At 34.6% G+C, this 72,089-nt stretch overlaps 7 protein-coding genes, 1 long non-coding RNA gene and 1 pseudogene across 8 annotated transcripts; 4 read left to right on the top strand and 5 right to left on the bottom strand.

Annotated features, from left to right (window-relative positions):
* The first annotated feature begins 3,000 nt into the window (after positions 1–3,000).
* Positions 3,001–5,671, top strand: LOC106430986 (KH domain-containing protein HEN4). Its single transcript, XM_013871786.3, is given in 7 exon segments — positions 3,001–3,328; positions 3,669–4,200; positions 4,202–4,279; positions 4,398–4,739; positions 4,810–5,064; positions 5,138–5,335; positions 5,418–5,671. Coding segments are annotated over 6 exon segments (1,422 nt in total). The 5' UTR covers positions 3,001–3,328; positions 3,669–3,687; the 3' UTR covers positions 5,454–5,671.
* Positions 5,672–6,297: 626 nt separating this feature from the next.
* Positions 6,298–9,262, top strand: LOC125587474. Its single transcript, XR_007323763.1, has 2 exons — positions 6,298–8,451; positions 8,789–9,262. It is a non-coding gene; the product is annotated as an uncharacterized LOC125587474 (long non-coding RNA).
* A 30-nt stretch (positions 9,263–9,292) lies between these two features.
* On the bottom strand, positions 9,293–10,391 carry LOC106430941 (annotated as a pseudogene).
* Positions 10,392–15,159: 4,768 nt separating this feature from the next.
* Positions 15,160–16,387, top strand: LOC125587473 (2-oxoglutarate-dependent dioxygenase DAO-like). The gene is made up of 2 exons (XM_048758052.1): positions 15,160–15,633; positions 15,791–16,387. The coding sequence occupies exons 1-2, from the start codon at positions 15,284–15,286 to the stop codon at positions 16,353–16,355; spliced, it is 915 nt and encodes a 304-aa protein (XP_048614009.1). The 5' UTR covers positions 15,160–15,283; the 3' UTR covers positions 16,356–16,387.
* Positions 16,388–43,741: 27,354 nt separating this feature from the next.
* Positions 43,742–45,464, top strand: LOC106430979 (2-oxoglutarate-dependent dioxygenase DAO). The gene is made up of 3 exons (XM_013871774.3): positions 43,742–44,245; positions 44,680–45,001; positions 45,095–45,464. Exons 1-3 carry the CDS (start codon positions 43,902–43,904, stop codon positions 45,338–45,340), a joined length of 912 nt encoding a protein of 303 aa, XP_013727228.2. The 5' UTR covers positions 43,742–43,901; the 3' UTR covers positions 45,341–45,464.
* Positions 45,465–46,112: 648 nt separating this feature from the next.
* On the bottom strand, positions 46,113–48,406 carry LOC106430969 (probable fucosyltransferase 8). Its single transcript, XM_013871766.3, has 2 exons — positions 47,875–48,406; positions 46,113–47,804 (listed from the first exon to the last, which is right to left on the bottom strand). The coding sequence occupies exons 1-2, from the start codon at positions 48,068–48,070 to the stop codon at positions 46,351–46,353; spliced, it is 1,650 nt and encodes a 549-aa protein (XP_013727220.2). The 5' UTR covers positions 48,071–48,406; the 3' UTR covers positions 46,113–46,350.
* A 4,595-nt stretch (positions 48,407–53,001) lies between these two features.
* Positions 53,002–54,872, bottom strand: LOC106430948 (probable fucosyltransferase 8). Its single transcript, XM_013871747.3, has 2 exons — positions 54,627–54,872; positions 53,002–54,555 (listed from the first exon to the last, which is right to left on the bottom strand). The coding sequence occupies exons 1-2, from the start codon at positions 54,733–54,735 to the stop codon at positions 53,138–53,140; spliced, it is 1,527 nt and encodes a 508-aa protein (XP_013727201.1). The 5' UTR covers positions 54,736–54,872; the 3' UTR covers positions 53,002–53,137.
* Positions 54,873–57,025: 2,153 nt separating this feature from the next.
* Positions 57,026–59,717, bottom strand: LOC106430958 (fucosyltransferase 6-like). Its single transcript, XM_048758051.1, has 2 exons — positions 59,526–59,717; positions 57,026–59,439 (listed from the first exon to the last, which is right to left on the bottom strand). The coding sequence occupies exons 1-2, from the start codon at positions 59,704–59,706 to the stop codon at positions 57,989–57,991; spliced, it is 1,632 nt and encodes a 543-aa protein (XP_048614008.1). The 5' UTR covers positions 59,707–59,717; the 3' UTR covers positions 57,026–57,988.
* LOC106430966 (probable fucosyltransferase 7) lies at positions 59,717–63,105 on the bottom strand. Its single transcript, XM_013871763.3, has 2 exons — positions 62,773–63,105; positions 59,717–62,695 (listed from the first exon to the last, which is right to left on the bottom strand). The coding sequence occupies exons 1-2, from the start codon at positions 62,942–62,944 to the stop codon at positions 61,236–61,238; spliced, it is 1,632 nt and encodes a 543-aa protein (XP_013727217.2). The 5' UTR covers positions 62,945–63,105; the 3' UTR covers positions 59,717–61,235.
* Between the last annotated feature and the right edge of the window lie 8,984 nt (positions 63,106–72,089).

Genomic DNA, 72,089 nt, shown 5'->3' with positions numbered 1-72,089 from the left:
CCTAAACATGCGATTTAATTTTCTATGTCTAGCATGCGATTTTGATTTTAATGTTCAGCATATGATTTGCAAACCTAAAACATGCAATTTATATTAACAAACATATCATACGATCAAGTTTTAATAATCCTAGCATGTGATTAGGTGGTTTCTATCAGTTCATACGAAATATGCATGATGCAATCAATACAGTAATGCACAAACAAATCTCTCGGCCAAGTCAAAGATCAAGCCACACGGCTACTTGATGGAATCAATTAATTACCATCCTAGCATAAGATTCTAAGTGTAATTGCAATAAATCAATATGATCAAATTAGGTTATGTATGAATGATGCAACAAGCCGCACGGCCACAAGGTATGATTAATTCTAGAACAATTAACCTAGCATGTAGTTTCAGTTTCAACCGGATTATACAGTTTCAGATTCAAGTATTCGATATCAAACAATCAATACTAGGTTATATGGAAACACTTATCCTAACAGGTGGTTAGGGTTTCAATTAAAACAAGCAATACGATTTCAATTCATTCATATTTATCAATATCAGATTTGAGTATGAGATTTAAACAATCTTAGCAACAAATCTATGTGATCAAGACAATCATATCGATTTCAAGTTTCAAGCATTAGGGTTTTCAATTTCAAACTATCAAAGCTAGTATTTTCGATTTCAACATGATCAAATTCAATCTCAATCAACATTCAATTAGTTTTAATCAATCAATCAGATTTCGAATTAGGGTTTATGCAAAAATCGAATGTGTTTTACGGTTTCAAGTTTTCGATATTTGATCTTAGATCAATGGGGTTTGATTTGAGATTCAAAACCATTAAAGATTTCGATTTTAATTGATCAATAGATCAATTTCGATTTAGGGTTTGGGATATCGAACTTTTGAGCTTTGATTTACTCATTTAGGTTTTGATCTATTACCCTATGGTTTTTGATTTATAAAGATTAGGGTTTTATGGTTTCATTCTTTATCAAACAATCCATATTCGATTATGGGTTCTTAGGTTTCAAATTACCATTAACCTTAGATGTTTGTTGAACGGACCACCAAAGGGATGAACCGCAAACTGGAACACGAACGGGTTGCGAGCTGACTGCTATCGGATCGAGAACGGATTGAGGATGAGGTCGCAAGCTGTCCGTGAGCTGGAGTTGTCGCGAACGGGATGCTTGCTGTTGGGAACGCGAGCTGTCCGGGATGCGAGCTGAGGCTGAGTTCGTCTGAGCTAGGATCGGACTGAGATCGTCTGTAGGCTGAGCTGAGACAGATCGGGAACGCCTATGAACTCCTTTTGATCTGAATGGAAAATAGAGTTTAATCGCACGGGCAGCAACTCCTCTCGGCTTGAACTCCTTGTTGATATTAGATTTTAATTCCCTCGGCTCATGAAACAACACGAGGAGCATTAGATAACATGAACGCCAACAAGATAACATGAATCAACTAAGGTATGATAAACTTATCTTGCACATGAGTTGAGTTCGGCTAGAAAATCCTTGTTGGAATCGGATTTGGTTTCCAAATCAAATGCGTGCACTGTATCTGTGTGTGAGGGCGCGTCGGTGGTCAGATCGACAAGCGGTTTGCATTGACAGATTTGTCTCGGCGAGGGCTTCAATTTGATATCTTGATCGTTTTCTGGATCGTTCTTTTCTTAGTTTTCTTAGTTCAAATTTTGTCACCTCCGGTTCTCCTCTCTTCTCCGATGGAGTTGAGTCGTGTCTATTAATCAACCTGCTCAAGCTTCATCTACCCTCGCCAGAGCCGCTACTCTGACGCCTTGAAGACCTCGTGCAACAGGAAAGAGAGCCTCTTGTTGAAAACGCTGAAAGTCAAATCCTTAAACGACATTGCTTTCTCTTTTCGTGTCACCGTCGATGCCACTCCTCGCCCCACCGTTACCGCCGAATCTTCTCAGTCCATGTGCGAGTTCAGAGGACCTGTTCAGCTCTCTCCCGTTGCCACTGCTCCTCGCCTCACCGGCGCCGCTGCTCCCCACCTCACTGTCACCGTCGCTCCTCGCCTCACCGTCGCTCCTACACCTCTTAGCTCGAGGGAGAAATCCGGATCTGCTCAGCACGAGCTTGGACCCAACAGATATGTGGGTCTCTCTGTCACTGCACATCTGCCATGCTCCGTCGAGTCTCCTCAGGCCTCCGGTGAGCACAACTTGTTACCGGTGGGGGCTCCATCTCCGTCATCGGGCCGTTTTAGTGGTCATCGTACTTCATCAGAAAAAATCTCAATCTATGGGCCTCATCAAACACTTGGGCCTCCCTTGATGATTTGGGCATTAGGCCTCCATCTATGGCCAAGTTTTTTGGGTCCTCACGAATTCTAACGTTTCATCATTACGGTCCCCTCCGACGAATCCCGCTCACCGAGCAATTTAACCTCAAAGGTTGTACCATCGACGATTTTGTGTGTAGTCCTACTCCGGTAGCCCACGCGCATCTCATTGCAACATAACTTAAGCTCAGCATCTCCCGGCTCTGTCAACTGCTATCTTTCAAAGGCTGTACCGTTGACAACTCTGTGTGTAGTCCTACTCCGGCACCCACTCCGCACCTTACTGCAACATCGGGAGATCCAGACATCTTCAGAGATAGGTTTCAGCTGCTCTCAAAACCCATTGATTGGATTCTTCAACGTCGATTTCGACTTCATCGCGTTCTTTCGAATACATGCTTTAGGACTACAAGTGAAGCTTTTTTACGAGTCTCTTCTCTCCTTAGCCACCTCTATCATTTGTCATGTCTTAGTTTTTTCGCTTTTCAGTTTGCCGTCGAGTTTCCCTCCGGCTGTAATCGCCTTATCCCATTGGACATTTAGTTTTTAATATAACCAGTTGCAAAAAAAAAAACAAAAAAAACGATTAAAAATATCATATTGTTTTATAAAACTCATACTAATAATCATCGAACAGTAATATAATAATATATTAATGTATATAGATGAGTATGAGCTGGTTTAGTATTAAGCAATGTAATTGTACTTGGTACGGTTAACAGTAATATACTCCTTTTTAGAATTTCAGGAACATGTATCTTTTATATATGTTTTATATGGTTAGACTATGAATAAATACGCGCCGTCACGTCCCGAAGAAGGGTTAAAAGAGATTAAAAGTAAAAAAAAACAACCTGTCACGCTTAATCTTCCAGATGTTTATAATAAACGTTAGCCCCAGTTCTTGTACCTCTCAGCTTTCAAACCCCAAGAACCACCACAGAAGCAGAAGAGAGAAGCGGCTACATTCTCCGGCAAGTTGGACGGATAGATCGCCGATAATTGACAAATTCTTCTCCGGTAATTATCTGCATGTTCAAGTTTATTCTCATTCGGATGAATGTCGGTAGAATCGAATTTATCATGTAAACTGGTTAGTTTTGGTCTGGTGATGTGTCATGGATCTTCATCTGTTGGGTTCGTAGTGGTTCTCGTGAGCTCAATTCTCGTAGAAAACTAGGTTTCTTGGTATAGATATGATCAAATGTTATGTTTTGGTGAGTTCTTGCATAGTTGACCGCCAGAAGTCAAGCTGTTTTCGTAATATACTTGTGCGGCTAAGATCTGATCATTATACGTCTCTCTTCTTGTATTATCATATGAACATTGATAGCATCGATTCTCATATTTTTTTTTTCAGTTTCCTGTCACTTGTTGAAATGGCTAGTAGTACTGTAAGGAACGTGCATGGTAAGAGATCTAGTTTCCAATCTGAGTTTACTGGAAACGGAGCAAGCAAGAGAAGAAACCTTCACGATGAGACAGATCGCAATGTCATTGGTTCTGAAGACACCGTGTACCGTTACTTGTGCCCTGTTAAGAAAACAGGGAGCATTATCGGCAAGGGCGGTGAGATCGCGAAGCAGATAAGGTCCGAGACAAAGTCAAACATGAGGATCAACGAGGCTTTGCCAGGTTGCGAGGAGCGCGTTGTTACCATATATTCCACTAGTGATGAGTTGAACCATTTTGGAGACGATGGGGAGATCGTTTGTCCTGCTTTGGATGCTCTTTTCAAGGTCCATGACATGATTGTAGCCGAGGTTGATGAAGATGATGATGATGATCTTGGCGATAAACAAACGGTTACTGTGAGGATGCTTGTGCCTTCGGACCAGATAGGTTGTGTTATCGGGAACGGAGGGCAAGTGATTCAGAATCTGCGTAACGATGACCAATGCTCAGATTCGTGCCATTAAAGATAATCTACCTGCGTGTGCTTTGACTTTGAGCCATGATGAGCTTCTTCAGGTGATACACTCTCACAAGTATTTTTAAATTTTATTTTAATTCTAATATTGGCTGACAAAAAAGAAATAAAATTCTAATATTGGTTCATGGGATGTGTGTATTTGTTTTTTTTTTTCAGATAATTGGAGAGCCTTTGATTGTAAGAGAGGCTCTTTATCAAGTTGCTTCACTTCTTCATGATAATCCGTCACGATTTCAACACTCTCTTCTGTCTTCTCAAAGTACATTAATGCATCAGCCATCAACGATCTCTCACAGAAATCACGCTGCACGTAGAGATTTAGCAGATGCAACGGAGTTTTGTGTTTGTTTCATCTGTCCAGCTGAAAACGTCGGAGGTGTGATAGGAAAAGGAGGTGGTTTCATCAATCAGATCAGGCAAGAAACTGGTGCAACCATTAGAGTCACTACCTCAGAAAGTGAAGAAGATGATAGCATCATTTTCATATCATCAAAAGAGGTAACCAAAATCTCATGCATATATTTCATACAAATATCTCATTACTGACTCTTTATTGTGTGTTGTATAGTTCTATGAAGACCAATCACCAACGGTGAATGCAGCCATACGTTTACAAGAGCGATGCAGTGAGAAAGTTGGTAAAGATACAAATGATTCAACAATCTCCACTCGTCTACTTGTGTCGAGTTCCAATATCGGATGCCTAATTGGGAAAGGTGGTGCTGTTATATCCGAGATGAGGAGTGTGACACGAGCTAATATCCGTATTCTTCAAAAGGAAAATGTACCAAATATTGCTCGTGAAGATGAGGAGATGGTTCAGGTAACTAAATACACACACACAATTCATATTAAATGTAAACTAAGCCATTAATAGTCCATTTGTTGGTGGTCAGATTACAGGAAATCCTGATGCAGCTATGAAAGCTCTTACGCAAGTAATCTTACGGTTAAGAGCTAACGCTTTCGATATGAATCATGGACTTGTCTTGCTACCCACATCTTTTCCATACATCTCTCAAGTATCCGGAAGTTCAAACAAACCCAAATACGCAAAGCGGGATGGTTCCAAAGATCAAGACTACGGTAGACTGGTATGTATTGGTAACAAATGTTATGCATTGATCCATATATCAAGATATTCTACTTAAAATTGTATATGATTTGTTGTTGCAGAATTTGAATTCCAAGAGAAGAAACCATGTTTCTTAAATCAAGAAAACCCATCTTAGAAAGGTAATGCTTTGTGGGTTTGGAGATTATTCAGAAGACGAAAGAAGACTGAGAGTGTTACACAGTTTCAGGGAACTTATACGTTGGTGCAATTTTTTATTACTTGTAATAATAAAAAGTTAAAAATGGTTGTCTATTGAATTAAAATAAAAAATGTAAACACGAAGGTGTCTTTTCATCTTTTTGTTTCCTTTTTATTGTTTACTTTGTTATACTATTTGAGTGTTTGAGTTGAGGCTGTAACTTCCGCCACCCGGGTTCGATTCGCGCTGGGAGGGACTATTTATATTGCTTGGGTTCCCGGCAAAAAGATGAAAACACCTTTTTATATATTCAAAAAAAAAAAACATTTAACACTTAAACGTAATCTATACCTTATATTAAAGGGCTACGAACATGCATATATATAAGGGAAATTACACCCTATATACAAAAACAAAAACATAAATACACTAACTAAAACTCTCCATTCTCTCATACTTTCTCTTCTTATCTCCTTTCTACTCTTTCTTCCAAAATCTAATTTTCCATTTTTTTGGTTATTTGGCAAGTAAGCCCTATATATAAGAGAAAATTAGCTTCTATGCCTTCTATGCCTATAAAAGCATCCTTAATTAGCTAAGTATCCATGAAATGAAAGAAATGTTTTTGTTCCGTTTTTAACCCTACTGATAGCTTTCTAGTTGTGTCAGTATGTTTGTCAGCATACTACATTTTTCCCTCTCTCTCTTCTTATCCTGATTCTAACTCTCTCCCTTCTTACTTTACGCTCTAGTTCTCTCTCCCCTTAATTTCTCATAACAAAAAACATTTGAAAAACTTAAATATGAAGAAGAATCAATGACAAAGATGAACACAATCAGAACATAATTTTGTTGAGTTTCAAAATATTGATTTCAACACTATTTTAGGGTTATTGTTAGCAATGATGATAGCTGAAGATTCGTTACATCACTCCCAATCTTCCAATCCGATTTTCCTCCTGAGGTGACAGATCTGTCACCGACGCCGGTGCGCAAGTGCTTGAAGAACAGCAACCTCTGCCATCTTCGACGATACTGTCACTGAATCAAAATCAATCTCATTTCTTTTTCTTATCAATCCACAAGTAATTTTTTGAACTTTGCATTTCTCTATTAAAATTATTATTTTCTATATGTAATATTTTCTATTATAATTTTGATGCTAAAATTGAAATTGGTTTAATATTTGTTATCTAGTATATTGTTTTATAAATCGTTTGTTATCTGACAAATGATTTGATACAATTCTACATATTTTGTTAGCATATACCAAAGTCTTGTCGTTAATTGATACATGATTGGTGTAGCTGATAAATATTTTGATAAATGGTTTACTAGCTTATACATTTTTTTGATTCTTGGTTTGTTTTGCTGACAAATGGATTGATACTTGGTGTGAGTAAATATGTTGTTTGTTAAATGATTTGTTATCTTATACATGTTTTGTTATGCGGTATATGTTTTGTTAGGTGACACGAAGTTTGATATCAATGAATGAGTAAAAGAAAAGATTCAAAAATTTGAAAAATGGTGGCAATGATAGGGATAAAAAACAGGAGGAAAGAGAATTGAGAAGTATGAAAGAAAAGAGGAAAAAGAATGAAAAAGTGTAAGAGGGAAAAATAGTGTATCAATGTGTATCATGTTTAACATACAACATGTTTTGATATATTGTGGTATCAAGTATCATCTAAAAGAATGAAAAATATTATTATTTTAACATACAACATGTTTTGATATACCAAAAAATATATTAATTAACAAATCATCTATCAAACAATGTATCAGTTATAAAAATATGTATCAACTAACAAATTATGTATCTACAACAAACAAGGTTATTTCATAAGTTTAGTTTCTAACAAATAAGTTAACCACTAACAATTAATTTAACACTAATATTAAAATTTAGTACGAATTGTATATTTCAAAGATATTGAGATCTTGCAATCAATTGTTATCTCTGATTTACATAAATGATAATCTTTGTATAAAATTATGAGTGATTTTAACTTCATAACATAACTATTATCTGATAATTATATAATTAGATGTTATATGGTTTGTTAGCGATATGATAATTCATTTCGTTGAGAGATTCTAAAATTTAAAATTTTATAATTAAATTTTTATTTATGTAAATTTGTCTGACTACATGTCAGTTTATTTGCCAGGTCTATTCTGCTAAATTTTCTTTTAGTTAACATGTGCGTGAGATGCACTCTCTTGTATCAACACAAAAATCGGAGAAAATGAGTGGCTCACAACAGTTCAAACATCATACCTATATCCAGCAAGAGTCTCCTAACAAATCTGCCAGAGGATCTTTACCTCTCTGACTCCTCTGTCCATCAACATCAAACGTAAGGGCTTTTTTGTCCAAGGAGGAACCGAAATGTATTGGATGTGTCTTATATGTCAATCAAATGGCAAACCTCCAATTTGGATCCGTTCTAAGGGTATTTGCCTAATTCTCCCTATATATAATGCCAAGAAGAGAATTTCCTATTGGATGATGTTGGGTGTACAAAATTACAAATTGGTCCTTCCTCATTGTATGTCTTCATTGTATATCCTCTCTGATATTCTTCTTCTCAAACCAAGTATCACCGGTGGGCGAAAACTACTATGCCTGGTTAGCTTCGAAGTCTGGTGACTATAACACTAAATCAGGACACTTTGTGGCTACGTCTCTCCATAACTCTCCCGTGGGGATCGACTCCCAACTCTCCTAGGACTCTTCGACTTCGACTACGTTGGAGTGGCAGAAGCATGTGTGGTCGGGAACTTGTGCACCAAAACTGAAGGTGTTTATGTGGAAAATCCTACAAGGAGCCCTCCCAATAGGCGAGAATCTTAGGAAGCATGGCATGTTACTCAATATTGCGTGTTGTAGATGTGGAGAACTTGAAACAGTTGACCATCTCTTCTTACACTGCACCTTTGAGAAGGAGGTATGTGCCTCTTCTCTACTGAAACAGAGTGTCATTGTTCATGAGTTCCTTTCCTTCAAAGAGGCTCTGATCTCCCTTCATGGAGCTGTCTTCCTCCCTCAACTAGGAGTCTCAATTGATTTCTTTCCTTGGATTTCTTGGGTAACATGGCTAGCTAGGAATGAAATTGTGTTTGAAAACAGAGTATTGTCCTCCACCGAGGTGTTTAGCCAATCCATCAGATATGCTAGGGACTGGCAACATGCTCAACCAAACCAAGGCCACCACTATACGTCTATCAAGTTCCAGGAGCAACATAGGACAACTCACGACACTACTTCCGTCTACTCTGATGCAGCATGGAAGCAGGGATCGCCAATGGCATGATGCGGATGGTCCTTTCAATCTCCCCAAGGACGTATTCTGCTTAATGTCTCTTGCACTCACCTCAACGTCAAATCGCCTCTACAAGCGGAAGCACTGGCCGTTCGGGAAGTCATCCTCAAAGCCAAGTCTCTCGGTTACTTAAACATCTCTCTTAAATCAGACTGTCAAGGGCTGCTTGCAGCTATCAACTCGAAGTTCCCTCCGGCTGAGCTCTTCGGAATTATCCGGGACATTGAGAATCTATCTATTTCATTTACCGCATGTTCCTTTATGTTTGGTTCTCGTTCCTCTAACTCCTTGGCTGATTCTTTAGCCAAGAGAGCCCTGAGCCCTCTGTAATGGACTCGTCCAAAAACTAGCTTTCCACTTTTAATACAATGAATGTGTTCAAAAAAAAAAATGAATACTACACTTTTGCTTTACAATTTTATTATACTCTTCACTATAATACACTATTCAAAGTCCTAACCGCTTCTTCAGTTTGTTCACGTTTATATATAATGTACTGTAGTATAACGTAATGTAATGAGTACAGAGATTTCATGTGAAGAGAGATATATACAATACAAATACAATTAAGCAAGAAGCTCCACCACGTCGTCTATCGATTTCAATGTCTTCTCGTAGTAGAGATACGACTCGTACACCTTTGGCGTCCGTACGTAAAAATCCAACTAAAACATTTTACAAAACTATTATTGATAACAAAAATATGAAATATCATATGGTTTTAAGTTTGATTTCCACTTGCTTGTTTAGCATTGAATCAATTTTTGTAAATCAACGTTAAATGTGAAACTATTAGTATATCGTTTGATTCACAATTATATAGCTAGTCAATATTATTAAATTTTCAGAAGCAATAATATTTGTCAACGTTGAACATTATATAAAACGCATTAATCATTAATTAATTAACTTATACCTCACTCATGTATTCGACAAGCTGGTTTGCCGCTTGAACGTAATCATTCCGGCGACTCTCCGGCAAGATGTTCATGGCGTTGGTCAGATCCTGAGACAGATAAGCCTGTTATAATCTTATGTAGAAGATGACGTACCTCCACGACATATGGTCCAACATCTCCCTCATGTCTCTTAATCCTTCAGCCGTCTGTTTTATACGAGCCGCCGCGTCCTCCGGCGATAAACCTGGCTGAAAATATTTCTCCTTTATGAATGACCTCGTCCCCCATTTCTCCTGTGCTAATGCTGATGAAGTGGGGACGATGACCGTGAGTTTTATAAGCGATGTCATGGTTCTCCGGCGAGTAAAGCTGTTTTGTTGGGATTCTCCGAGGCAACAAATGACAGGGAATAATGGGTTTACGCGGCGATGGTGATTTGGCCGGCGTAGATAAGGTGGCGGAGTTTTGGTGGTGAAGGAGCTCATTTGTTTTTTCTCTTCTTTTTTTTTTAAAAAAATATGTAAGGATAGGAAATGGGCGGAGCTAAAAATGTTATTTACAACATTGCATGTTATCCCTATATTTTTATTTTTTTCAAAATGAGTGAACATGAGCACGTAAGACTAAAAGCTCTGCTAGGTTACCTCGTGCGTTTTAGTAATGAAAGAGCGCTGATGAAACAGCACCATTAAATGTTTCAACACTTAAGAAGTTGGATATTTCAAATACATTTTAAGAACTTTGTGGCTTTTGCGTATATATGTATGTATATTAAATGGAATAGTATCTACATTTATGTGTATATTTAAGATTTATTAGGATGTAAAACATTCCTTATATATTAAAGGAGATCATTGTAATAAATACGTTCTTACTAAACTGGTTACATTGTCACGTGTAGAAACATTGTGATAAATGTGTTCACACTAAAATGGACACATGTCATATGTAGAGAATTTCTCAGCCACACATTATAATAAATGCATTCACACTATGTACTTTACGTTTTTTGTTTTTTGTTTTTTTTTCTCTTTTTTTACAACAAAAGGCTAAAGTGAAACTAAGTAGATTCCTGATCCAAAAGCCACCTCGGAGGAATCGAATCAACATAAACCATAGCAGCAGGCTGATTTCTAGCACCTCGTGCCAGCTTGTCTGCCATTGTGTTTTGTGCCCTCGGAATATGCTGAATAGTTAAGGGATGAAAAAATTCCTTACATCGCAGAAACTCCTCCATGTGTGTAATGAATGCTGGTCATTCTGTTGGTGTAGACACCATCTTCACCAGTTGAGAGCAGTCAGTTGCAAACACCACTTCTGAGATTCGTAGGGTTTTCACGCACTCCATCGCCCATATCAAAGCTTCACATTCTGCATGTAAAGGTGATAGACTTTTGCGAATAGACATGGCACCCATCAAAGTATCAGTTGATCCACCTGCTTTATAAACCCATCCTTGTCTTGTGCATGAGTCTTGTGCCCTCCATGCTCCATCGACATAACACCTACTTATATCACCTGTAATAAGGTGATCCACATTTTGTGACGATCCCGTATTTGGAGAATCCTTGGTCTGTGATTCTGCCCACATGACACTTTCTATTTGTGCATTCCAGAGGAGATCGAAAGGATCCCATGTCTGATTCTTGTAAATTTTCCCATTCCGATTTTTCCAAATAAACCATAGAAGCCAGGAAAAATATCTCAAATCTGGTTCTTTTGGTAACCGCCAAAATAGATAATCCATGTTTGTAAAAATAGATGAGGTCGGGAATATCCCTGGGGAAGATGGCACATTAGATAGTGCCCAAATTTAAGTGCGAAAGGACATTCAAATAACACATGATTAATAGATTCTTCCTCAGCCCCGCACAGCTGACATTGCATATCACATTTAATGCCCAATGAGTGAAGATTCTTATACACCGGTAGGCAACCGGAAATTATTTGCCAGACAAAATGTTTCAATTTTGGTGAACACTGCAGTTTCCAAGATTGTTCCAATAAAGGTTTAGTATTTGGTCCCATATAAATATTATGTTCGCCCAAATCAGGATATAATTTTGCAGTACGATATCCAAATTTTAACTGTATATAAAACTCACATGCATGGTTCTTTTTAACGTTATTTTTACTGTTTACGAATAGAGCTGGACAAATTATTCATAAATTTTGATTCGATTCGTTATCCGTTTTGATTCGAACCAAAAAATTCGGATATCCGTTACTCTACGAAGCAAATCAAATACTAAAATGCAATATCCGTTAAAAAATGTAAATCGCAAATATCAATATTTATAGGAACGGATATCCAATTTGATCTGTTATATGCATATATATATATACATATATTTAAAGAATTATATATAAGTTATATATTATAGTTTATATAAATTTTACAATATTTTGTTTTTAAATAATTTCATTTTAAGAATTTTATTATTCATGTATTATTTTTAAAAAATGTCATTTAATATTAATTAACAGTATCTTTATATATTTATCAACCGTCTTTATCCCCTAGACTATATTTGCGAAATGATTTATACACATGTCACCACTACAATCATTCTTGCTGAAAAAAAAGATGACATCTATATTATTAAAACTGAAGTACAAATTAGGTTTGTTTGGAAACATGAATTGCAGTTTAAAAAGGAGTTTTGTTTGGAAACATGGATAAAAATATTAATGAGAATTGTTTGGAAACTTGGATAGCGGTATATGTATTTTCTTTTATTTACACATTTAGTCATTGTATTTATAATAAATTAGGTATTTCTTTTTGTATTTTTTTGTATTTACCACTACATTTAAAATCAATTTAAATTAATTAATTACAATTCCAAAACTTATCTAAACAAATCGATATTCATATATTGATCATTATTAATATTGTACAAATATTACTAAATAAAAAAATTTCTGTTTCATTTAATTTAGCCAAACACATTAAAATAATTTTTTATTTGTTTACGGAATCAGTTAGGCATAGACATTCAGGTACCCATTTAAGTACGGGTTGTTTCTTTCGGGTATAGATTTTTTGGGTATTGAAATTTCTTTTTAGGTACTTTCTTTTTGTATTTATTTTTATTTAGAGATTCTACCACATCATTTAAAATCAATTTAAATTAATTAATTACAATTCCAAAACTTATCTAAACAAATCGATATTCATATATTGATCATTATTAATATTGTAAAAATATTACTAAATAATTTTTTTCTATTTCACTTAATTTAGCCAAACAAATAAATATTTATTTATTTGTTTACGGAATCTGTTAGGCATAGACATTCGGGTACCCATTTAGGTACATATCGTTTTTTCGGGTATAGATTTTTTAGGTTTTGAAATTATGCCGTGTTTGGATATAAATTTATGTGTGAATTTCAAGTTTGATCTCCCGGGTCTGTATGAATTTGGTTCTGATGTACAGAAAACTAAAAATATTCAAATAACGAATGTATTTGAAAATGATTTGGATATTTGAACCAAAAATAATCATATTATCCGGTTCGATCCGGATCTTTTGAATACAATTAGTTATGTGGGGACATATCTAAAATATATAGCACTAATCATAAAAGCAAATATCAATGTATAAATACGTAAAAACTAATACCTGCGCGGGCGCGCAGGTCAAGCTCTAGTGACACTTAAAATAGATGACATGGTTTTAGAAAATAGTGACATGACATCATATTAATTGTGAGATGTAAAATTTCTTTATAAAAATTTAACTTTTTTTGCAGGATTTTAAATATGGTAATAAAAATAACTCATATATCATCATTAATGTCAATTTTTCATATAAATATTTATTTATGGTAAACTATTAAATATGTTAATAATTCATATATCACAATTAAAATAAAAATATATATATGTATATACGTATCTCATATTAATAAAAATAAACTAAATAAAGTAACATAAATCTTAAAAAAAAATTGATAGTTAAATATTTAAACATTATTTAAATTTATCTGTTCATCTTCATCGTTTAAATTAACAAAAAAAAATTTCAGTTTAATTAAAACAAACAAAGTCTCAAATTTATTAAAATTTATATTTATATGTATATATTTAAAATTAGATGGGAAGATATATATATATATATTAAAAATAAATAATCATTAAACACAATAATATAATTAAAAATATTTTTATAAAATCTAATTTTATCTTTATTAAAATTTAAATAAAATCAAATTTTAACAGTTATACCAAATCAAAAGAAATAAGATTACAAAAATACGTTTATGATTTTTTATAACAATTGAAGTTAAAATATAAATTAATAATGTTGAAATATAAATCAAAATTTTCTTTTGAAATAAAAAATGTTATGTTAAAAATTATTATTTCTGCGTATGGCGTAGAAAAACTCCTAGTATACTTTTACATACACATACATGTGCACATTGACGTCATCACCTTATAACTAAGTATTTACCACAACTGAGATATCTAATTTTTGTGGAAGTTAAAATATTTTTTTTCTTAATGCTTCTTTCACTATCGACCAAATTATAGTAAACTGATTTGTCTTAATAATTTTCTTTTCTTTTTTTAACTATTATCCGTTTAGAAACTATAATATAAAACCATTGGTTCGACATCACGACTATCTAAGATTCATGACATGAAAACAAACAAACAATAGTAATTTTTTATTACCACATGAAAAAAACCAAAACCATCAAACATTTTAACCGAACAAACCAAATAAATATTGATTTAAAATGATATTTATATTTTAGGAGATTAAAAACCAAAAAACAACCTAAAACCGAACCGATATCTAGATTAAACAGATTAATGTCTCTATATTAAAAAATAACGAAACTAATAATGACATTCTGCGCAAGTCGCGAGTTATTACTTAGTATACATACTATTGAGTAACCCCCATGTGTTAACCAGAAAAGAAAATGAATTTCACATCAGGTGTATATCCAGCTAGACTTGGATACCGAATTCATGCATTTTGAAGATTTCTTTAGAACTAGTTGCTCAAAAAAAAAAAGAAGATTTCTTTAGAACTAGGTGCGTGAAAATCGTTCTTTGTTTTATCGTACGCGTGGAAACATCGGTTACTAACTTTCATTCTTCTATTAGTTGTATAAAGAAGAAAGTCACATTGAGACGTAACTGATGGTTTACCCAGAATAAATCAAAATCATATTGTGTTTTATTTCTTTCAGCCTAATTCATTACTGAGTTTTCTTCAGTTTCAGACATAACTGATGTGTAATTAGAAGTAGCAAAAGGGATACGTGTTGTTTATTTAGCCTTATCGTAACGCAAATTGATGTTCAACTGTCAGAATCGTCACGTTTTAGATCATTAGTCAGTTGAAGATTATATAAAAAAAAAACCTTTTCTTCTGATTCACTGCACTTCTTTATCGAATTCAGACTACTTTAGTGATTTGATCAGAAAAAATGTCTTTTGGTGAAACTAATTATCTTCTTTATATAAACACTAGACCTTCGATTGGTGTTGAGTAGAGAAAATACATCTTTTCAAATTCTCCATATTGAAGAGAATGATGGCGGAGACCGGTGGAGTTATTCCGACGATAGACTTGGAAGAGGTCATTTCAGATAAGATCCTGAACCAGAAAATCCGTGAAGCGAGCGAGAGATGGGGATGCTTTAGGGTGATGAACCATGGAGTTTCATTGTCTTTGATGTCTGAGATGAAGAAGACCATTATGGATCTCTTCGAACGTCCACACGAGGTGAAAGTGCGCAACACTGATGTGTTACTAGGGATTGGTTACAGGGCTCCATATGATATCAATCCTTACTATGAAACATTTGGTCTCTATGACATGGCATCGCCTCAAGCTGTCGATACCTTTTGTGACCAGCTTGACGCTTCCGCGGATCAAAGGTTTCTCTTTATTTTTGCTGGTCTTAAAAGGGTTCATGTATCAACTCGTAGTTGACCTAGATTATGTAGTAAGTGTTTAAAGGGGTTATAGGTTCGAGTCTCGTTGGAAAGGGTTTGTTCTTCTAAATTTATTTACTGATGGGATTTGAGGTTTCAGGGAGATTATGGTGAAGTATGCCAAATCTACTGATGGACTTGCAAAGGATTTAGCAAGGAGGTTAGCAGAGAGTTACGGTTTGGCTGAGACTGACTTCTTCAAAGGATGGCCGAGCCAGTTGCGGATGAACAAATATCATTTTAAACCCGAAGCAGTCGGGAAACTGGGGTTTCACCTACACACAGATTCTGGTTTCTTGACGATTCTTCAAGCCGATGAGAATGTTGGTAGACTTGAAGCCATGGACAATGCTTCAGGAAAGTTCTTTCCCATAAGCCCGATGCCAAACACGCTTGCTATCATCCTTGGGGACATGGCTTCAATCTGGAGCAACGGAAGATTATGCAATGTGAAGCATAGAGTGCAATGCAATGAAGCAACCGAGAGGTTTTCTATCGCCTCGTTTTTATTAGGACCAACGACTGATATGGAACCACCAAGTGAGTTTGTGGATGCTGAACATCCGCGACTATACAAGCCTATTAGTCACGAAGGGATACGAAACATTAGAACGATCAAGAAGTTGGTTGATGGAGAAGCTCTCAAGCTTATAATCTATGAATGATAAAGACTTAAATGACAGATTCTGATGGTTGTGATAACCGGAAAACTTGAGTGTTCTTGTTATGTTTACCTAAGATTGAGAAATAAACATGTATCTTTGTCCTATGTGATAGAATAAGTCAATATTCTGTTACAATATTCAGTTTAGATTCTACATAGATCTCTCATATATTGTTGTAACGTTCCCTGACTTTCTGTAACAACCATGGCTATTTAAAGCCTCGTAAATACATCAATCCCTGAAGGGGAATTCATCCACTTTCATGGTATCAGAGCTTGTACGCTTCTGATCTTTCCCTTCTCTATTTTTCTCATCTCTTCTCATTTTTTTTCCTTATTCTTAATATCATGGCCGCTCCTCCTCCTCCAAAGGAACGAGCTTATGGTGTCACTAACATAAAATCACACATCCCCATCACTCTTGATCTCAGTGATCATAATTATGATGCATGGAGAGAGCTCTTCATGACTCACTGTCTTTCTTTTGATGTCCTTGGCAACCTCGACGGTACCGTGTTCCCAAACGGTGATAACGACACGGCTTGGCTCAAAAGGGATGGTCTTGTCAAACTCTGGATCTATGGCACACTAGCTCAACCTCTCTTCCGCTCCTCTTTCAAACCTGGTGGATCTGCACATGACGTCTGGATCCGTATAGAAAACCAATTCCGCAACAACAAAGAGGCTAGAGCCATAGCTCTTGACAACGAACTCAGAATCACCGAAATCGGTGACATGGCTATTCAAGAGTACTGTCAAAAGATCAAGTCTTTGGTTGATCTCCTCTCGAATGTAGATGCTCCAGTCAATGAGAGAACTATTGTTATGTACCTACTCAACGGTCTTAACGAGAAATACAATAACATCATCAACGTTATCAAACACAAGGAACCATTTCCCTCATTTGACAACGCTAAGTCAATGCTTGAGATGGAAGAAAATCGCTTGAAGAAACCACGCCGGGCCACTGCTTCACACACGGATAAAGCTTCCTCTTCTTCAGCACTCACGGTATCAGACTCAACGAACCAGCAACAGAGGCCTCAGTCGACGAAGTCTAACCACAACAACAACAACAGAGGAAATCGCAGGTTCAATAACCGTGGCAGAGGAAACAGAGGAAACAATCAAAGGAACTACTTTCAGAACTGGCCCCAAAGCAATAACTGGAACGCACCATTCATTTCATGGCCACCACAATTCATCAATTGGAACCCATACACTCAGGCTCCAACCTACCGTGGTCCTCAAGCTCAACCACTCGCCGTCCCACAACAACAACGTTAAGCTCATCTGTTGGAGATACAACCAACTGACTTCACTCAGGCGTACACAACAGACACGTTGACTGATCCAAGTGCAAGCGACTGGTACATGGACTCTGGTGCAACCTCTCATCTTGCAGGCAATCCAGGTACACTCCAACCCGATCTTAAACATAACATCAAGCACTCTGTCATTGCTGGAGACGGGTCTTCTCTTCCTGTCACTTCAGTTGGTTCCACTTCCATCACCACCAATTCTCGTCCTCTCTCTTTATCAAATGTCCTTGTTGCTCCTAAAATCATAAAAAAATTAATCTATGTTCGTAAGTTCACGACAGATAACTGGTGTAGTGTTGAATTTGATCCATTTGGCTTTTCTGTGAAGGATCTTCAAACACGAAAGACAATTATCCGATGTGAGAGCTCCGGTTATCTCTATCCTCTGCCGGCTTCTCTTAACTCGTCTGCACCAAAATCTACTGCTCTTCTTGCTTCTACTCCATCTCTTTGGCACAAGAGACTCGGCCACACCAATAATGCTGTTTTAAAATCTGTTTTCTCTTCAAATTCCAACCTTTGTAATAAAGAGATCACTGTCACTCTTGTGTTTTGGGAAAACATATAAAACAACCTTTTGTTGCTTCTACTTCCACTGTGTCTGAGCCTTTTGAGATCATTCACTCTGACCTCTGGACCTCTCCGGTTCCAAGTCTTAGTGGGATACGCTATTACGTTCTTTTTCTAGACCATTACACTCAGTTCCTATGGGTCTACCCACTACGACGTAAATGTGACATGTTCTCAAAGTTCCTTCACTTTCATTCTTATGTTCAGACTCAATTCAAAACAAAAATAAAATCTTTTCAAACTGATAATGGAAGGGAATATAAAAACAAAGAGTTTCTTTCATATCTTGATGAGCACAACATCATTCCGAGATTCTCATGTCTTTATACTTCCCAGCAAAATGGAAAGGCGGAAAGAATGATAAGGATTATAAACAATGCAATAAGGGCTCTTCTTTTCCAGGCTCAACTTGCTCCATCATATTGGGTTGAAGCCCTCCATGTCGCAGTTCATATTCTGAACATACTACCTTCTACCTCCATCAAAAACCAGATACCCTTCACAATACTTTTTCAAAAACGTCCCTCTTATGATCATCTAAGAGTCTTTGGTTGTTTATGTTTTCCCAATGTCAATCACTCAAACTTGAGCAAATTATCACCAAGATCTGTGCCGTGCCTCTTCCTTGGTTATCCAGCTCATCATCGTGGGTATAGGTGTCTTAACCTCAAAACCAATAGCATTATAGTCTCTCGACATGTGCATTTTGAGGAAGATATATTCCCTGCTGCTGAAAACAAAACAAACTTGACAGCAAAGTATGTCTTCCTTGACTCCCACGATGAGCCATCTTCTCAATTCAAAAATATCCTTCAAAGTCCTTTCACTCCTACTCAAACTGCTCCTCCTATACAACCACAAAGAGCTAACCATACTCAACTACAAAGAGCTGCCCCTGTTCCAACCCAACCGCGTGTTGCTCCTCCTACTCACCCTATAACAACACGCGCAAAATCTGTTGTGCTTAAGCAAAAACAGTTCATTTCTCTCACTGCCTCCACCAAATCACCACTTCCAAAAAGCTACATTCAGGCACTCAAAGATCCCAACTGGAATCCATCAATGCACGATGAGCATGATACTATGATTAAGACTGGGTATTGGAGTCTTGTACCTAGGCCTCCTAATGTTAACATTGTGCGTTCCATGTGGCTACACAAACATAAGTATGATGCAGATGCAGTGCTACGCAGACACAAATCAAGGTTGGTGGCAAATGGCAAATCACAGGAGGAGGGCATTGACTTTACAGAGACATTCATCCCTGTCGTGAAGCCAGCCTCCATACGAACTGTTCTCAACATTGCCGTAGCACAAGAATGGCCCATTCATCAACTAGATGTCAAAAACGCTTTTTTGCAGGGTGATCTAAAAGAGACCGTCTACATGCACCAGGCTCCAGGTTTTGTAGACAAACAACACCCAAAGTATGTCTACAAACTGTACAAATCAATCTATGGACTTAAGCAAGCTCACAGGACTTGGAACTCACGCTTCACTACATACATTAATAGGCTTGGTTTCAAAACCAGTAAGGCCGACGCCTCTTTGTTTATCTACAGGAAAGGACAAGATCTTTCTTACCTCCTCCTCTACATTGATGACATACTCCTAACAGCCACTTCTTCGGTGCTCCTCAACAAAGTCATTAACTCCCTGAAGAAAGAGTTTCCAATGATAGATATGGGCAAGATCAAACACTTTCTTGGCATTAAACCTGATTACAATGCCTCCGGTCTCTTTCTTTCACAAACAACTTACGCTCAGGAGATTATTAAAAGAGCGGGAATGACTGACTGCAAGCCTATTGCAACACTTGTTGATCTCAAGTCAAAACTATCGGCGGAAGTAGGCGAACTCTTTCCGGACCCTACTTCATATAGAAGTCTTGCGGGCGCTCTTCAATACTTAACCTTCACTCGCCCTGATATATCTTATGCGGTCCTCAGATATGCCTCTACATGCACTGTCCACGCCAACCTCATTTCCAAGCACTAAGGCGCATCATTCGCTATATCAAAGGTAGTCTTCATCACGGCCTCCAGTTAACCAAAGGACCAATCGACACTCTCACAGCCTACTCGGATGCTGACTGGGGAGGCTGCCCTGACACACGGAGATCAACATCAGGCTACTGTGTCTTCCTTGGTCCAAACCTTATCTCCTGGTCTGCAAAGAGACAACCTACAGTCTCACGATCAAGCTCTGAAGCTGAATACAAGGGCGTTGCAAACACAGTTGCTGAGTTATGCTGGATCAGAAACATAATGATTGAACTCCATTGGAAGATTAACAAGACTTCAATCGTCTACTGCAACAACATTAGCTCTGTATACTTGTCAACTAATCCAGTCAAACATCAAAGAACCAAGCATGTGGAGCTAGATATACACTTCGTGCGGGAAAAAGTAGCAATTGGAGAAGTCAAAGTCATACACGTACCAACAACTCTTCAATATGCAGACATATTTACAAAAGGACTTCCCACGTCAGTCTTCAATGAGTTCCGTACCAGCTTAACCGTCAGGACACCCGACGCTTTCACTGCGGGAGGGTGATAGAATAAGTCAATATTCTGTTACAATATTCAGTTTAGATTCTACATAGATCTCTCATATATTGTTGTAACGTTCCCTGACTTTCTGTAACAACCATGGCTATTTAAAGCCTCGTAAATACATCAATCCCTGAAGGGGAATTCATCCACTTTCACTATGGATTTTCGTAATATATAAAAATGAATAATTTCACATTGGTATCTTTGTGGATGAAATGTAATACAGACAATACTTCTCTTGGTTCTCTGTTTTTTGGTCTACTCATTCTTTCCGATTAGACACTACATGTTAATTATTTCAACGTATCGCAAGAAAGAAAACTCGGCCCATTAACAAGACAACGCTTTTTATAATCTATACTATTAAAGCAGAATCCTCTTGAGATTCTGCTCTTGTCTTTTCAAGTTAAATACGATCTTCAGCCATTGCCTTTTAAAAAAAAAAATTCATGTCGCCAGTTATTTTAAACCAATCAGAAGTCTTCGATCTTTAAAACATATCAAATCGTTTTTAAGCCCATTGCCGAGTAAGTCCAGACATTTTTAAAATCCAAACAGAAATGAATGTTCAGCCTATCGAAAAATCTCCATAATCAAACCCTATACGATGAAAACCCCATCAAAATCATCTTCTTCTTTTTTCAAACCCTATACCCTGAAATGAAAACACTAACCAAGATGAATATAACAAATAGATAAACAGAAATGTAAATCAATGTTCATAATAAGCTTATTTAAATTATATTAGATTATACATGACACCTACATATATGTTGTCTCCTTTAGAAAATGCAATATATAATGGTCGACACTTTAATCAAACCAAAAATATTAAAATATATTTGACCACAACTTACTATGGTATATTTCAAATTTTTATAAGAATATTTATTTACAAATCTAATTATTTTTTAAACAACCAATAAATTTATATATAGTTTGGATACCATATCTATTCAAACTATAATTTTTCAACTCATCCCTTAATTTTTGTAATCAATTTTAAAACATGTAATTAAATTGGAATGCCAAATCTATTCCAAGTATATTATTTCTTCAGCTCATTCCCTGATTTCCTCTTCCTATTAAAAATAAAAAAAAGTAGATTATGGCAAAGCTTCACTATTTCATACCTATATTAAATGTAACCCAATATATAGAGTAAGAAGATTATACATTTGCCTAAAATCACGCTTTAAAGAATTACACCTACTCATATTGCTTGTGCAATACCCACATGATATCTTGGGATTTTAAATTAGGGGACTGAACCTTCCTAATATTAACAATTATTTATATTGAAATCAAAACAATAAAATCTCGAGAGATATGATATAGAGTATGTGTCACATCCCGGTTCTCCCAAACCGGAATGGTTTTGTTTTTCTTGATTATTAACTTGATTTAGACCAAAGCCCATTAGCTTTTATCCTTCTTTTCTGGCCCGTGTTGTAAACCCTAGGGGTTCCTCTTCTTTTCCTATAAAAAGGAGCCTCCTCTTTTTCTTCTCTCCCATTAGAAATCAGAGCGAAGCCTTGCAGAGTTCCAGAGAGATCTGAAAACCCTAGCCATCAAGATTTCTCTTTTCTTCTCTCTCCTTCTCTCTCGCCTGCGTCTCTCTCTCTCTCTCTCTCTCTCTCTCTCTCTCCTTGGTGTTCGCCGTTTGCTGAAGGCTGGAGCCAAGCCGTTGGAGATCCCCGATGAACCGATCCAATTCTATGTCCAGATCTCTCCTTGTCTTCTTTCTAGATCTGGTCACTGGTGAGGTAAGGAACCCTAGTTCTCGTTTCCTCCATCTCTTTGTTCTCTTTTATCTTGGATCTCTCATCCCGGATTCTTTGGTGGTAGCACCAATCCTTTTTGTTGTAGATCTGGTTCGTGGAAAAACCATAAGCTTCAGATCTGGTTCTACTCTCTTTTCCATTCTCAGATCTAAGGCCAAGGTGAGGGCTTGTTGCAATCTCTATCTCCTTCTATTATTATCTCATCATGGTAGAAGTGTCTAGGTTGATCATTCATCCTCATTTGTTACTTTCTATAGATCTACTAATATAAATAACTATACATATGATATATATAAATATCTTGATGCTTGATGTGTGAAAAACATAGATCTATTGCTAAGGTTGTTAAAGTATGGTTGAATGATGTTTGAGGATTGAATGTGATGATTGGATTGATTGGGGTTATTATTATAAGAGGATGATATCTTTATAATTGGGAGATGTAAATGAGTAAGAGAAAGGCTTTAAGGCCTATGTGCGCCGGTGTAACGTGGTGGAATAACATATATGTATGTCTCGGGTGTTACATCGTTTCTTGTTGGGTTATGTGGCAATCATTTGAGTTGGCATGATTCATCGCCGAAGCGGGCATGCGGCGTGCCTGTAAATGAAGTAACGTAGAAGCGTGATGTCGTGGAGACAACGTGGAACGTATGAACATGGTGGCGGATCAAGCGAGAACCAATGTCGGTAACTTGATTGCGTGAAGGCGTGAGACAGCGTGATGTCGTGGAGACAACGCAACATGAAAGTTCTCGCGCGACAACATGAGGAACGCGGGTACCGATCTAGGTGGTGTGGTCTCATTGTTGGCACCGCCGGGGTTTATCCTCGTTTCTTGTTGATTGCTTTCGATTTACTGAATGTTAAAGTTAGATGCTTATGCTATGTTGTGTGATGATTGTTGGTGATTGATTTCGGGGCTCCTGGAGCTTCCCTCACTGAGCTTTTGTTGAAATGCTCAGCCCTCCTTCTTCTCTTTTCATTTCAGGTTCGGCTCATATTGGTAGGTTTTTGTCAAAGACGTCCTGGGATCCTAAAGACACATTGTTTCGACCTTGTGGCTGGAGACAAGTGTCATGATATCGCCGACCATTTCAACTATGTTGGGTCGGGGTGTCACAAGTGGTATCAGAGCCCAGGAAAGACTCTCTAGTCCTAACCTAGAGGGTCAGTCTCGACTCAAACCAATATGAATTGAACAAGTTCCTAATCTCTTACTTAATGGTTGAGTTTTCCCCTTGCTCCGTTCGGAATTCGGGGCGAATTCCTAGTTAAGTGGGGTAGAGTTGTCACATCCCGGTTCTCCCAAACCGGAATGATTTTGTTTTTCTTGATTATTAACTTGATTTAGACCAAAGCCCATTAGCTTTTATCCTTCTTTTCTGGCCCGTGTAGTAAACCCTAGGGGTTCCTCTTCTTTTCCTATAAAAAGGAGCCTCCTCCTTCTCTTCTCTCCCATTAGAAATCAGAGTGAAGCCTTGCAGAGTTCCAGAGAGATCTGAAAACCCTAGCCGTCAAGATTTCTCTTTTCTTCTCTCTCCTTCTCTCTCGCCTGCGTCTCTCTCTCTCTCTCTCTCTCTCTCTCTCTCTCTCTCTCTCTCTCTCTCTCTCTCTCTCTCTCTCTCCTTGGTGTTCGCCGTTTGCTGAAGGCTGGAGCCAAGCCGTTGGAGATCCCCGATGAACCGATCCAATTCTATGTCCAGATCTCTCCTTGTCTTCTTTCTAGATCTGGTCACTGGTGAGGTAAGGAACCCTAGTTCTCGTTTCCTCCATCTCTTTGTTCTCTTTTATCTTGGATCTCTCATCCCGGATTCTTTGGTGGTAGCACCAATCCTTTTTGTTGTAGATCTGGTTCGTGGAAAACCATAAGCTTCAGATCTGGTTCTACTCTCTTTTCCATTCTCAGATCTAAGGCCAAGGTGAGGGCTTGTTGCAATCTCTATCTCCTTCTATTATTATCTCATCATGGTAGAAGTGTCTAGGTTGATCATTCATCCTTATTTGTTACTTTCTGTAGATCTACTAATATAAATAACTATACATATGATATATATAAATATCTTGATGCTTGATGTGTGAAAAACATAGATCTATTGCTAAGGTTGTTAAAGTATGGTTGAATGATGTTTGAGGATTGAATGTGATGATTGTATTAATTGGGGTTATTATTATAAGAGGATGATATCTTTATAATTGGGAGATGTAAATGAGTGAGAGAAAGGCTTTAAGGCCTATGTGTGCCGGTGTAACGTGGTGGAATGACATATATGTATGTCTCGGGCGTTACATCATTTCTTGTTGGGTTATGTGGCAATCATTTGAGTTGGCATGATTCATCGCCGAAGCGGGCATGCGGCGTGCCTGTAAATGAAGTAACGTAGAAGCGTGATGTCGTGGAGACAATGTGGAACATATGAACATGGTGGCGGATCAAGAGAGAACCAATGTCGGTAACTTGATTGCGTGAAGGCGTGAGACAGCGTGATGTCGTGGAGACAACGCAACATGAAAGTTCTCGCGCGACAACATGAGGAACGCGGGTACTGATCTAGGTGGCGTGGTCTCATTGTTGGCACCGCCGGGGTTTATCCTCGTTTCTTGTTGATTGCTTTCGATTTACTGAATGTTAAAGTTAGATGCTTATGCTATGTTGTGTGATGATTGTTGGTGATTGATTTCGGGGCTCCTGGAGCTTCCTTCACTGAGCTTTTGTTGAAATGCTCAGCCCTCTTTCTTCCCTTTTCATTTCAGGTTCGGCTCATATTGGTAGGTTTTTGTCATATCTGGAAAACCTAAACATATCTCCCTTCTACCACTTCTTATTATAAATAGCAATCGCCTCTTCCTAATCAAACCCACACCGTCAAACAAAGCAATGGCTACACAAAAGCAAATCCAAACATCGAGTGTTTCTAATGAAAAATTGACCATTCAAGACTTGAGGCCCCGGCACACTACTAAATTAGTTCATGTGAAGGTTCTACACTCTTGAATCTAAAACATTCAACTATCAGGTGAAACCATGGAATTAAACGTTTAGATTAATAACACATCAATAAAACTATTATTGTAACTTTTGGAAAAGTTCGATACATAGATGAAATAAAAAAATTTCTCTGACAAATGAGGAAGGCCGATTATTGATGAGGATGTGAAGCCTCAGACACAAATATATTATGTTTGTGTTATAAACGTAAAAAGAATCAAACGTCAATATTTATGGCCGAAAATTTTGACATTATAAACGTTGTGGAGCCCACTGTCACTATGCATGCACACTAACTTCATTTTTTCATTTCTATATAAACGATGGTTTCGATCGTTTGTAACAGACCATCCCTTCTCCTTCTAATAACACATCCTCTCTTGTTATCAGTGTTATCTTCTTCGTACGGGTATAAATTTTGCTCTTATTCAAATTCCCGCGATACAATAAAATTCCAGTTCTTTTTATAACACGTTATCAGCACGATCGTTCTCAGTTTTGGTAAAATTTACTTGTATCATTTATACCCTGCTATAATAGCTGAAATACCGCCTATATTATTTATTAATAATTTAATTAATTTATTGGTCGGTCGAGCCGCCTTATATTCTATTTATTGTTAATTGCTCGGCCAAGCCACCTTATATTCTATTTATTGTTAATTGGTCGGCCGAGCCGCCGTATAATTTATTACTCTGCATTGACCGGCTGAGCCGTCGCATGATTTGTTGCCATAATTTTTACTTTTATTAATTTTTACGAAATTTTATATATTTGATTGACTATTTAATACAATATTTTCAGACTGATTTTTGGTGCACTCGATTTATCACCAACGGTCACAAAGAAAATTTTTCAAAAATTTTCCCTTTCTCAAACCGTCATGAACAGTGATTTTCATCTATAAATGCAACTCATTCTCACTCCATTTCATCATCCAAAACATTTCATCTTCTCTCAAAAAAAAAAAAAAAATTTCAAATCGCTCTCCTCCGATTTTTTCAAGAAAGATGATTCGCGCACTTTTGTTTTTATGTGCCATTTTTATTTGTGTTTCTATTTATGGTTTATTCGTTGGAGAATTTACTCCGAGTGAATTTAAGATGAATATCGGTTTAATTTTCTTTACATCGCTTCTCCTTGTAATTGCTTGCATGATTAATGTAAACGGTTCATTTTAATATTAATAATGTTCTAATAATTTTTATTTATGTGCTTTTAGAAATTCAAAATGGCAAACATCGAGAAACTCCAGTTCCCGGCATTAAAAATAACTGGCGAAAATTACGCCGGATGGGTCACAAACGTGAAACCATATCTGGTGATGAAAAAGATAACCGAAACAATTGTAATCGGTAACAAATCACCACCCGAGCATATAGCCGAAGCGATAATCTTCCTGAAGAAGAATTTAGATGAAAATCTAACGCACGACTATGCAAACGTCGAGGACCCAGCTGAACTGTGGCAAACTTTAAAAAGAAAGGTTCGATAACCAGAGACAAATCAACCTTCCTCACGCTCTAGAAGAGTGGAAAAATCTTAGGTTCCAAGATTTTCAGAAGGTTGAGGATTACAATTCCGCTGTCCTGCGGATAGTTGCACTCCTGAAGTATTGTGGTAATCCTGTCTCTGAGGCAGAAATGATGAATAAAACATATATCACTTTCCACAAACAGCTTCACTTCTTGCCCGAAATTTACAGAAAATGCGGGTACACGAGATTTTCTGAATTGATGGTTGCACTCATGTTAGCTGAAAAGAACAATGAGCTCTTGATCAAAAACCACAATTCCCGACCTACGGGAGCCAAAGCATTCCCTGAAGTGAATGCTACGGCGATAGAAAATTCGGAAAGGAGAAACCAGGCCAATCCAGGTCATGGCCGCCGTTTCAACAACAAACGTGGAAAAACTTACAATCCCAAATGGAGGGGATCTAACAAGTGGGTTAGACCCGGGCAAGTTTCCAAGGGTAAAGAAACTCAAGAGGATACCACCCAGAAGCGTGAGACAGTGTGTTACAGATGTGGCTGTAAAGGACATTGGTCCCGTACCTGTCGTACTCCTTCACATCTCTGTAAGTTATATCAAGAGTCCACGAAAGGCAAAGCTAAAGAAGTGAACCTCACTGGAAACTTTGAAGGAACATCGTACATCGATGCCTCCGACTTCGCTAATGAGCTGGACTAGATTACTCCTGAAGAGAGCCGAAATGCTTATAATAAAACTATTGAATAGTTTTCAATATTGTCATGTATAATTATTACATTTCCTGTTAAACAAATAATGATGTTTTTAACGTCACCTTAATGTATAATTATTGTGTTTTTTCCATATATGAATGAATTTTATGTTTCCTTTTATATTTATGACAATTTCAGAAATGGATCATAATGCTAATGGAGCAAAATTCAAGAAACGGATTCGTGAAATATGCATACCAGATAGTGGAACAACGCACACTATTCTGAGACAAAAGAGATATTTCTCTGATATAAAACCGACAAGAATTGTCGTCAATACAATATCAGGTCCTGCAGACGTGATTGAAGGAACTGGTAAAGCAAACTTTACTTTGCCGAATGGAACAAAATTTTCCATAAATAATGCTCTATATTCTCCAAGTTCTAAAAGGAATTTGTTGAGTTTTAAAGACATATATCTTCACGGATATGATACTCAGTCTGCAACTGAGGATGGAAAGAAATACATGTATGTAACTTCTGAGAAATGTGGCAGAAAAAACATATTAGAAAAGTTTCCAGAACTTCCTTCGGGACTACATCATACTTATATCGATGAGATCGAATCAAATCTTTTAGTAAAACGGAACCCAGAAGAGTTCACATTATGGCATGATCGCCTTGGCCATCCAGGCACTACAATGATGCGTAAAATCATAGAAAGTTCACATGGTCATTCACTGAAAATCCAGGAGATTTCTCAAGGGAATAAAATGACATGTGTTGCATGTTCTCTAGGAAAATTGATCGTAAGGCCATCGCCAACCAAAATCGATAAAGAATCACCAAAGTTCCTTGAAAGAATTCAAGGCGATATATGTGGACCTATACACCCACCTTGTGGACCATTCCACTATTTTATGGTATTAATTGACGCATCTAGTAGATGGTCACACGTTTGTCTATTATCGTCTCGAAATGTGGCATTTGCGAGATTTCTAACTCAGATAATCAAACTGCAAGCATAGTTTCCTGATTATACTATTAAAAGAGTTAGACTAGACAACGCTGGTGAATTCACATCCCAAGCATTCAATGACTATTGTATGGTAATGGGAATTGAAGTTGAACATTCGGTTGCTCATGTTCATACGCAAAATGGTTTGGCTGAATCTTTAATTAAGCGTCTGCAATTGATTGCAAGACCATTGATCATGAGATCAAAACTTCCAACCTCTGTATGGGGACATGCCATTTTGCATGCAGAAGCACTCATTCGGATCAGACCGAGTGCATACCATAAGTATTCCCCACTACAGTTAGCATTTGGTCGAGAACCAAATATTTCCCACTTTAGAATCGTTGGTTGTGCGGTATATGTGCCTGTAGCACCACCACAACGTACAAAGATGGGACCACAAAGAAGATTGGAAATATATGTTGGTTGTGATTCTCCATCAATTATACGATATCTAGAACCACAGACTGGTGACGTTTTTACGGCACGTTTCGCCGATTGTCATTTTGATGAGAAAGTATTCCCAGTTCTAGGGGGAGAAAACAAAAATGTAGAAAATGACATCAAATGGAGTGTACCTTCATTACTATATCTTGACCCTCCTACTAAAGAGTCTGAACTAGAAGTTCGACGAATCATGCATTTACAGAGTATAGCTAATCAGCTACCTGATGCATTTGTGGATACCAAAACGGTAACTAAATCTCATATACCAGTCGTGAATGCTCCTGCTTGTATCAAAATATCAAATGAGCAAGGAAAAGCGGACGATACACGAGAGTCTAAAACACGCCTGCAGCGTGGCAGACCTGCTGGTTCTAAGAATAAAAATCCTAGAAAACAAAAGGATGTCAAGGTAAATGACACATCTAAAATAGCAGAAAGTATTTTGGAAGAAACAAATAATGAGGATACTGAGAAAGTTGAGCATCATGAGTCGGAAAGTAATCATGAAATTTCTATCAACTACATCCATAATAAAAGGATATGAAATAGAAATGAACAAAATGATCTTGATGATGCTTTCTCATATATTGTGTCAAGTGAAATAAATGAAGAAATCGATGATCCAGAACCAAAATCTGTCTATGAATGTCAAAAGAGACATGATTGGGAACAATGGAAAAATGAAATACAAGCTGAACTTGATTCGCTTAATAAACGAGAAGTATTTGGATCTATTGTGCTCACACCTGCAGATGTGAGACCAGTTGGGTACAAATGGGTTTTCGTTCGAAAACGAAATGAGAAAAATGAGGTTACGAGATACAAAGCTCGTCTAGTGGCTCAAGGTTTTTCTCAAAGACCTGGAATCGATTATGAAGAAACGTATTCTCCAGTTATGGATGCAATCACGTTTAAATTCCTGATGAGTCTAGCAGCTGATAAAAATCTAGAGATGCGTCTCATAGATGTTGTTACAGCTTATCTATATGGATCATTAGATACTGATATCTACATGAAAGTTCCTGATGGATTTAAAATGCCAGAAGCATTAAGTTCCAAACCTAAAGAGTTATGTGCAATAAAATTGCAAAGATTCATTATATGGGTTAAAGCAATCTGGACGTATGTGGTATAATCGTTTCAGTGATCATCTAATAAAAGAAGGATACGTGAATGATCCTATATGCCCATGTGTTTTTATCAAGAAAACAATATCCGGATTTGTAATAATCGCGGTTTATGTTGATGATCTTAACATTATCAGAACTCAAAAGGAAATACAAAAGACATCAGACTATCTCAAAGGAGAATTTGAGATGAAAGATCTTGGACAGACACAGTATTGTCTTGGCCTACAAATAGAACATTCACAAAATGGTATATTTGTGCATCAATCCACATACACTAAAAGAGTGTTGAAACGATTTAGCATGGATAAATCAACTCCTCTTAGCACCCCGATGGTCGTTAGGTCACTTAATATTGAAAGTGATCCATTTCGACCACCTGAGGAGAAAGAAGAGATACTTGGTCCGGAAGTACCATATCTAAGTGCAATTGGAGCGCTGATGTACCTTGCAAATTGTACACGGCCTGATATATCATTTGCTGTGAATCTTTTGGCAAGATTCAGCTCATCTCCAACCCGAAGACATTGGAATGGGATCAAACATGTTTTTCGTTACCTCCAAGGGACCATTGATTTAGGCTTGTTTTATCCTAAAAGTTCAAAAGGTCAAATGGTTGGTTTTGCAGATGCAGGTTATTTGTCAGATCCACACAAAGCTCGATCCCAGACAGGATATGTTTTTACAATTGGAGGCACCGCCATATCTTGGCGTTCTCAGAAGCAGACACTTGTTGCTACTTCTTCAAATCACGCTGAGATCATTGCACTCCATGAAGCAAGTAGAGAATGTGTATGGCTAAGATCAATAAGCCGACACATCTGTTCAAGCAGTGGAATTGACGAAAATATAGAGCCAACTATTCTATATGAAGATAATGCAGCATGTGTTGCTCAAACAAAGGAGGGATATATCAAAAGCGATAGAACGAAGCATATTCATCCAAAGTTCTTCTCATACACTCAAGAGCTCGTGAAGAAGAAAGAGATTGAAGTAAGATATGTCCAATCATGCGACAATGCAGCTGACCTCTTCACAAAATCACTTCCGACTTCAGTATTCAGAAAACATGTCCATAACTTTGGAATGCGTCATCAGAAGGATCTGTGACTGCTCATTCGAGGGGGAGCTTATGTAGTTGTACTCTTTTTACCTTACTATGGTTTTTCCCATTGGGTTTTCCTAGAAAGGTTTTTAACGAGGCAACATAGACGTTAAGCAAGAAGCGATAGTGACACTGGTCTCCAAGGGGGAGTATTATAAACGTAAAAAGAATCAAACGTCAATATTTATGGCCGAAACTTTTGACATTATAAACGTTGTGGAGCCCACTATCACTATGCATGCACAGTAACTTCACTTTTTCATTTCTATATAAATGATCGTTTCGATCGTTTGTAACAGACCATCCCTTCTCCTTCTAATAACACATCCTCTCTTGTTATCAGTGTTATCTTCTTCGTACGGGTATAAATTTTGTTCTTATTCAAATTCCCGCGATACAATAAAATTCCATTTCTTTTTATAACAGTTTGTTGGTAAATAGATTTTTAAGATTTCTTCAACAGGTTTGACTTCTAAAATTTTTTAAAATATATAACATTTCCTTACCGACAATATTTTTCTCTATTATTTCTAACATGAAATTTGAACTTTTCAAAAAGTTCTACGCTGCAGAAAATAATTTACTTCCCCTGTTTAAAACAATAACACGGTTTCAATCTTAACTACCGATAGTCACTTCCATTCCTATAGCTTCTAAAATTCTGAGAAATGGTTAATAGTTACTTACAGGCCGGTTATATAATTGCAGAAAGGTTGGAGAAATATCACCACTTCCCTTCAGTATTTCAATTGGGTGATGCATGTAATAAACATATGGTCCTATACAAGTAACAAAGTAAACATAATATATCACAGTACGTTGGAAACAAATTTAAAGGATTAAAAAAGATATATGTCTTAAACAATGCGATCTTTGTCTTTTATGAATTAATTCACTACATAGAATCAAGAGAGAATTGGATTAATATACCCAAAAACATCCAATATTAGTTTTCTACACAAAGCTGCTGAAAACCCTTCCTTCCCTGTAGTAGAATTAGGTGTCATGCCGGAAATGGCCCCAATGTGTGTACACACAGTGAGAGAGAAACCTGATTCTAAATCTAAGTAGATATGTCACTCGGTAGTATAGGCTTCTGTTCGACTTGTAGGTTTGTAACAGAGAGCTCTTGACCAAACATTTTCAACTGTATTACACGTAAATTGATGCAATCTCTAATTTGACATTCGTATGTAGCGTCTGGCATCTAAATAGTATATATGCACCTTTATGAATAAAATGCTCTTTTGGGATGATATGAAAACGAGTTAAAATCTAGTATGATAGTTAAGGCTTATCTTGTAAATTAGTACTATAGCTAACACTAATAACCTCTAACCATTACATTAACATGATTATTACAAAGAGGTGATAATATTAGGCGTGTAATATATAGCTAAGAAAGCATTATCGTTTACTACTATGGCGCTAACATAATAGTTAGACATCTAACATGAGTACATATATACTAAATATTAGGTTTAACGGATAATAATTTGTTAAGAGATGTAAAATGTATAATTTCAGTTAACGGTAAGAGAAGATGTAAAATGTATTTTATGTTAGTAACATGTAAATGAGACAATATAAATTAACGTCTTATGTTTTCAGCTATTAATAACATGCACAATATATGTTAACATCTAACTAAGTAGATATCATTGACTGAAAAGAATTACACCCGAAAGATAACTTCAACCTGGAAACTAAGAAAATGATAATTGGAAACTTATGATACACCTGACATTCTTCGTCTAGATCTTAACGTATAACAATAACTATTAACAATAAAGCAAAAAAAAAAACAATAACTATTAACAACTAACATTTTATTTATCATAGATTGTCTTTATCATACAAATCTGGGTGAAAAAGGTACTACAAATAATTTTCTCAGGAATCTCACTAGTTTAGCGCGTCCATTTCATATACCACAAAAGCAAACACTTTTCACATCAACACATTCCATTACACAAGAATACTTGTATCACCAGTATAATTGATAAAAAGAAAAAAAGAATAATCAGTACAAAAAAAAATAGGAACGAATCATGTGAGGAAAAGATAACGATAGTGATTCAGTGGCGGAGCCATCGCTTGAGGACGTGGGTCACTTGACCCACATGAAATCTATGTAATTTTTTTTAAGTTGTATTTGATAAAAAAACAGAGAGAATATCACAAAAAATTGACAATTGACCCATGCAATATATGTTTGTTATGAAATTGACCCTCCTAAAGTTTTTGGCTGCCTCAGCCACTGTGGTGATTGGTGGCAAAATATCTTCTTTGGTTACGTTGTAGTGACGGCTAAAATACGATGCAATTAGTTGAGGTTTCTATAGCCGGAGGTGGTGATGGTGAAACAAGAGAAGGTGGTGGTGGTGGATTCGTTGTATTGTTCCGTTGTTTTCCCTTTTCCTCTTCACTCGTAGTAAGATATAAAACTGCTGCTTTTACGTTTTATCTACCAAGGTTTTTTTATCTTCAGTAGTTTTCGTGATTTATTAGGCGTGTGAGAAATGTTACGTTCCGACACAAAATATATCTCATAGGATATCATAGATTGATAGATACATAGGGGTAAAAGTGGAATATCGAAAAGATCACAGTGCCGTGACCTGTGTTTGATCATTTTCTTAATTTCGTGTTTGACGGTGCATACACAGCCTAATTTCTCCAGAATCAATACTTAGCTATAAATTTTAAATGCTTATGTTTCTGTCCCAGGCCTTCCAACTGAATAATGACAAACGATTATACTGCGAGACCTGCACATGCTTAGATTTATCGTGTTGCCCTCTCAAAGCGGTAAACGATATCTGCGACAGTAACAACATATCAGGTATGTGAAGAAATCGATTTTCTTCATAGTATGCTTATATTATGACTTTTCTAAGCTAAATTCAACAAGTCACCAAGTTTTGACAATAATATAGAAGAATCTTCTTAAATGCTTACCTTATGTTCCTGGTTTCTTCAGATGTTCGACATCTCCAAGAGGTGAACAGTGATGGTGTTCATCTGTTCTCTTTAATAATATTTCAGATCTAATATCCACCTGCATTGGCTGCATGTTAGGATTCGTCAACAAATAACTCGATTAGGACTCTTTCTATTACAGATAGAAGAAAACAAATTGCGGATGAGTAAACGATGGTATACCTTAAGATTTCGAGATTCTGATATCGTCTTTACTAAATCTGAGTCGTACATCATTGATTTTCAACATCGACAACAATTTATCTTCATCTCATCCTTTGTCGATCAAGAGACCGTTCCAGATATCTGTCTTTTTTTAGTTATTCTTGCGTTCATCCCCTAGAAAATATCGGTAAACTATGTTAAGTTTTAAAAAAAAAAGTTAAAATTTTTTTTTTAACATCGTCAGCAAAATACTAAACCCTAAATCGTAATCCTTAAATCCTAAACCGTAAGCCCTTGGATAAACCCTAAACCCTTGGATAAATCCTAAACTCTAAATAAAAACACTAAACCCTAAAATTCTAAACCCTAAATCTTAAACCCTAAACCTTTGGATAAATCCTAAACTCTAAATAAAAGCACTAAACCCTAAAACTATAAACCTTAAATTCTAAATCCTAAACCCTAAACCCTTGAATGTTTTTTAAGTGATTTTGATTTAGAGTTTAAAATTTATCTTAGAGTTTAGGGTTTACCCACGGGTTTGGAGTTTAGGATTTAGGGTTTAGGGATTAGGATTTGGGGCTTAATGTTTTGCTGACGACGTTAAAAATATTTTTTTTGTAATTATTACTATTTTTTATTTATTTATTTTTACCTTTTAATTTTTAAAAAATAATATAATTTGACAATATTTTGTTTCTTTTTTTTAAAAAAATATTGAATTTGAAATAACACAATTCTATTGCTTGGTGAATCTATAGGTTCAACCCAACCCAAGAATAAGTCTTTTTTTTTCATGCCTTTTTTAAATCCTAGCTGTTTGAAAGACCAAAGATATATGTTTAGTTTTGTTGGGCTACAAATGAAATGAACCATTTCCTGGTGGCCCATTCTATTTGCAAATTTGTTGGGGCTCCATTCATTAATATCTATTAAACTATGTTTAAGTATACGGGCTTTGCCTTAATTATTTCAATATTTTAGATTATGAGTTTATAAAAATATTATACATTGCCTTTGATATTATATTAAAATGTCAAATTTACAGTTAATAAATATAAACATTTAAGTCATTCTAGAATATAAATTACAAGTTGGAATAGATTATATTGGTAGCTATTATTAGTTAAAATTAATATTCAATCACTTTGAAACCAACTCAATTATAAATATATATATATTATAAATTAGCATTAGATTATAAATTATTACATTTATATCTCAAGAATTATCATCCTAAACATATAAAACAACTACTACACATATGCAAAAAAAAAATTAATCATATGCAATTTTTTCAAAAGATACAAATATGATGTTAAGTTTGTATATACTAATATTTTTTTTTGATAAAATAACAATTATACGTATATCAAATGGCCCGTCAAAAGCAAGAAAATCTTTGACTCTCTATTGATGATTTTGGTGAAAACGAAATGCATATATTGTTTCAGGCCCTTTCTAGAAAAATGATTATTGTTATAAATCATGGAGTGGATTGCCATTAACCAAACTCTGTCCATAACCGGCTCAAACCTAGAGAGAGAAAGAGACGGCCCAAACTTTAGAGAGAGGCGGCCACGATCTGGAGAGAGAGAGAAAGTCGGCCATGACTTTCCATTCTTCTAGTTTTCCTATTTTTGTTGGTTTATGATTTGTTATCTTTCCATTTATGTATTTCCATTTATCTCTCATGTAATTCTTATATAAGGAACCTCTATGATTCATTAATAATAACACAGAAATATCCAGTCTCTCAACTCTCTAATTACAACACATTATCAGCACGATAGACTCCAAAACCCTGAGACAAAACCTAACCTAAAATCCGTCACACATAAACCCTAAATCAGGCGTAACTTAAAATCGATCTATCTCTCAAACCCCGAGAAACCAGACGACGAGCCACATATCAAATTGAAGCTCTGGACGAGACGAATCTATCAGCGAAAACGTTTCGTCACTCCAATCTCAGACGCGCCCACACTCGCAGAAACAATAGACGGCGCCGCCTTGGTCTTTTGGAACCCTAATCCCGAAGAACCCTAATTGGTTGTTGATTGCGTCCTAGCTTGCAAGAATCCGATCAAGCTCAGCCAGCTCGCGTTCCCCGATCAGACGCGTCCCGTTCCAGCTCGTGTCCGACGTTCTCAGCCAGCTCACGTTCCCGAAGGACCAGCTCGCATCCAACGTCTCCCACCCCAGCTCGTAGACGCACGAAGCCGACGAACGTTCCCGGTAGCAGTTGGCGCGCGTCTCAGCATCCGTCCATCTCGCGTCCGTTTGAGGTTCATCTTGGTGGTCCGGGTTCTACAATCTGCAAAACAAAGGTAATCCCAATTCTGAGAACATGAATTGAACATGGTTGTTTTGTAAAGATTGAAACCCTAAAATCAGAACTCTAAAGATGAAAGCCATAGGGAAAATAGATCAAACCCTAAAGAGTAAATCGGAGCTCGAATAAGTCCGATCCCCTAAACCATAATTCGAGATTGATCCATTGATCAATTAAAATCAAAGTCTTAATGATTTTGAATCTCAAATCAAATCCCCTTGATCAAAGATCAAAGTTTTCGAAATCCCCTAAAAACCCTAGTTTTGGAAAATTGGTTTTAAATTGTTTGATTTGAACTTTGATTGTTTGATCACCTAGAGCTATTGATAGGATTGTTTAAATTCGAATCTAAATCACTCAAACTGAAACCCTAAAAGTTTAAAATCGGTTTTAAAATGTCTTTGTTTGATGATTGATGATCTGAGATGTTAGGATTGATAAATTGATTAATAGATCTAATCTCAAGATTCGAAATCCTTAAGGCCTTGAAACCCTTAATCTTGATTGATATTCCTAAAGGCCTTGAAACATTAAATCTCTCAAAGATTGAAAGATTGATTTAAAGAATTTACATATTGAATGAGAGTTAGGTTGCTAGATTATTTGATTCTAAAACACTAAACTCTAACTGAAACATTACCAACCTTGAAATTGGTAAATTTGATTGATATGGATCGTGTGGCATTGTGTTTTTGTTATCAATCATACTGAATGGCCGTGAGGCATAATGCATTGGTTCATACATGCGGTCTTGTGCCCTTGATTGAGATTAAAGCCGTGTGGCTTAGTGCACATCTAAGTGGCCGTATGGCCTAATATCTGAATGGTCATGCGACCTTGTTTACATATCTCATGAACCAATCTCTAGGATTGTTGTATCACATAATGATCGTGAAGTCTAAGCATCACATTGCAAAGCCGTGTGGCCTAAAGTATTATAGATAGACTTATGAAATCATATGCACTAATTATTTGAATTGGTTGCAAGAATTCTAAATCATGAATTTATTAATGATTTGAGATGTCGAGATTTGAGCCTTCGGATTATGCTGCCCTAGATATCTCTGGAGATAATTATCCAGAATGGGAAATGAACACTTCAATTGCCCTGAAGTCTAGAGCACTCGGGAAATGTATCATTGAAAGAAATGATGAAATTGAAAGTAAAAAGCATAGAGCCATAACAATTATGCGCTATCATCTCACTGAGGAACTGAGAAATAAGTATGAAAATATTGAGGATCCTTATGATCTTTGGATAAAACTAAAATCCATATACTCAATGGAATTATGGCGAAAAGCCATGAATGATTGGAAGATACTCAGGTTCCAGGATTTTAAATCCGTGGAAGAATACGATTCTGCTCTAATGAAAATCGCCCATTGTCTTGAACTATGTGATGAAGTGGTTACATATAATGATCTACTGTATAAAACATATTCCACATTCAATCCAAAGGATCGGTTGTTATCATATACAGCTAAGGTTTTCACAACCTATAATGACCTATTGTCATACCTATTGGCAACTGAGCAAAGAAAGCAGAAAGTTAAAGATACCATTGACAGATTTGAGAAACTTGAGAAAAGATACATTGAGCAACAAAACAGTGAGATGAGATATCCTTATGCATTGGATCAGGATGAATCCAAGAAAGCCGTGTGGAGTAATATAGATTGTGAGGCCGGCTTATACATTGACTAAAGAAAGATCTCAACACAATAATTTTATATAAGTCTATGTTTTTGTGATTTGCTTTTGACCTACTTGATGACTCACGATTTTTTTATATATATATATATAAGAGTTTGCTTTGATTTCATTATATCTTGTCTGATCTTACTTGAACATATGAATGTTTTTACTGATAAAGAATTGCCTAAAGGGCATAATATCCAAGTAAGAAATCGTGAAAGTAGTATAGTGAGCCTAGTAAAGAAATTATGGCTAAGGCATTGTCTAAAGGACATTAGATACACCCAATAATATGTGACCCATTGAGTTATGATAATATGGTTTCTAAATAAAAACAATGGGCAAACAAAAGGAAACAAGTTCCTTCAGATTTTAAAAGAAAAACCACCTAAGACCTTATAAGAAAGTGGTCGAGACTATACCTATGATCTCTACTGATCAAAAATATGCTATAATATCAGTATGATAAGAGGCAAGAGAAGTGGTGACTATACTGATATATCCCACGAAATTTTACACTATATGGCATGACAGGATTAGCCATCCTAAAGTCTAAACTTGATGCAAAGATTGAAAAGGCACAGAGTTATCCCGTAAAAGATCTCACGTTGTGAAACATGTACACAAAGGGAAACTCATTAGGCTTAATTGTCCCAAGCACCACGACCTTATAGTATGGTCATGAGGGGGAGAGAGGATAAACCCATGATCAATACTACAAGTTCGTTTACCACTATGGTCTAAAGACCATGTTATAAATGGCTCGACCATAAAGGCCATTACTCGGCCATAAAAGACCAGTCCTCGGCCGTAGAGGCCATGTTTTAGAACGGCCAAACCATAAGGCCATTACTCGGCCAAAGAGACCATGTTATGAACAGGTCGACCGCAAGGGCTATAACCGGCCAGAGAGGCCATTACCATAAAATGTTCGGCCAAGTAAGCCATTATCTATAAGACTAAGATTCTAAAGTCTATAAGCTTGGAACATTATGAATTTACATGTATAGAATGATAATATGCATCAGGCCATATAAGTGAGCATAGATATTCCCATCTCATATTACATACGGGTCATAAAACCAGACATACACCATCTTAAGAGATTTTGAATAAACCACCACATACATACATGTGCCGTCTAAGATGGAACCTCAGAAGAGGATTGGAAATATATGTAGGATAGGAATATTACTTTCTCCCACGATTTATAAAGAAAACTTGAGCCAAGCATGGGTGATCAGATTGTGGCCAAGTACACAGATTGCATCCGTCTATCCAAACATTAAAGGAGAAAGATTATAAGCTGGATAAAGAATGATAAGAATGGTTTTAAACCATCATTGTCTTGGCAAGATCCTCGGACTAGAGATTATAATTTAAGACGTCCAAAGAAAGATTATATAAAGCTAGCCAATTGAGAAGCTAATCGAAAATGCCAGACACTGACCCGAGAAATGACTAACCAGCTTAGCACCAAATGAATGTCCTAGAAGAGACACAATCAAGTTGCTATAGAGTCTATACAAGATAGACCAAGTGTTCCATAAGATAAAGGGATCTCGGATAGAAAGGAATGGTGCATGGAATGATAGATCCGAGATCATACTAGAAACCAAACAGACATTGAGAAAAGGCTGCACAGCTACACATCTAAGGTACCAAACCATGTGGCTTGGGACGCCAAGCTACTAGGTAACAAAGGTCCTGGATAATAAGATCTCAAATCTATAGATCATGTCTGGAACATAATGGAACCACATGAAAGTGTCGACACACACACACATAAAGAGTATTGTATAAAGATACATAAAGTTATAGCACTTGAACATAAAGAGATAAGCGAGGATCATGAACCCACGAAAGAGTACTCATAAAGATCATAAAAGATTATATTGAAAGATAAACGTGGAGGTTCAAAGTATCTAAAAGAGAGATGGGCGTATTGGCCATATACATAAACGCCATCTGATAAAACCAGTGAAATAGATGGATCTTGTGAGATAAAGAAACCGTGAGAAAAGGCACATGATCACGAGGTCTAGAGTGTTCATATTTCCTAATAACAGCAATAGATCATAGCTTGTTACACAAGGTACTCACAGAGATCAAAGGAACATATTATAAGGAGATAAACTCCTATGTGGTGGTTGCTGCTACAGATTTCGAAATTGACAATGGTCTGGTCATAAAAAAGAAATTAGATACAGTAGCATATGGATCACTGGATAAAATTGAAAGAACAGCTTCGTTCCTAAGCTGATTCATGGACTGAAAAGCAGCTGCATATAGTATGTAAAAGAAAGTGATCACACATGATCTTGGAGTTGTATAAAAGACAATCCAATAACAGTCCATATACATTTGAAATCCCTTGTGTTTGTACTAAACCTAAAAGAGGTTAGTAGACTGATACAGAACGTATCTGTAGGCGTCCGGTCCTTCGACTAAAAACGTCCGGCCCATTGGCTAAAAGGCGTCCGACCCTTATCCCTTGATCACGGACTAGTAGAAACAAAAGATCAACCATCAGGTTGTAATCCGACATCAGATCCCCTAAGTAAGGATCCGGCATAGCAGAACGGTCTGCTGCCGTATAAACTCCACAAGGCTTTGTTGTGAGATTAAGAGGAGATATCTAATCTGTCGGATACCAAAGTATTGTAGTCCATAAAGCCCGTTGAAGTCCATGACCTAATATATATTTTAGTGTGTGATATAATCCACAGCAACAGAGGTCATGAGACACCATCAAGAGATGGATAAAGGACTACAGTGTCCGAGAAAGATATGGTACTGCCTAAAGCAAGAAATATCGATGTCCACATGTGAGATACATGAGAGTGTTCGGCCACAGAGCCATAATGAGAAATTATAAAACTCACAGCAATGATCATTGATCTTGAACACTCATGAGACAAGTAGTGGACACTTATAGACGAGGTCTATGACACGGACATGGTTCGGCCAGATTGATACATGGTCGATAGTAACCATAAATCGCCGAAGTAAAGAGTTTGATAGTAGACGATCACGTCTAGACTATGGACATATGCAAACACAATTTGCAAAGACCCAAGAGTGATCCCCGAGAACAATATGGTTCACATAGTTTAGCACACATGCTTTACCGGGACACTCAATGTCAAGGGACATGAGAAACGACCTAAGAAGTCGAAGTGGTCTAAATACGGTTCAGTGATGAAACTGGCCGATTACTCCCTTCCTACATATACAGGAAAGATCACGCACCAGATGCGTAGAATGTAGAACCTACAGTGAGGTTCACATCAGGGGGAGTAGTGCGCGTTGTACTCTTTTTCCTTCATCATGGTTTTGTCCCACTGGGTTTTCCTGATAAGGTTTTAATGAGGCAACATGAAGCGTACTACGAATCCTGTATGGTTATGGCATCCAAGGGGGAGTGTTATAAATCATGGAGTGGATTGCCATTAACCAAGCCCGGTCCATAACCGGTCCAAACCTAGAGAGAGAGAGACGGCCCAAACCTTAGAGAGAGGCGGCCACGATCTGGAGAGAGAGAGAAAGTCGGCCTTGACTTTCCATTCTTCTAGTTTTCCTATTTCTTGTTGGTTTATGATTTGTTATCTTTCCATTTATGTATTTCCATTTATCTCTCATGTAATCCTTATATAAGGAACCTCTATGATTCATTAATAATAACACAGAAATATCCAGTCTCTAAACTCTCTAATTTCAACAATTATATAATTTATTCATCAGTGTTTGAATTTGATGACTCCCATCTAATTCTTTTATCCATTTCACGCGATTCACGTTTAGATCATTAGCCACGTAGACTTCAAGCCACGGATAGTTCTCAAGAATGCTCTTTCCCATTAACACATATTGAAACACGGTTGCTATCAAACAACTACAATGAAGTAATTAATGGGAGGCTGTGCAACCTGAGGAATAGAGTGCAATGCAAAGAAGCAACAACGAGGACGTGGATGCTAGCTGAACACCCGCGGTTAGACAAGCCTGTCACCTATGAAAAAACTAATAAAGCTTAGGATCACTTTGAAGTTGCATAACGAAGAAGCTCTCAAGCTTATATAACTCACGAAGGACTGAAATGACCTAACGACAGTATGTTGTTAGGATTTCTCAAAGAATGTAAAACAAAGATGTGTCTTTGTCTCAGCATATGTCTCTTCGATTTTTATAATATATATGTATGAATAATATTGCATTTGAATTCTTTGTGGACACGATACTTATCCTGGCTGTCTCCCTTACAGGCTCGTTTTCGAACTCTCTGCTCCCATGGTTTACTCTAATAAAGAAAATGGAGAGATTTCATTTTTCCATTCCATATTTGGAACGAAAAAGTGAAATCCCTCTATTTTCTACTCTACAATCGAGTAATTTTATTATAGACTAAACCATTTGAGCAAAACTTACTTTATAATAGAATTATTTTATTTTTGTAGAAATTATAAAATAAAAAATAGGTATGGGTTGGAAATGCTCAACGATGGGTTATTATCTGTCCAAGCCACGTGAACCACGTTCTTCTTTTTTTTGGACACTTCATCATTTAGTTGCGATCATAGAGTTTCATAAACATTTTTCCTGTGATTTGCTGAAAGTCCGATCACGAATCCAACTACCTCATTGATTAGATTCAATCAGAGCCATGCTTACCTTATCATCATTTTCTAGGCATTGCCCCCCCCCCCCCCCCCCCCCCCCTCACATGTACATTTTGGGGGCCCCAAATTCATAATAATCATACAATTAAAATGATAATATGATAATTGAAAAACCATAGTAATACTTTTTAATAATACTATCATTTTTTTAGTTGCTGCGGATATGAATTTTTTTTTCGTTATTTTTTAAATGTCGAAAACACTTTTCTGTATATAATTTGAATTTATATATAAAAAATTCAGTTGTAACCAAATTTAATGTTTGCCATTAATTTTCATAAGATTACTTTTTTTCTTAAATATAATGTCAAAATTTAAAATAGAAAACAATCTATTTTCTAGTTCATATTAAAAAATTTAATATTATTGTTTCATATAAAATAAATTATTTTTGCCTCATGCCCTTCCTAGCCTTCACACAGTACTGGATTCAATGTCACCGTTCATACACTTTTTAATTCATACACCGTACATCATTAGTTACGTCATTCTCTTAGAGGATGGTCTTCTATATAAGTTTGTGCAATGGCTTGTCCTGAAGACAACGAAAACAAAACCTATCCTATAGTTACTGAGAGAAAACATAATGGCTGATCTCAATGAAGTCATTCCGACAATAGACTTGAAAGGGGTTCCGGATGAGAAGCTGAACCAGCAGATACGTGAGGCGAGTGAGAGATGGGGATGTTTCAAGGTGATGAACCATGGAGTTTCTTCCTCTTTGCTGTCTGAGATGAAGAAGACTGTTACAGATCTCCATGAACGTCCACACGAGGTGAAAATACGAAACACTGATGTGATACTAGCAAGTGGTTACAAGCCTAGAACTGACTTAAATCCTCTTTATGAATCATTCGGTCTTTTTGACGTCGCCTCTCCACAAGCGATCAACACTTTTTGTGACAAACTTGAGGCCTCTGCTGAACAAAGGTTCGTTTGCTTTTCACTCTTATATGACTGTCGTTTAGAACATTTCTAGTACATCTTCTCTATACTTATCTATATAATAAATGGAATCTACTTCAAACCATTTTTTTACAAAAATAGTAATCTCTATTTTCTCTATATTTAAATAGCAAATAATATTTCTCTATATTCCATTTTAAATATAAAATATATTAATACACTATAATATATGTTAGAGATCTCTATTATAAAATTCTTTGTCTATATATAATATGAGATGGTCTTACATCTGTTCTTTGTTTTTATTCTTTTGGCCTCCAAGGATTCTTGTTATGTGTACCTAATCTGCTTTTCGGTTCAATGGTTTTGTTAAATAAATATCCGGTTTATGATGGATCATTGATCCTATATGTCTTGACGGTTCTCGGATTTTTGTTTTCTTTTTTTTTTGGTTGTAGAGAGATCATGATGAAGTATGGCAAAGTTATGGATGGTCTTGCAAAAGATTTAACAAGGATGTTAGCAAAGAGTTATGAATTAGCGGATCCCGATATATGTAAAGAATGGCCGAGCCAGTTTCGGATTAGCAAATATCATTTCAATCCTGAAACAGTTGGTAAAAATGGTTTGATAATACACACGGATCCTGGATTTTTAACAATTGTTCACGGTGATGACAATGTTGGTGGACTTGAGGCCATGGACCATTCTTCAGGAACCTATTACCCCATAAACACGTCACCAAACACACTTACTGTCAACCTTGGTGACATGGCCAAGGTAAGAAAAAAAAAATCATCACTAATAATAATGTTTTGACTTTAAACCACAAAACTCGGTTTTAGTTGTTGGTTTTTGAAACTTTCTTAATAGATATGGAGCAATGGGAGGCTGTGCAATGTGAAGCATAGAGTGCAATGCAAAGAAGCAAAAATGAGGATTACCATCTCCACCTTCCTATTAATACCAATGGATGAAGTTGTTAAACCTCCAAGTGAATTTGTGGATCTTGAACATCCACGTCTATACAAGCCTATCAGCGATGGAGAACTAAGGAAGATTAGGCTAAGTAACAACATGCATGACGGCGAATCTTTCCAGTTTATAACCCTCAAATAATTATAAGACCTTTATACAATAAGGCGGTTTGTCATACAAATCCAAATCTATATGGGTGCTGTCATACAAATCCAAATCATGAAGATGTTTTGTTTTCCCCTAATAAGAGTTTTTTTTTGCCAAATTGTTTTCCCCTAATAAGAGTTACAAATAAAGATCGATGAATCTCTTATGATTATTATTGTATAATAATATAATGATTGTACGAGATATCTTTTTAAAAAATTGGAAGCAATATTCTGAGTCTGCATCTTTTCTTTTAAATGTGAGTCTGTCAAATTTCAGAACGTTGTCACGTGTCAAGCATAAACATAGACAATCGCAAAATATAAGATTTTAATTACAATTATTTATACTAATTTTTTCGAGCTATAAAAATTTGGATATGCTTTTCAAAATTACATGATTGTCTTTATGGTTTCCATATTGGCTCATGTTATAAAGTACAAAGTTATTTTTTATAGTACCCTACTTTATATTCTAGAAACTTGGCAATTAATCATCCCGTGTAGTAGTTGAGTACTGTAATTGTATTGAGGAACATAATAAAATCTAATCCATAATTGAAAGGCTGAATTATAAAGATAAGTATTAATTTTTCCACGTGCTAGTCACGTGCTCATCTTCTCCAGATTACCGAGTTTCCTAACTACAACTCGCGAGTTGACTCATCGGTACCATCAGCTAATTCGTTTCTCTGACGAGCATCGACTAGAGACGATCGATCGTAACCGCATCGGCGATATTTACCGGGGAATTCTCCGAGCTCAGATAGATTTCAAAAGGTTAAGTGTAAAGTTTTAGCTTTTACACTTTAGTTAATGGAAGAAAGGAAACTACATATATATTGCGAGCTTAAGCCTGGATTACAAAGGAGACATTAACCAGGAATTGAAATTTGACGGTGATGTAAATATAACATGTAGCCATAGTCTTAGTTGCTCATCAAAGATTTTCTATAAAGATGGAGAGGTAGTACAAGTTAAAAAAAAAAGACTCTCAAAGATTCTCTATAACTCTTGTGGGTGATCAAATAGCTTAATCCCAGAAACCCGATCTTCACAACGCCTCACGAAAGGCGAAGCTATTTTCAAGGCATCAGTTCCTCCTGTGTCGGCTTCACAACCATACAACGGAGGAGAATGGAAACAGGGCTCCATCGACGTGGCACGACCGCATGGTGGATCAGGAACCGTGTAGTTCTCTGGCTTGTACAGTATCCACGGCTTCATCCCTCCTAGACCCTGAGCAACGTATCCAAACGTAGACCACGCGCTGGTGACAATGTTATCAGTCAAGCTAAGTAGATACATCTCCGCGAGGGCCTTTTGGTTGTGAAGCTTCTTGTTTCTTTGCTGGTGCATTTCTTGACTTGCTTGATAAACTCCGATGATCACGTCTCCTGTGGAACTCACGCGCTCCCAGTACACTCTCTTCAGGTTATTAGAATACTCTGGGTTCAGAGACGTGACTAGAACTGCTCTAAGTTTCGATATATTGACTTGCGGTGGTTCTTCTTCTTGTGCTTCGGGTAATAGTTTCTCTCTTTGTGTACATGATACAACCTGGTCGAGTACGAGCTGGAGAAACCCTGCGCGATGGAAAACCCGTATCTGAATCCCGAGCCTCTCGTCTGCTCTTGACAAGTAAGCATTGTAGAATCTGTTGACCAAACCCCAAACTTGGTTGGTTGGGTGAATAAGATACCGACCTAAATGGTGGAAGACGGTGTCTTTCTTTGGGAACAGCTTGGTTAGCTCAGACTGGAAGCTAGGGAGTAACCATAGAGACGGGACGAAGTAGTTGTCTGATTTAACGATCAGCCAAGGGACTTCCCGGATCAGCGATTGATCTCCTTGGCAGAAAAACATCTGGTCGTACTCCCCGTAGTTGTGAACAAGGTGGAGGTAAAGATATGATGTTTGGAAACTTTTTATTGAGGAGTTACTAATCAAACGATGATGCTTCAACATGTTACCGAAAGAACGTGGTGACCGCCAGTTAAACCTGTCTATCTGATTTGCCAATGGAAACCCAAGAGGGAGTAACCAGGAAGCATCCGGAAACGGCTCGCAGAAGAGATCGTTTATATCGTTCCGTTGGTCAACGAGGATGACTCTGTCCGTCAAGAGAGCATAGAGAAAGACGGAGACCAGAGAAAGTATTCTGTTTCCAAGCCCAGACAGTGGTACCCACACAATGTATTGGCATTGCTCACCAGAGCCGTCTGAAAGTTTGTGGAGGTTCTCTGTTGCCCTCTTGTAAGATTCTGTGCCTGGAGCGCAGCGCTTGTGAAGCTTCTCGTAGCTTCTAAGCTTCGAGATGAGGTCTAGAGAAGGCTTGTACGGTGAAGGTTTGCGATATAACGAAGACTGGTATCTACTCAGACAAGATTTTTGATCAAATGCTTTAGCAAGAAGCCCTCCTTGCAGTGTATCCCTTGGATTTTCAGGATTTTTTGAACCTATTACAAGAAAATGAAAGACAGAGGTCAAAAAGCAAATGAGCAGAGATGGATGAATGATCTATCATACCGGTGGTAGTAGTAACATTAGGTGGATCAAGATCCCATGGATGGCGACTGAAGATGTTAGAAAATGCAAGTAGAAGCATGGAGCAGACTACAAAGCAAGTGATGCATGTTCTGGTGGACTTCATTCTTGTAAAGAGGTGATGCTTTCTCTGTTTTTGCTTACTCTTGTTTTTTCTTTTCTTTTGGTCTGTATGCATGTGTATATATTTTGGTTTCAGTTATATTAGTTGAAAGCCAAGGACATGGACTCACGCTCTGACCTGAAACTAGCTTTTTTTCTTGTATTTTTAAAGGAGATGATAAAAATTTATGGGTTACAATAAAGTTCTGTCTTTGTAGTGACGAGTTTGGAGAAAGAGGGCCATCAACAGGTGAAGTGAAACATCCTGAAAAGTATTGTTTTGGTTTTATCTTCTTTCCATGTTTAAACTAGCAAACTAATACTCTTAGAAGCACTGCGATACTGAAATCTTACCTTTGCCAAACCTAATAATAACTTACTAGAGGATAACCTGTGCACATGCGCGAGATGAGTTTTTTATATGACATATTCTTGGGTTCACCCTCTATGATAAATCTCTAGGTTCACCAACCAATAAGATTGTGTTATTTTATATTCGATATCTTTTATAAAAAAACAAAATATTGTAAAGTTATATTATGTTTTTAAAATAAAAAGATAAAAATAAATAAATAAAAAATAGTAGTAATTACAAAAAAAAAATTTTAACATCGTCAAGAAAAAACTAAACCTAAATCCTAATCCCTAAACCCTAAATTTTAAAACCTAAACCCTTGAGTAAACCCTAAACCCTTGGATAAATCCTAAACTCTAAATCAAAAACACTAAACACTAAAACACTCAAGGGTTTAGGGTTTAGGTTTAGGGTTTTAGTGTTTAGTGTTTTTGATTTAGAGTTTATGATTTATCCAAGGGTTTAGAGTTTATCCAAGAGTTTAGGGTTTTGAATTTAGGGTTTAGGGATTAGATTTGGGGTTTAGTGTTTTGCTAAGGATTTTAAAAACATAATATAACTTGACAATATTTTGTTTCATTTTCTAAAAGATACCGAATTTGAAATAATGAAATCCTATTGGTTGGTTAACCTAGAGGTATAGGAGGTGAACCCAAGAATAACTCTTTTTATATTAATGTTTGTTCATTAAATGATTTTAACATTTTGCAACACTACAATCTTTATCGATTGTAAAATGACGAAGACAAATATTGGTGTCTTAAATGTATCATGTTGTTGAAGTGTTAACGTATTACAGCTCATTTTAATTATTTTTAAGACTTTATATGCACAAAAAAAATGAGAAAATGGTTTTTTTATAGCAAAAAAAATGATAACTATGTCCCTTTAGACTAATCTCAGATACTTTATGTCCCATTAGACTAACTATTTTCAAAATAACAATAATGCCCTTAAAATTGTAATTTTTAAATATAATAAATAATGAGTTCGATCAAGCGGGATCGATCGATCCGAAATTACAAGGTTGAACGGATCGATCGGTCCTGATCATTATGCAAAACAAAAAAAAAACACGGAGCATATACTGATCAACATGGTCCATTTCACTCGATCGGCAAAACTCGATTTCATACAGATCGACCGATCTCGAATTATAGACCGATCGATCATGTGCCCAGGTAAGTATTCCAAATCAATTTCCTGGTTTTCTTCGGTTATATCTGGTTTGATTCCCACTTGATTTGAACCGACCAAACACGATTTCAACTCTTTAAACTTAATTTCTTTGGGATGAAACCCATAATTTCTCATCTCCTTCACAAACAAAGGAGGAGAAAATCAAAGTCTCAGGTTCATAAACCCTAACTTACTCAATTTCACACTGATTTGGTAGAAATAATGTGAAATTTTTGTGAAATTTTTGTGAACAATCAATGGAATATAGAAGACGGCGTGAGAAGAAGGTTACCACGTTTTTTTTTGTTTTTTTTTAAATCTTTTTTTTTCAAAATATGAAAGTGAATATTCCCAAATATTTTGTTTCCATATTTTTAGGAACTGATTTCTTATCCGTAGAATACATCTAATTTGTAGAAATCGGTTTCTTCAGGTTTTTAGAATTATAGTAATGTGTAGATTTTGATTTCTACATGTTTTAGATTTACAGTAAATCTATAGAAGTCGGTTTCTACGTGTTTTAGATTTATATTAATGTGTAGATTTTGATTTCTAAAGATTTTATATCGGTCGGTTAAGCGCGGAATGTGTATTCTAAATATTTTTAGAATACTCTTATTTACGTAGATCACGTATTCTAAACATTGTACATTCAATGAAAAAAGTGGATTTCGTTTTCTACTTTCTAGAATGTCATTTCTACTTTATTTAGAACAGAATCTGAATATTATGATTTAAACATTTTTAGAACTAGAAAAAATACCACTAAGTTCATATAGGTATTTTATCAATAGTTACTATTTTTTCAATTTTTTTTTTATTTGTAAAATTATTTATTAAATATATTTTCAAAAATATTAAAGGGTATTATAGACAAAAATGACACAAAATAGATATTAGTCTAAAATGACATAGTTATCATTTTTTTTTGCTCTAAAAAAACAATTTTCCCAAAAAAAATAAGTTTTGTGACTCACACAAATCACTAAAACCAGATATGCAACATAGATTGTAAAATGATGAAAAAGGATTAGGTTTTCTACTCTCGATTTGTTTACTATTGACTCTCTATAAGTGATTTCATTTTCTATGTTTATAAAATTGTACTTTCATTCTCGTTTTTGTTTCACTGACATGAGTTTTGTTTCTTTTTTTAACTTCTTCTGTGAATTCGATGAATTACATAAGTTTCAATTTAAAAACATGGACATCTGTAAAAATTAGTTCCACTTCAGATATATATATCTAAGAATCAATTTTTTGAAAAACAAATCATCGCCAAACTCTATTCACATGTTAATGTTAAAATCTAATATATTAAGCTGTTATGGAATATAAGTGCAGACTCGAAATATAAATGTTTGTCTAGTATATATTCACTAGTTCGGTCTAAAAATCATCCAACTCTAGAACAACAAAACAAATTACTTATTTATTAACCTACGCTTTTGAGGTTTAGTTACTTAAGAGTACACCGATAAAAAAATATATAATACTTTACCATTCTAGTATATGTAAACTATGTATAAAGTAAGAACTGTTTGATTTATTAAATGATAAACCATAAAACTTATAATAAATAATTCAAATCTCTCATTCTTACGATTATAATAGCTAGATATGGTATTATGGAGAAACAAATATTAGACGAATGATCAAATATTTCATTCTTCAAGCAAACTCAAAAGGAAGTGATTGGAATCTTGATATTTCATTAAAAACTTTTTAGGAGTAAAAATCAAAACTAAAATATTTATTCTGAATGAAATAATATATATATATATATATATATATAGTGCTTTCAATATTAAAAATCACTTTGATTTGAAGAAGTGTATTTCTCGGGTTGTCAGAATCAAATAACATATTAGAAACCACATATTTAAAAAATAATTGGTATACATAAAAATATATAAATTAGAGTAAGCACATAAATCAAAACGAATATCTTTTGATTATTTACAATCATGTTTTTAGTAAATAAATCAAAAGAATCATTTTATTTACTTTATATGATATATAATTAAACTTTAGTGATATTTCCATAGATATATAGTATATTTTAATATAAATATTTATTATTGACACTTCCTACTCATATGATTTTATTAACATTTGTATATTTGTTGTAACAAAAATTTAAACCGTTATTCACAAAACTTTTAATGTGAGATTTATCAATACAAATTTCAAAATTAAAATATTAAGATCTCAATAATTTTTCAATGTAAATTTTGAAATTAACATATTTATATATTTTACACAGTATATAATTTAGTTTAAATGATATTAATATATATATATATATAATATGAATATCTTTTAATGAGACTTCATATTCATCCGATTTATGATCATTTCTATCTTGCTTGAACAAAAAACAATAAACCATTGATCACAAAATTTTCAAAGTGAGACTTTTACCTTTTTAGTGATTTATGGTTGTTTTAAAAAAATTAAAATATAATATACAAGAAAAAATCTAATTTTTTTATTATATGTATAATGTGATTGTTTTTTTAATAATATAAATTAAACAAAAAAAGAGAGAGGATACAAAAATTATTATCAAATATGTATTATTCATAATCATTAATTGTCATATATATGTTAACATATTATGTAATTTCATAGCTTTTATTTAAGAAAAAAATTGAAAATATTCTTTTGTACACTACTAATCAATTTGGTATTTAGATAAATAAATCATATAACATATATTTGTATGGACCAACTAATTTTTCTAAAGATTTTAACATGTTGTAATGTTCAATGCAGAGCCGGCTGAGGAGGGGAGACAAGCGGTGCGACCGCTCCGGGCCCAAGTCTGTGTCCCCCTGTATATTAATAGCTAAGGGGCCTAATTTTTTTTAAAAAAAGTCTATATTTTTATATGCAAAATTATAAATATAATAAATAAAATTGAAAAGGGTCCAAAAATATTTGATATGCATATAGTTTTATTTTCATCACAAAATATACAAAATATTACTGAATAAATTTTAAAAATATTTTATACATTATCTGAATATAAATTTTAGAGGGTAAATTTTTTTTTTGCCCTAGGATCCATAACAATGTTAAGCCGGTCCTGGTTCCATAATTAATAGATAGGGGATATCTTTTTCATATGTACAAAACGCAAACAATCAAAACTTGGGGTTTTGTAATCACTGCTATATGTTATTTACTACACACAGTGTCCTCATAAACTAACTAGTCGAAAGTGTGACCATCATAAAATGTAACATCTCTAGCGTTTTGTGGACAAATCAGAATTGAATGAGCGTCATTAGAGCGACGGTCCACAAACTTTAGTTATCAGAGTATTTTATTACAGAGATGTGACAAGAACAGCCTAACTTTCTGACTTTCTGATATATTGACCTTGGATACTTCTTGTGAGACTACATGACGTAATAGTTTCTCTCATAGTGTACACCACAATAATTAGTTCTTATACGCTAAGATCATGAAAATGAATTACTCTGTTTCAGCTTCTTATAAGAAGACAAACCTCACAATGACTGTTAACAATCTTTGGTGATTTTTTTTTTTTTTATTTTAGGCAAAAATGATGAACTTTGTAAGAATATGAGAGCTTACGAATCAAAACACATCTGCGGAATCAACTAGCTTAAGCCCCATGGTCCACTCCTCACAACGCCTAACAAAACGGGTGCTATTCACTGTCTTAGCTTGACAACCATTGATTGGAGGAGGTCTATGGAAACATGGCTCCATCGACACGGATTTAACGTACGGTGGGTCGGGAGTTGTGTGGTTCGTTGGCCTGTAGAGTATCCATGCTTTTAATCCTCCAAGACTTTGAGCAACGTATCCGAACGTAGACAGGCCGCTTGTGACAAGGTTATCAGTTAGGCTTAATAGGTACATCTCAGCGAGTGCCTTTTGGTCGTGTAGCTTCTCGTCTGTCTGCTGAAACATTTCTTGGCTAGGTTGGTAAACTTGTACCATGTCTCCTGTCGAGCTCGGGCTTTCCCAGTACATTGTCCTTAGCTTCTCCGAGTACTCCGGGTAAAGTGACGTGACAAGAACAGCTTTGAGTTTCGGGCTTGTTGATTTATTAGTGACTTGTGATTCAAGTGTAGTCAGCTCAGGTAATAGTTTCTCTCTTTGCGTGCATGATAGGATCTGGTTCATGACATGCTCCAAGTATCCGGCGGGGTTGCTAAAAACTCGTACTTGAACACCGAGTGTCTCGTCTGCTCTTGATAAGTAGGCATTGTAGAACCTAGTGATCAAACCCCAAACTTGGTTTGTCGGGTGGAGAAGATAGCGACCTAAATGGTGGAAGACGGTGTCTTTCCTTGGGAACAGCTTGATGAGTTCGGTTTGGAAGCTAGGGATCAACCAGAGAGATGGAACAAAGTATTGGTTTGAGTTGGAGACCAACCAAGGGACTTGTCTGATGAGATTTTGATCTCTTTCACAGAAGAACATCTTATCATGATCCTCATAATCGTGAATAAGATATAGATAGAGGTAGGAGGGGATGGTTCCTGTGTTTATGGCATCAGTCTTCAGCATTGTTCCGTAACAACGTGAACTATCTAACTGACCCATCAAAGGAAAATCAACAGGGAGTAACCAGGAAGTACCAGGAAAAGGCTCACAGAAGAGATATTTCATGTCTGTGCGTTGGTCAACGAGAAGGACTCTCTCTGTCAAGAGAGCATACAGGAATGTAGAAACTAGAGATACTATTCTGTTTCCAAGCCCGTGAACAGCGACCCACACAATGTATCTGCATTCACCAACAGATCTACTGTCGTCACCAAGCTGTTCTGCTGCTCTCTTGTAGGCTTCTGTGCCTGGACCGCAACGCTTGTGAAGCATCTCATAGCTTCTAAGCTTGGAGACAAGATATTGAGAAGGCTCGTACGGTGATGGCTTGCGGTACAATGAAGACTGGTACCTACTCAAGCAAGAACCTTCATCAAACTCTTCACTAAGCAGTCCTCCTAACAGTTTATCCTCCCTTGCTTTCCCTGAATCCTTTGGAACTAACAGGAAAATAGAACATAGTCAATGGAGCATTCTTGATTAACAAAACCAAAAAGGTGAATGATTTTACCGTTGATGGTAATAGCGTCAAGAAGCTGGTGGTTGGAGATGATGAATAATGATAGTAACATGAGTGACCAAAGTAGTAAGCAAGTGACAAATAATGTCCTTAGTTTCATCTTGAAAACCCAGAAGCTCAGAAAATTTCCCTTGAGATTTTAAGTAGTAGTTTCAGTTATTATTAAGCGCTATTCAAAGGGTTCAAGCGTGACTTAAAAACAGTAGTTCTGATTATGGTAGAAGGTTCTTGTACTTCTTTTATAAATGTGATGATAAATGTGTGGTTGAAGGTGATGGTGACGCTTCTTGTCCTTTTTTTTGGTACAGTATCTATCCTTCCCATGCCTTTTTAATGATTGAAGGGACCTCCTGCTACTTCCTCCTCTAAACTTGAACCACAAGTCTCTTATCTCCCATTGATAATTAAGTAAAGCATTGTAGATTTTGATTATACCAAACCTTAGACTTGCCTATTAGGCAGGAGGAATCCTCATCAATATTATGAATCCCCAGTATATTAATTGAGAATATTATGAATTTCCTATATATTAATTGAAAATCATTTAAAAAGTTTTAACATATATTTTGTACTAATTACAAAAGAGATTTGATGATATGTCATTTAATTAGAATGTCAATTTAGTTTACGTGGCAACATAAGAATCAATTGAATAATTTGTAGGTCCAAAATCTAATTGCTGAGGAACATTATATCAACTCAAAATATAAGTAGTGTGTATTCTTTCCTTAAATGAAAGCTACGGTGTACATAATATGATTAACATATATATATATATATATATATATATCGAAATTAATGATTATGAATAATAGAGATTTGAAAACAATTTTTGTATCCTTCTTCATTTTTGTTTAATTTTATATTATTAAAAGAAATTAAACAATCATATTAACCATATATTAAAAATATTAATATTTTTTCTTATATGCTATATTTTGATTTTTTTAAACGATTTTAAATTACAAAAATGTTAAGAATCCCTTTGATTTTTTTGATTAGTGGCTTAATTTTGTTTTGTTAAAACAAGATACAATGATCATAAAATCGTATTAATATGAATTTTTATTTAATAGATATTCATATTCAATAATATATATGTCTATTTTAATATTGTGTAAATTAAACTATGTACCATTTAAAAATACATAAATTCGTGAATTTTAAAATTTGCATTGAAAGAGTATTGAGACCTTAATATTTTAATTTTGATCAAAAATTTTGGGATTAATGTTTAAATTTTTTTGTTACATCAAGTATACAAATGTTAATAAAACCATATGAGTAGGAAGTCTCAATAATAAATATTTATATTAAAATATACTATATATTTATGTCAATATCATTGAAGTATAATTATATACCATATAAAATAAATAAAATGGTTATTTTGATTTATTTACCATAAATATATTGTAAATAAACAAGAGGTATTATGTTGATTTATGTGATTACTTTAATTTCCTATATATTAATTGAGAAAAAATTCATCATGTGTAAGATTTTATTAATTAATATTGTTCGAAAATCTTACAAGAAATCGATACAACTAAGATTTATTTAGAAGTTATTGAAATCACCTAGAGAAAACATGGATGGCACAACAAATTTGTTTTCCTAACCCTAACCCCCCTATCTATTCGTCACAACACCAACAGAGAATATTTAGAAGTGTCGATTGACAATCTGAAATGGTGTTTTTTTTTAAGTTCAACCCATGGTTTTTCTTAAATTGGCCTAAAACAGTTTTTAATGATTAACTAAATGAGTCACATACATAGTAAAATGTGTTTTGGTTTAAAAATTATAGCATACCCAAAATCAATATGAACCATCATCATTTTCGTTTAAATTTTTGTCACAATAAAAAATATAGAGTTGGGCAAAAAATATGAATTTAAAAAACCAAACCAAAACCGATCCAAAAAATAGTACTGAACTTTAACCAAAATTGGTTATATATCCGAATGGGTTCAAAATTTTGGTATCTACAGAACCGGAACCGAACCTAATCCGAACCAAAATATTTTGGGTATCCGAACCAAAATATTTTGGGTATCCGAGTATATCCAAACCAGATTTATATAGTTAAATATATTAATTATTTTTATATTTAATATCTAAAAAATATTCAAAATATATAAAATGTTTTTAAGTTGTCCAAAATACTTGGAAATATATACAAATAGTTATAAGTATATGTTTAAAATAGCTAAACGATACTTAAAATATCTATTGATTTCCTATCCAAATATTTAAGCTAAACCAATTTTTATGTTAAATTTAAGTATTTTGGCATACATTATTCAAATTTATATGTTATATATTATTTTTTATTTTTAGATTTTGAAAAATTTAAAGTATATATAAACTTTAATTTTTGAAAAAAAAAATAAATAGGTTAAACGAACTCAAACTCAAACCCGAACCAAGCCCGCAAAGATCTGAACTGAACCAAACCCGCAAGGATCCGAACCGAACCAAACCAAAAGGTACTCGAATGCCCACCTCTAATCAAATGTAAAAAAAGTTATTGATGACAAAATGTATATTATTTAACATATTTAAGTACAATATGTTTTTAAAAAATACACCCCGCAGAGAGCGCATGTTATCATCTAGTTTTTTTAGTAAAACGAATGGAAGAACCAAATCTCAAATAAACAAACAATCAAAAAAAATTTTGTGACAACTAAATTATTTAATATTTGAACTTTTGAATTTTTTTTCCAGATTTTATTAAAAATTTCTTGTTTTTCCTATTTTTATCGATTTTTATTAAAAAAAAATTAATTTTATTATATTTTGTTGAATTTATAAATTTATTTTTATTCTTTTTAGTATTTTTGAATTTTATTTTATTTTTCCTGATTTTTTAATGAATTACTATCAATTTTTAGAATTTATATTGAATTTTTATATAATTTTATTTGCTTTCTTAGTTAAAATATTTTTTTAAAGAAATTTAAAAAGTAAACCGCCACGTCACCGGTTTTGCCTGCTAATGAACAGTAACCGGTCATAATTTGACGTGTGCAACAAATAAATTAGTTTTGATATTTAATATGTTATTGAAACAAGTTTCAGTGTTTAAAGGGTTAGAAGCTGAACTCCAAATTTTAAAGTACTAACTTTTGCCGACTTCATGGTTTTTTAAGCGATTTTCCCAAATTAGTTATACGCCTTAACATATTATTAATACAGAGGAAACACTTGTAAACTCTAAACTGTAAGATCTTCTCTTAAGCACATGAAACATTACTATAGAGGAAGATCAAAAGAAAAATAAACTTGATCCTGTGTTTCATTAACCCGATAGTCCGATAAAATCAACTAAGATAAAACAAGAACTATTACAACTCATCAAATAGCTTAATCCCATCATGCTCACGATCCTCACACTCCCTTACAAAGGGAACAACCTTCCCCGAGTATGTTCCCCAATCAGCATCACATCCATGAGAAGGAGGAGTAAGGTGACAAGGGTCAATAGACGTGGACCGAATACACGGAGGATCAGGAGCTTTGAAATCCTTTGGCTGATAGAGTAACCATGGCTTTAACCCTCCAAGACTATGAGCAACATACCCGAACGTGGACCTTGCGCTCGTGACAATGTTATCCGTTAAACTCAGAAGATACATCTCCGCGAGGGCCTTTTGGTCGTGAATCTTCGTGTCCGTTTGTTGAACTCTTTCCCCACTTGGCTGATAAACTTCGATGATCTCTCCTGTCGAACTAGGTCGCTCCCAAAACATGCTTTTTAAGCGGTCAGCGTACTCTGGATACAGAGATGTGACGAGAACAGCCTTGAGTTTCTGGTTTGTCGATGCGTTGACTTTTGACTCTTCTTGTGTAACGACTTGAGGTAACAGTTTCTCTCTTTGCGTGCAAGACAAGATTTGATCCATGACGTGTTGGAAATAGCCTGCGTTATCATCGAAAACACGTATTTGAATCCCGAGTTTCTCGTCTGCTCTGGCTAAGTGAGCTTTGTAATACCTAGTGACCATACCCCAAACTTGATTCGTCGGGTGAAAAAGATACCTAGCCAAGTGATGAAACACTGCTTCTTTCTGCGGGAACAGCTTCATCAGTTCTGGTCGGAACGTTGGACTAAACCACAGAGATGGAACGAAGTAGACGTTGGTTTTGATAACCAACCAAGGGACTTTATCGATCATAGTTTGGTCCTTTGGGCAGAAGAACATCTTATCTTCATCCCTTGAATCATGTAATATATCAAGATATATATGCCGAGGGGTTGAGTTTGCGCTGATGGCATGATTATTCAACATTGTTCCGTAACAATGAGAGTCTCCTCTGCCGTAGCCATCAAATTGCTTCACTAATGGGAAGTCGTTAGGGAGTAACCATGAAGTACCTGGAAACGGCTCGCAGAAGAGATCGCTAATGTCTTTGCTTTGATCAACGAGAACGACTCTCTCTGTCAAGACCGCGTAGAGGAAGACAGAGGCAAGAGTTAGTATTCTGTTTCCAAGACCGTAGACCGCAACCCACACAGCGTATTTGCATTCACCGACAGACTTGTTTGCGTAATTATCATCATCATGACCAAGATTCTTTGTTGCTTCCTTGTAAGCTTCTGTGCCTGGACCGCAGCGCTTGTGAAGCTTCTCATAGCTTCTTAGCTTAGAGACAAGGTATTCAGAAGGCTTGTATGGAGATGGCTTGCGGTACAAGGAAGACTGATAATACCTACTCACACAGGAAGGTTCATCGAAGTCAGCTGTTAAAAGCCCTCCTATCAGTTTATCATGGGGTGTTTTGGATTCACTTGAACCTAGTAATCACAAGAAAATGAAAATATTAAAGTAAAAAAAATACCTAAAAGATTAATGATTTTATTTTGTTTTGTTGTTAATTTACCGTTGATTGTTGCAGCAACAAGTTGGTCGTTGCTTGTTGCATCAAGAAGTTGGTCGCTGAAGCTGTGTGGGAATGATAGTAAGATTACAGACCCAATGAGTAAGCCACCAAAGATGACTGTCATCAGAATCTTCATCTTTAAACCCAAAGCCCTGAAAACATCTCCGGAAATCTGAAACATGTGATACGTGATTACTTTAGTCTAATCTAGCGTGTATGGTTATACTTTTTTTAATTGTGATCCATTTTTAGTGGATGGAACTTGATATTTATAAATAAAGAGTTTGAATATTCCAATGTGTCAGTGTTAGGTTGTGTCTATAAACGAGCTCCGTACGTGACTCTACATTTGTTAACGTATAAAAAGTCGTAATTTTTGGAATTATCGATTATCAAGCTGTATGTTAGATTTTAATTAACGTAAGAAATGGCAAGTGAGAGACTTGTTTTGAACTATCAACAAACGATTTTATGTTCAAAACTTGGACTCTATACAATAACATCACATTTGATGTATTATCTATATAGTTTACAGGCCGAACACGAGCTTCCTAGAACGGCCTAACTCGAGCTTCCAATTCAACTAAAGATACAGTAATTGTCTTGAATGCTTTTACCATATGACAACTTGTATATCAAAAGGACAACTTTGATAATTTCTTAGAAAACTTTGTTCAACTAATTTCACATTAAATTTAAAGTCACGTTAGAATTTTTAGAGGCATAGATGAATGATAGAAAATTAAAATTGATGTGGATTTAGATCTTGAGCAGGCTCCTCCATTACAGTCTATCAATATTGATATAATCTTGATATAACATTTGTATCAATTGATTTGTTTTATTCGTGTTTTGATATATACATAATTACACATGTTGAGACGTGAGCTTAAATATGAACAGGAAACAAATAAAAAGTGATAAACACTATATAAACTCATAACTTATGTACCTTTTTCCATTGATCTGGTTTTGGTTGAATTGATCTTTGATAATACGTTTGTTCCTCATCGTCTGAATCAAGTGGTTGCTTGGTATCCATATTGTTAATCAGTCAACAAACAAACGGTAATTTCTTTTATTTATTAATTCAAAACACATAGAACTTAAGAAATGTTCATGAAGACCATAAACCAAAAACATGGATTTATTTTTCAAGAAAAAGGGCTTCTTGGTTTTAAACATTCGCATCTATATAAAATCAGTAAATACACGCTTTGAATTTGTATTAATTAGATATCAATCTGCTAATTACTATATGAAATAAGGTAGTATTAAAAACAGTAAAGGTAATATTGACTTTTTTCTACGAAAAGTTTGACGGATTATTTCCATATTTGTAACGGATTAAATACTAATAAGTATATACAAAGCTTAACGGATTAAATTCAAATTTTAAGATAAAAATTTAATTTAATTTAGTGATATTTATTGACAATTTAATAGGTAAGATAATATTTGACGCCTGTCAAAAGAAAACAAAAAAAGAAGGTAATATCGACAATTCGATTTCATACTTGACTACTTACTAAAGAACTTTTTTTTTTTTTTTGCAAAATGCTTAGTAAAGAAATTGATTCATTGAATCAAATTATATTTTTTAAGACATCTGTACTCTATACAAATATATATTTTTCTTTACATACAATAAAAATTCATTTAAGTTTCTCTGTTTTCAGTGGAATAACATCTTTTTTTTTGTAACACCATCTATAACTCATCTTTAGTATCATCAAATAGTTTAAGCCCATCATGCCAAAGATCCTCGCAATGTCTCACAAAAGGCACGACTTTGGCCGAGTTAGTTCTCTTCTTAGCTCCACATCCATGAGTGGGAGGAGTAAGGAAACAAGGCTCCATGGATACAGCACGAACACATGGTGGATCAGGAGTTTTACCTCTCGTTGGTTGATAGAGTAACCATGGCTTTAACCCTCCAAGACTATGAGCAACATATCCAAACGTAGACCTTGCGCTTATGACAGTGTTATCAGTTAAACTCAAAAGATACATCTCGGCGAGCGCCTTTTGGTCGTGAAGCTTCTTGTCTGTTTGCTGAAACCTTTCTCCACTTGGCTGATAGACTTCTATTATGTCTCCTGTCGAAGTTGGCCGTTCCCAATACATATTCTTGAGGTTATTAGAGTACTCTGGATACAGTGATGTGACAAGAACAGCTTTAAGTTTCTTGCTTCTTGATGTATTGGTGACTTGTGATTCATGTGTAGCTAGTCCAGGCAACAGTTTCTCCCTTTGTGTACATGCTACAATCTGGTTCATGACGTGCTGCAAATAACCAGCGCGTCTGCTGAAAACCCTTACTTGTATCCCAAGTGTTTCGTCTGCTCTTGATAAATAAGCATCGTAGGATCTTGTGACCATACCCCAAACTTGATTCGTCGGGTGAAAAAGATATCGAGCCAGGTGGTAGAAGACGGTTTCTTTCTGCGGGAATAGCTTCATTAGTTCCGTCTGGAAAGTTGGATTAAACCATAGAGATGGAACAAAGTAGACATTGGCTTTGACAATCAACCAAGGGACTTTGTTCATCATAGTTTGATCCTTTTGGCAGAAGAACATCTTGTCTTCATCTCTTGAATCATGTAGGATGTGAAGATACAGATGCGGCGGGATTGAAGTGGAGTTAATTGTTTGATTCTTCAACATTGTTCCGTAACAACGAGAGTATCCTTTGTCGTAGCCATCGATCTGATTCATCAATGGAAATTCATTAGGGAGTAACCATGAAGTACCTGGAAACGGCTCGCAGAAGAGATCACTTATGTCTTTGCTTTGATCAACAAGGACAACTCTCTCTGTCAAGAGCGCGTAGAGGAAGACTGAGGCAAGAGTTAGTATTCTGTTTCCAAGACCGTAAACCGCGACCCACACAATGTATTTGCATTCACCAACGGACTTGTTTGCATAATTCTCATCATCATGACCAAGATTCTTTGTTGCTTGCTTGTAAGCTTCTGTGTCTGGACCGCAACGCTGGTGAAGCTTCTCATAGCTTCTAAGCTTAGAGACAAGATATTGAGAAGGCTTGTAAGGAGATGGCTTGCGATACAAGGAAGACTGATACCTACTTAAGCAAGAATCTTCATCGAAATCAGCAGTTAAAAGACCTTCTAACAGTTTATCCCTAGGTTTGTCGGAATCATTTGAACCTATAACAAAAATAAAATACTAAGTCCAAAGGATGATTAATTCTGAATATGAAAATCCAAAAGAGAACTGAACATACCGTTGACTATAGCGCCAAGAAGGTGGTGTTTGAAGACGTTTGAGAAAGATACTAACATCACCGACCAAAGTACTAAGCAAGTGCCGACTGTTAACAAAAGCTTCATCTTCATACTCAAACCCCACAAAAACTTAATTGGAGACTTGAAATAGTTGATGATATACACTGACATGTTGTTGTATCAATTATTGTTAGGACTTAGGAGTTATAAAGAGTTTAGAACTCTTATTGTGACCAAGTCAATCTAAAACTTGTATGTTTATAAATATTATAAATTTGTTATGCTGTGAAATTGGACAAACTCTGAAAGCGACTCCAATATTATTCTAATGATTATTTCATATATTTGTTACAAGAAAACAAATTGATGTAGGTGACGATATTCCGTGTATATGGAACAATCAAATTATTAAATTAACGAAGAATTGACAAATAAGAAGTTTTGTTTAATCAACAAAATATTCTGATGTCAAGATCTCAACAATATATTTATTATTTGTCATTCAGTTTTTTTCTTAATTGTCTTGTGGACAAATCACATTCAGTTTTAGTGTTTTATTCCAAGGTAAAGTTTCATGTTGTTTTGCCCAAAAAAGTTTCTGGTTGTTATTAAATTCCGGGTGTTGAGATGTTTGTCATATGAGTATATAAGGTCAATGATTTGTATTTTATTTAGACATAAATAGTGATACAAGTTTATGAAAACCTGGTATTTTGGTTAACCTGCTAACTAAGTTAGTTTACTTAGCCAAGCGACTCCCAAACCGTCAAAATGAGAAAACAAATGGACAACATAATTCTAGAAAAAAATTGCAACTACCATCCAATAAAATTGAGAAAACAAAGAGAAAGTTGTTGATCTTTGTGAGACTTGTTGTATGATAGGACCATATAAACTTAGGCCTGAAATTGAGTATTTATAAATCAATTAACAACAAAAAACACTTCAATATTCTAGAATATATTTATGTTTAGTGTGAAATCAAGTTTTATATCTCTTATATTAATCCAAAGAGTTTATTTTGCACCCCCATAAAAAAGGTTCAAATACAGTATATGTAACTCGCTACATATACTTTTTGTTTTGTCACGACTCGCTACCTAATTTTATGGAAGTCGTCTCCAAATGTATGGAAGCCACTGCAACACTGAACAAATGCATGGATGTCCATTCCTATTATTACCAGCCGATTCTCCCGCCGGAGAGAGCTGCTGATGAAGGATCTCGTGAATTTAAATTTGTGTAGAGTTTGTGAATTTTAAGAGCTGATAGATTTTAAAAGTTACGTGGATTGTGAAAATTTATATACATTGACTTATAAAATTTGATTATATTTTTTTTGGATCAGTATAGATTTTCATGAATTTGTATTACCTATTTTCTATCATTTTTTTTTGTAAAGTAAATATATAATTTATTTATTATCTAAATCACATAACATTATTATTTATTTTTTCTTTCAAATGAAAAAGAAAATAAAAATAATACATACCAAAATTGGACAATTTTTCTTAAATAGTCATTTCAAAGTTTTTGTCACAAAAAAGCTTTCAAAGAGAAAAATGATCAAAAATATTTTATGAAAAAGGAAAAAGACGATTTTACCCCTTGCTTTATAGTTTTGGACATATAATTAAGGTGCAATAGATATTTGGTAAGAATAATTATTTTGTTTTCTAGTTTCTTATCACATGGATTTTGAAAATCACAAGGTTACATATGATATTTTGAAAGTTGAGTCTTATGAGTAAAAATAGGTCTTGGCATAAAATCCAAAACCCGAAATCCGAACAAAACCCGAACCGAAAAACCCCACCCGTTATCCGATCCGAAATGTAAAAATATCCGAACAGATCTTGTAGGGTGGTACACAAAATATCCGAACCCGAACGAGTAACCCGAAAAATCCAAAATTAATAGTCATTAGAAATATTTTGAAATATATATAAGTATTTCAATTATTAAATTCAATATTTGTGGTAATGTGACATAAAATAATAAATATTAAAATTTTAATAAATGCTTTAAGTACACAATTAGTTATAAATACGTATTTTATGATTTGCTCATTGAAATAAAAAGTCTACTCTCTGTAAGGTAATACATTTTGTTTACAAATGATATATATTTTCATGCTTGATTTAACATTTTATTGTTATTTTATCAATTTTATGTGTGATAGATTAATTTTTATTTAATTTAGATATTTTTCTTTATGTTTTGCTTCAAAAATTTTGTTTTTTACTTCGGTTATATCCGAACCGAACCGATATAACCCGAATCCGTACGATATATGATTACATTATGGGTTTTAGGATGCAGTATAATTTTGAACCGAACCGGAAGTGTTATTTTCCGAATCCGACCCGTACTAATAAAATTTTAGTACGGGACCTAGGAACGTAAACACGAAAATCCAAAAATCCGAAAAACCCAAACCAAACGCCAACGGGTACCCGAACGCCCAGGCCTAAGTAAAAATCATTTTTCTAAAAATCGGCCGCCTAGCCGTCTAGGCGCTATGCGTCACTCTTCCACCCCGATTTATGCCAAATTGGTTAAAAAAATCGGATATCCGATTTTCTCCGCCTAGACCGCCTAGCTGCCTAGGCGGCCGCCTAATCTATTTTTCTATTTTTTTAATAATATTTTTATTTATTTATTTGATCTAAAATTTTATAAATATCATTTATATTCATAATTTTGATGAAAATTACACTATATTAAGTTTATATATTCTATTTGTTTGTTTTATACAGTCTTAAATATGAAAATGTATTAATGTTATACACAATTAAAGATTAACATGTTTTATAACATAATAAACAATATAAAAATTTTGGCCTGCATAATTTCCGATTAATCCCCGATTTTCTCTTTAGGCGCTAGGCCCAACCCGACCGCCCGACTAACGCCTAGCGCGTTCCCGAACATGGCTAAAAATGAATAGAATTCATCTTCCAATAACACTAGATTTTGTTAGAATTAGATAATTAGTAATAACTAAACTTTTTGAATAACAAGAGATTTGAATGGATTTTGAAATTTTTTAAACCAATAACAATGGATTCTATTAAGATTTTTGAATTCCAAGAACCAATAACAATGGAATCTCAAAATTTTCAAAATTCATGAGAATTCACTTACCAATAATTTCGACTTATTCAAGAAAATGCAATTTTTTTGTTGTTGAAAATGAATGTTTTACTCATTCATCCTCATCTTTTTCATTTAGTTACAACATTGTCATTGTCATCAAAACACCAACCACCATGAACAAACAATTTCAAACTCTAAATGCACCGAAAATCAACATATATATCTTCATGTCCTCATTTTTACACATAAATCATTTCCCTTTCACTTTATCTCTTATTGCATCCACAAATCTTAACTTTTTTAAAATTTCAAAAACTATAAGCTTATTAGAGTTACTTAGGTTCATGATTCATGGTAAAAAAAGAGAGAGTAATTTCCATTAAGAAGTTATGTGTGCTTGTAAAAGTTAAACATGAATTTCACTGGATCTAAAAATAAATTAGTGAGAAGACATAAAAAAAATAAAAAATGGATTTAAAGTTTGATGTTTTTATGTTAAAAGAGATTAGGGAGAGATTGGAGAGTTTTAGAGTAAGAAACATTACATTTTTCTTGCATTCATTTAAGAAGAAGAAAGAAAATGTGTAAATTTTCTTGATATACGAAACAAAAACTCCAATTAGGTTAAATATTTCCAAGAAGTCTTTTAGACCCTAAAATAAAATAAATAACTAAATTGCAAAAATCTCTTCATTAACCTTACAATCAACTTTTAAAATGTTCAATATATAAAAAACTAAACACATATAAGTCAAATTTAATTTTTTTTTTAAGTTAAGATTTCAAATTTGAACTCTAAAAATACCAACAAGACTATAACATATGTTACCAAACACTAAACGAAAGACTATCATAACTAAATCTATATTCACTCATCTATGTTAACAATAATTCAATTTTAGTAACATTAAATTTACATCATTTAGAAATATTTATATTTACATGATTTAGATTTTTTTCCCTATCAAAATATATTTTATAAATTACTTTTAAGATCTAATACAAGATAAGATCAATTTGTGAATTTAAATTTGTATAGATTTTATGAATTTTAAGACTCGATAGATTTTAAAAATTACGTGGATTGTGAAAATTTATATACATTGACTTATGAAATTTGATCATAATTTTTTTGGATCAGTATAGATTTTCATGAATTTGTATTACCTATTTTCTATCATTTTTTTGTAAAGTAAATATACAATTTATTTATTTTCTAAATCATATAGCTTTATTATTTATTTTTTCTTTCAAATGAAAAAGAAACTAATAGTGATACATACCAAAATTGGACAATTTTTCTTAAATAGCCTTTTCAAAAATTTTGTCATAAAAAGAGCCTTCAAAGAGAAAAATGATCAAAAATATTTTATGAAAAAAACGAAAGACGATTTTACCCCTTGCTTTATATATATAAAAGTAATAAAATAATAAAAATTAAGAATAAATAAGTTTCTTTTATAATTTTGAATTATATGTTTTCAAATTCGAACTTTTTAATATTTGTTTTTGATTTTAGATTTTTGTTTTTCAAAATATTTTCTAAACTCCGGTTTGTCCGTGTAATCCATGATTCTGGCTCTCAAATTTGTTTTAAAAATTAAACTTTTTTGAAACCATTTTAAAATTTTCATTTTAAAATTATTAATATTTAGAAATGTAATTGTTAATATATATATTCAAAATGATAATTATTTATAAAATAATTGTATATTCTAAAATGTAAAAGTATATAAATGTAATGGATTATAGTTTTGGACATATGATTAAGGTGCAATAGATATTTGGTAAGAATAATTATTTGTTTTCTAGTTTTTTATCACATGGATTTTGAAAATCACAACATATGATATTTTTTTAAAGTTGAGTCTTATGAGTAAAAATGAATAGAATTAATCTTTCAATAACACTAGATTTTGTTAGAATTAGATAATCAATAATAACTAAACTTTTTGAATAACAAGAGATTTGAATGGATTTTGAAATTTTTTAAACCAATAACAATGGATTCTATTAAAATTTTTGAAATCCAAGAACCAATAACAATGGAATCTCAAAATTTTCAAAATTCATGAGAATTCACTATTACCAATAATTTCGACTTATTCATTCATCCTCATCTTCCTCATTTAGTTACAACATTGTCATTGCCATCAAAACACCAACCACCATGAACAAACAATTTCAAGCTCTAAATACACCTAAAATCAACATATACATCTTCATATCCTCATTTTTACACACATAAATCATTTCTCTTTCACTTTATCTCTTATTGCATCCACAAATCTTAACTTTTTTTAAATTTCAAAAACTATAAGCTTATTAAAGTTACTCAAGTTCATGATTCAAGGTTAAAAACGAGAGAGTAATTTCCATTAAGAAGTTATGTGTGCTTGTAAAAGCTAAACATGAATTTCACTGGATCTAAAAATAAAATAGTGAGAAGACATAAAAAAAATGAAAAATGGATTTAAAGTTTGATGTTTTTATCTTCAAAGAGATTAGGGAGAGATTGAAGAGTTTTAGAGTGAGAAACATTATATTTTTCTTGTATCCATTTAAGAAGAAGAAAGAGAATGTGTAAATTTTATTTATATACGGAAACAAAAACTCCAATTAGGTTAAATATTTCCAAGAAGTCTTTTAACCCTAAAATAAAATAACTAACTAAATTGTAAAAAAACACTTCATTAACCTTAAAATAAACTTTTAAAATGCTCAACAAACACAAAACTAAACACATATAAGTAAAATTTAATTATTATTTTTAAGTTAAGATTTCAAAATTGTACTCTAAAAATACCAACAATACTATAAAATATGTTACCAAACCCTAAACCAAAGACTATCATAACTCAATCTATATTCACTCATCTATATTAACAATAATTCAATTTTAGTAACATTAAATTTACATCATTTAGAAATATTTATATTTACATGATTTTGATTTTTTCCCTATCAAAATATATTTTATAAATTACTTTTAAGATCTAATACGAGATAAGACTTCCGGAAGACTTCGATTTAGGCGGAAAACCTAAATTCTACTAAAATTTAGGCGAAAAACTTAAATTCTACAAAAATTTAGGAATGAATATGTCAGAAATCTTCTCGAAGCCTTCCAAACTCTAACCTAATCAAATAACTAACTAAATAGCAAAACAAAAATCATTAAATGTCAAACCAACTTATTAAATACCAACAATACTATATCATATGTTGTCAAACCGTGAACCAAAGGCTGTCATGATTCAATCTACATTCACTCATCTATGTTAAAAATAATTTAATTTTAGTAAAACTAAATTTCCATCATTTAGAATTGTTTATTAATACATGATTTTGATTTTTTCCCTTTCAAAATATTTTTTATAAAATTTATTAAATATTTTTAAGATCCAATACATGAGAAGACTTCCCCTAGAAGACTTCTGGAAGACTTCGATTTAGGCGAAAAACCTAAATTTTTCTAAAATTTAGGCCGGAACCCTAAATTTTATTAAAATTTAGGCGGAAACCCTAAAAGTCTTATGTGAGTCTTCCAGACCATCTAATCAAATAATTAAGCAAAAAATACTTCCTTAAACTTAATAGATACTTAGAAAGTGTTTAAATCAAGTTATTAGATAGTCACTAAACACATATAGATCAATTTAAAAAAATAAGATTTCAAAATCTAGCCTTAAAAATACCAACAATACTATAACATATGTTACCAAACCTTAAACTAAGGACTATCATGATTCAATTTACATTCACTCATCTATGTTGAAAATAATTCAATTTTATTAAAACTAAATTTACATCATTTTGAAATATTTATTATTACATGATTTTAATTTCCCCCCCCCCATCAAAATGTTTTTTTATAAAATTTTAAATTATTTTAAAGATCTACTGAATGAGAAGATTTACAAAGAAGTCTTCTCACATACCGAGTTATAATGGTAAAACTTAATACATATTTTTTGTTTGATCATAAGGAGGTTATTGTAATTCCACTAACATTTTGAGTTACTTTTTGCATTTGATTGAATTTTTGAGGTAAATTTTTGTAATCAAAATCAAGTTTTGAATCATTTTGGCAATTTTCCTAACTTTTTATGGGTTGAGATCGAACCTTATGTTTATATTAAGACTGGTCTAGGACATAGCTAAATTAAGAACTAGTTTTGGTTCCCCAATTTTTTTTTTTTAAAATTAATATATATCTATATAATTTCTAAATTGTTCAAAACATATTTTGGGTCAAATGTTCAAAACAAAATTTATTAAAAACTTTACTAAATAATAGGATTGGTAAAAGTTGACAAAATAAATAAATAAAAGGATTGGAAAGTTGCAGAAAAAAGACAGTGTAAAAAATAGTTGAGTTTTTGCTCACTCCTCAGCGCGCTACGTCAGCGTTTCGAGGACTCCACTTTTAAAAAGTGTGAAAAAGTGTCAAGTCATTGGCTTTAACCCGGGTTATATAGATATAAACACCAACATATATACCACTAAGCTAACTGATACTTTGTACATTGATGACCGAACCTAATATATATTTATGAAAGTCGGAAGCCCTTGATTCTTCGGCTTCCTCTGAGAGTCGGGCCTACAAATGTATTATGGGTTTCATTTTTTAATGAGATTCATCACGTTATTTTTAAAAAAGCTCAAGTTTGCAACAATTATGGTTTTCCTATATTGTAAACTGTTGTCGTTTAACATGAGTTGGGGTTCTTTTCATTATTGTCTTAAACAAGTCTGAGCTACAGAGTTACGCCGTGTGTTCGTAATCTATTTTTTCACCGGTGAACTCTTCATGTCCCCATCTTAAATCGCTTTATCATAAATGTTCCTGATTTGTAGCCCCTCTGTAAACCATATATATATGATTCTTATTTTTGATGAACCCAATCTGCATCTCAACAAAACTCATTGATTCTTCTTAACTTTAACCATCTTCTAGAAAATGTTTCTCTCTGCCTCTCCAGTTTCTCAAACCGGCGTCCCGGCGTCCATCACTCAACCTTTGAGTCTCTCCGTCTTGGTCGCAGTAGTCAGAGCATAGCCTCTGGCTTCCTCCGCTTCTGGGATTTCCTGAACTTCAAGAAAGACAAGGAGTTTGTGGGAATCACGGTTCTCTTCCTTGATGAAAAGGTAAAATAATCTTCGATCTATCACACTTATTTAACATAATTATTTTAATTGATTTCCTAATTCTTTGTTGAATAATATTATTTGTAGATTCTGTGATTCATGGGTTTACTCCCGTCGGACGTGCTAATCATTACATGTCATTTTTGAAAGAAGGTTCCATTGTGAAAGTCGATCATTTTGAGGTTGCTAGGTGTTCAAGCATGTACACGATAACTGATCATTCATTCCTCATTTGTTTCATCTCACTAACCATTATTGATGAAGTTATCACGGGTGCTCCTGAAATCAATCTCCAGTCCAAATTAGAATGTTCGACAATCACCAAGTGATTGCGAACACAAACGTAGAAACTGGTAAACATAGCATATTTGGCAGCTCCAAGCAAGATTACAATCAGGCAAATTCAAGTGGAATGACATACCAACAACTGAAACTGGTAATTAGTCAACAGCTTATCACATATTTTCCTTATTCTTAAAAAATCCACTGTGTTTCTGATCTATTTTTTCATCTACGCAACTTTAGCCTCTGTCATGGATAGCTTTCTCCCAAGGATTGCATTGACTATGGTTTCTGGGAAGAAAAAGATCTTGCTCCTGAAAAAAAACTATGACAACCCTGTTCTAAGATTTTAGTTTGTGCAGAACAAAAAACCTTGATTTCTTTTCTACTAGGACAGGTCCGCGATACGCGCAGGATTTGATGTATTTGTTGGCACAGTAAAAATATTTTTAAAATTGACATAGATTGTATTAAAACATTTATTAAATAAACTGTGCCATCTAAAGGGATTAGAATGTTCTTTTAACAATATTATTATTCAGTTTCAGCGTATAAGTAGTGACTGTTTAAAATATTATATTGCCTTCTGTATTTTTCTTTTATTTGGTTTTACTGAATAATCTATTATTTTATTTTTAAATTTTAAAATAATTTTATTATGGAACAAAAATATAAATTAGAATATAATATAGGTATGATGTTAAAAATATATCATGTGCTATATAATTTTGGATCAAGTTACATTCGTTTATTGAATCATTATGTGTTATATGATTGTTGTTTT

The sequence above is a fragment of the Brassica napus genome, chromosome C5 (assembly GCF_020379485.1).
Source record: "Brassica napus cultivar Da-Ae chromosome C5, Da-Ae, whole genome shotgun sequence".
Classification (NCBI taxonomy): Eukaryota; Viridiplantae; Streptophyta; class Magnoliopsida; order Brassicales; family Brassicaceae; genus Brassica; species Brassica napus.
This window is presented reverse-complemented; position numbering and strand designations above follow the sequence as displayed.

What these genes read in the sequence shown, in the direction of transcription:
- LOC106430966 (XM_013871763.3), bottom strand. Translation starts at nt 62,944, where the DNA reads ATGTCAGTGTATATCATCAACTATTTCAAGTCTCCAATTAAGTTTTTG. An exon ending in TCTTGGCGCTATAGTCAACG is followed by an intron (nt 62,696 to 62,772) that starts GTATGTTCAGTT and finishes TTTTTGTTATAG; the next exon opens with GTTCAAATGATTCCGACAAA.
- LOC106430979 (XM_013871774.3), top strand. Translation starts at nt 43,902, where the DNA reads ATGGCTGATCTCAATGAAGTCATTCCGACAATAGACTTGAAAGGGGTT. An exon ending in GAGGCCTCTGCTGAACAAAG is followed by an intron (nt 44,246 to 44,679) that starts GTTCGTTTGCTT and finishes TTTTGGTTGTAG; the next exon opens with AGAGATCATGATGAAGTATG. An exon ending in ACCTTGGTGACATGGCCAAG is followed by an intron (nt 45,002 to 45,094) that starts GTAAGAAAAAAA and finishes CTTTCTTAATAG; the next exon opens with ATATGGAGCAATGGGAGGCT.
- LOC106430958 (XM_048758051.1), bottom strand. Translation starts at nt 59,706, where the DNA reads ATGTTTCAGATTTCCGGAGATGTTTTCAGGGCTTTGGGTTTAAAGATG. An exon ending in TGTTGCTGCAACAATCAACG is followed by an intron (nt 59,440 to 59,525) that starts GTAAATTAACAA and finishes TGTGATTACTAG; the next exon opens with GTTCAAGTGAATCCAAAACA.
- LOC125587473 (XM_048758052.1), top strand. Translation starts at nt 15,284, where the DNA reads ATGATGGCGGAGACCGGTGGAGTTATTCCGACGATAGACTTGGAAGAG. An exon ending in GACGCTTCCGCGGATCAAAG is followed by an intron (nt 15,634 to 15,790) that starts GTTTCTCTTTAT and finishes TTGAGGTTTCAG; the next exon opens with GGAGATTATGGTGAAGTATG.
- LOC106430969 (XM_013871766.3), bottom strand. Translation starts at nt 48,070, where the DNA reads ATGCATACAGACCAAAAGAAAAGAAAAAACAAGAGTAAGCAAAAACAG. An exon ending in TAATGTTACTACTACCACCG is followed by an intron (nt 47,805 to 47,874) that starts GTATGATAGATC and finishes TTCTTGTAATAG; the next exon opens with GTTCAAAAAATCCTGAAAAT.
- LOC106430948 (XM_013871747.3), bottom strand. Translation starts at nt 54,735, where the DNA reads ATGAAACTAAGGACATTATTTGTCACTTGCTTACTACTTTGGTCACTC. An exon ending in TGACGCTATTACCATCAACG is followed by an intron (nt 54,556 to 54,626) that starts GTAAAATCATTC and finishes TTTTCCTGTTAG; the next exon opens with TTCCAAAGGATTCAGGGAAA.